This window comes from Ixodes scapularis, unplaced genomic scaffold (assembly GCF_016920785.2).
Source record: "Ixodes scapularis isolate PalLabHiFi unplaced genomic scaffold, ASM1692078v2 PGA_scaffold5__190_contigs__length_132052651, whole genome shotgun sequence".
Lineage (NCBI taxonomy): Eukaryota > Metazoa > Arthropoda > Arachnida > Ixodida > Ixodidae > Ixodes > Ixodes scapularis.
In genome coordinates this window covers 28,830,853-28,902,941 of record NW_024609880.1, presented here as the reverse complement: position 1 = coordinate 28,902,941, position 72,089 = coordinate 28,830,853, and the positions used below count along the sequence as shown (strand labels likewise).

Here is a 72,089-nt window from a genome sequence, read left to right as displayed (position 1 = left end):
TTGAAGATACACGGGCCCGTAGCACTGCATTATGCTGAATCGCGAGCTCCTTCTCTGTTGACGTCGCTTTCCTGGTACCACTCGTGGATACTGCAAGTGTTTAAACATTGTGCGCCGTCTCGCCTACATCTCCGGTGACGTACTCGACCTGTTGAAACTTATTGCTTCCGTCATTTTGGAGTACGTAAGGCAGTTATCTCGTTGGTGTGGTTTCGGTTATAAAAGCAAGGCAAAACGCTCGTAGTTCCCGCCCTCAGTACACGTTGGACATCTTCCACACTTTGACACCGGATAACTGGATGAACGAGGATTTACATTCACTTCCGAGGTTACTCTCGTTGCTTCCTCACCGTTGAGCGGTAGGATGAGCTGGCGACAAGCCGCGGATGAAAGGCTTGAGCATCGACAGCCCAAGCTCACTCGGTGCCGATGCGGGCGACGCGGGTTTCTGTCAACCGGGAGGCCAGCACAAACCGTTACCGTTCCAGCTCTTCGTCATGACACGGTGTTGCAGAGAGCAGGATAAAATACAGCTACAGGGATCACCGAAGCAAACGCACTGCTATCGTAAATCTTGGCTTCTGATTGCGCCTTTGTAGTACATCCTTTTATTCGTTTTGCTGGAGAGACGCAAACGACGGGCATAACAAAATCGCTTACATATTCGGCATACCTCACAAAAACATTTACCCCGTCACCTTGGGAAAAGCGCGAAACACGGCGTCCGCACCGTCCTAAGCTTCCCGTTTTTTAACTGCTTTAGAGCAGTTTGTACCTGCTAGTAGATATGCCTACTGAAACTGAAACAGGGCAGTAAAAGAGAGAAAGAGACAAAGTTGGGAAAGCTTGCTCGCTCTCCAATTTCTCAACTCTCAAGTGATTGTACCATAATAAATGCACCAACGCCTCTTCCCAAAATAAAGAAAAAGCACTACGTTCACTACGTAAAAAATTGTCTCAGTACATGCATCTGTGGGCAGGTAGGAAACCTTGCCCTAATTTATTCACGCCGCATGATTGGCGCAACAAACTCGTTGCAGGACCGAATCATCTACTCGAGCGGTGTACGTCGCAGTGCAAACGCAGTCCAACACGAAGCATAAAAACGGCAGATTTAAGACAACAATCTGGAGTCCATTATTCAATTAAAACGACGTAATTTTGTTGAAAACGCCCGCTGCTTCTTACTCACAGTATGTGTCGGGATATCTTCACAGTTTGAAACGGAACGAAGGAAGATTTACTTTTAAAACCGCTCGCTGCGTCCTCCCGGACCAGCTGGACCGGACCAGCTGACGACGACGGGACTGTACCCGTTGAACCTCCACCCCGCAACAAACAATTTGCGCTCCGTGCTAAAAGCGCGGTTCAAACAGACCCGGAATACAAAACACCGCACCACACACGACGAACGTTTGAGCTCTTTTTCGCATCGCCCTGTTGCACCAAACCAGAACGAGATCGCCGAAGTCAACGCCGCGCTGTCGTGAACCTTGGCTTGTGGTTGCGCAATCGTGGACCCTGTGACTCCCTTCGCTTTCAAAGCACACACGATGATTACGAATGGTACTTTCCGTCTTCCGGGAACATCACAGGGGCACTTCTCCGGTCACGTCTTCACTATGTGCTCGCAAACTGCTAAGCTCTATGCGAAGCTTCTCGCGTCCCGTCAAACCAAAACAATAGCGGCGCCATGCGTACTTGCCATACTTGCCAGATTTTCTCCGGTCTAACAAAAACAACGAAAGCCAATCGGCTCTTGCTTCCAGCGCACATCGGCGTTGCGCTTGCGCCGTGGCCAGATCGCTTGCAGTTGAAGCAAAAACGAAACCAAGTACAATGTCACGTGTTCACATCGAGGACACGCTTTTTATATTTATTTTAACTGTTTGGAACGAATAATTAGACCCATGACTTTATTTGTGGTGTGTAAGAAACTATTATTAAGACCAGTAAGCTAAATACCTCGTTTTTAAATACAAACATAGGCGACATGAGGGAAGCCGCATTGCCATCGACCAGAAAATGGCGGCGAGCACGGTAAGAAGCGCGGGTTACGCCAACGTCCTGCGACATGGCGCAATTGCTTTTGGTGCATATTTGTCTCCGAGACATGTTTCTTTCCGCGGCATTTGTCTCGACGGTCCTTTCTAGGTGTGTCCCCAAGCATTCCGGTGCTTCGACAGCCGGCAATGCCGCGGTCGTCGCCGGGGGCGATGCGTGTTATCGAGGTCGGCTACACGGTTATGCGTGTATGACCGAACCAAAACACGTTTTTTACAACCTCGCATGATTTCTGAACGAATTATCCGTTACTGATCGTGTAAAATTATGGTAATTTGTGTAAATAGCGTGTTTTTCACCCCAAATACTCGCCAAATACACGGGACTTGCTAACAGTGTACGTGCCAGGAGAGGCTGCATCCTTCCGGTGCGAGTATTGGAGCAAGGAGCGTCTGAGGTCTTCATTGAGGTGCCCATCGTTCACTTGCCCTGCCAGGTGACTATTGTTTGTTTATTTATTTATCTTTTATTTACATGAATACCCTCAGCGCCGTTAAGCATTATGCAGGGGGTACAGGAAACCTTATGCAATAACAATACATATTCATACGATGGATAAACGGAACAACAATAAAACATACAATATTAATCGTGGATATAGAATTGTAGTTTATCATAAAGGAGATCATTGTCAGTAATAGTGCATTCCACCCTCTAATGGTCTGAATAAAAAATGAAAATAAAAAACAGTCAGTATTGTAACGAAATTCCTCGGCTTTTTTAGAATGATCCCGTTTTGCAGATGCGTAGTGTGGTTCAAAAATGTAAAGACTTCTTTCAATACAAGTCCGTCTGTAATATATGCTGTGAAAGAATTTCAATCTCAAGCACTTTCTACGCTCTTTGAGTGAATCCCAACCTAAACAGTTTTTCATTTTTTTACAACTTGCATAAGGGTTGTAGTCACCTGGAATGTACCGTAATGCCTGGTTTTGAACCCGTCCCGTTTTTGTTCAAGGTAACTTTGTGGCGGATCCCAGATGACACAAACATATTCTAAAATTGGTCGAATGAAAAGAAATATAATGTTTGTTTGGCACTTCGAGGCGTATTTTTAAAATTCCTGCGAACAAAAAAACACTTTACTAGCCTTAGCGACAGTGTTATCCACGTGATCATTCCACTTCAAAATTGAAGACAAATAAGCTCCCAGGTACTTTTAATGTTTTACACGGTCAAGTATCACATTTTTCAGCTTGTATTCGGTCGGGGAAGATGTACTGAGATAAAAACACATGTGTTTACACTTGGAGATAGTTAAGCTCATTTCCCAACGGTCACACCCGCCTTCAAGCACATTGAAATAGTTTTGAAGCACACTGCCGTCCACGCCATTTTCAATAATCCTATATACTATGCAGTCGTCCGCGAATAACTTAATATGAGACTGTATGTTCTCCCAAATAATGTTAATGAATTTAAGAAGTAGCAAGGTCTCCAACACGCTTCCCTGTGGTACTCCGGAGGTCACAATTAATGGTGAAGATATTTTACCATTAAGTACCACACTTTGCTCGCGATCGGAAAGATCGCGAGCAAAGTGTGGTACTGACGAAATCGTCAGCACCGAGTGTGGTGCTGACGATTTTCTCGTTGATGCCCAGAGATAAAAGTTTGTTTAACAATAGATGATGTGGCACGGTGTCAAAACGCTTTGTGGAAGTCCAAGAATACACAATCAACACTCTCTATGTTGTCTATGATACTTGAAACGAAATGGGTAAAATCTGCAAGCTGTGTAGCACATGAATAACCTCGACGAAAGCCGTGCTGGCAGAAAGAAAAGAAGTGACCAGAGTATAGGAAACTATATATTGAACTATATAAAATGTGTTCAAATATCTTGGAAGCAATGCACGAGAGTGAAACCGGGCGGTAATTTTCAACTAGATTTTTCGACCCAGACCTAAAAATTGGAGTTACATTTGCTATTTTCCAGTCAGTCGGAACTAAACCAGTGTTTAATGAGTTTGTAGAACTTACTTGAAGGTACTGCGCTATTTCTTCTCTACAGTCGTGAAAATTACGGGTGAAATTTCGTCTGGTCAGTACGTTTTTGACGTGTCAATGTCTGGTAATAAGGCCTTAAAGGGGCCCTGCAATGACCTTTTTACTAATTTTTTATTTGCACCGAACCTGAGCGCACTGAACGTAGTAACTTACTGAAACTTTTCTTTTCTCGAAATTCCCTTTATTTTAGAAGTTATAGGCAAATTAAAATTACAAAAACAAGCAAAAAATAACCTCCCTCATGACGTCCTTGGTTGCTTGAGAGTGGCCGTGAACTAGAGGAAGGGTAGTGGGCTCATCGAGCGCTCACGGCTGCCGCACTCCGAGTCGACGGCGCGAGAGGGCGCCATTGAAGCGTGTTCGGGATAGGATGTATGCAGCGGGCAGCCAGAGCGGCTCTCATCGCATTTGCTGCGCGATTAAAGGCTAATTCGGCATGACACTTCATTGGCCAGAAACGACAGCAAACACGGGGTAAATATCAGTTTAGAATGGGAGTTACTTTGCGCTGCCACACCGCGAAATGGCCAAAACGCAACACAAAGCTTCCCGCCGAAGGCCTTCGGAACGCTCGGAGCCGGTCGGATGCTCCTGCCCAAAACGACCGCAGCGCCGTCGCGTACATCCGGGATCTTTCCGTGTCGGCGCCTGATCCCACTACTCTTTTCTAGTATGCGCCGCCTTTTCCACCGCTTGGTGGCGGGTATGTCGACGGGTCATTTCTTGTTTCCGTACTTTGTGAACTGCATTCGTTTCTTTTTTGATCAAAAATACTGAACAAAAACTACTTTTATAAATAATTGAAACGGTTCGCGCCACTTATATTGTGTATTTCGACTAAAAAAAAGCTTTTAGGGGCTCTGACCAGTAGTAAGCCGAGGACCAAAGACGTCAGATTTTGCGCGCTTTTGGTACCGTGGGTCGCCCTGGTCGGTGGAGGAGGTTCCCGCGTCGTCCGGTTAAAATATGACGCACTGATATTTAGTTACTCTCTCCGTGCCTGCTGGCTTGCCCGAACCCCAAGAGACGTGGAAACCGCAAAAAAGGTGGACGCTTAAATATGATTGCAGGGCCCCTTTAATACCATCTACTGCGATGTTCACTTCGGCCGTAACCCCCCCCCCCCCCCCTGTGGTCCGGTCTGACAAAGGACGGACATAGTTAGGTGCAGGAAGCGAAGAAAAGGACTTAAAATATTAATTGAAATATGCTGCCTTTGCCAAGTTACTGTCTATTAACTTGCTAATTTGCAACAAACCAGGAACAGAGGAATCTTTTTTTTCATTTACTTTCACAAACTTCCAGAACTCTTAAGGATCATTCTTGAGTTTATCTAAAAGAGAGTCATAAAAGGTCCTTTTGTTTTCTTTTATATTTCTTTTGAGGTCTCTGGATATTTCTTCGAGCTTTTGCCTAGCACTATCAGACGGATTTGTACGATACTTCTTAAAAGCTCGACGTTTGCGCTTTATTTGTTTTCGAATTGGAAGAGTAATCCATGGTTTATGTCTCTTATTTCCCTTATAAATTCTGAATGGTATGTAAGAGCTCACGAGTACCTGAATCTTTTCTTTGAGAACGTCCCACAAATGTTCAACATCACTCTTCACGCTCAAGTTTAAAAAGTGAGTAAAATAAACTGAAAGTTCATGAGAAATATTTTCGAAGCCACCTTTCTCGTACAGTATCATTTTTCCTGTCAGCATTGCCGTCTTATAACTCTTATTAATAAATCACAAATAACGGCACTGTGGTCGCCAATACCAGGGATTACAGTGACATTAGACATAAGGCTTGGGTTATTGGTCAATAACAAATTTAAAATTGAATTTTTTCTTGTTGGTGAGGGAGCAAATTGTTGTTAGGAGAAAACGAGATAATAAGGTCGTTAAAACCCTTATACAAACTAGAGTTATCGTTGCAAAAGAATGTACTCGTCCAATCGACGTTAGGAAGATTAAAGTCGCCTCTTATAATAACAGAGCTATCAGGAATCGAAGATAGTACATGGGTAAGCTTATCTATGTCGTTTATGGTTGGGGGACGATAGAAGGTGCCCAAGACTAGAGTGCCCCCTTTGGATAGTTGAACTCGACACTAAATGGACTCTGTGTTATTGTGAAGTAGAAGAAGCTGCCTGCTTGTCCATCCTGCGTCTATTAATAAAAACACCTCTCCGCGGTGTGCGTGTTGATCTTTACGGCAGAAAGGGAAGCCACCAGGAAATACTTCACTGTCCAGCACGGATTCATCGAGCCATGACTCAGTGCTCATGATAATACTTGGCTTTATTGATTCTACAAGGCAAAAGAAATCATCTACTTTATTTTGAAGGCTACGACAGTTTAGCAACAATACAGTGGAAAGAACGTCCGACGATGTTGATGGACTTTGAACATTTGTGGTCAAAGGGCTGCGTCATTGTTGTGGCCTTATACTTCTCTTTCTACAGACAGAGACTGCCCCCTTTCGCTCAGCGTCCCCGATAAGCACGTCACCGTTGACAACTAGCTTATCATATGAAAGATGCACTTTGTTGCTCTTATCTTGCCGTATTTGCTTAGAGTCGTTCCAGAGGTTACGTCTTTTTTCGCGAAGTGAATTACTGAAATCTTCGGATACACTAAAGTCGGTGTTCTTTAACTTAAATCCAGAGTGTAAAATATCTTCCTTTCTGTCCAAAGACATAAAGCTTCCTTTAACTGGTCTTTTGAAACCATCTTTAAAGTAACCAATTCTGTGCGCCCTCTGAATCGTAGTAGGATTGATTTTCATGCTTTCATTACAAACTTGTACCACATGGTTCTTTGATTTCTCCCAGGATTCATTGCGCTTTCCATCGGGTACGCCGTAAAACACATGATTACACCGGCGGCTGTGGTTTTCGAGGTCATCGATATGCTCCTCTATCCTTTTGTTTTGATCTTCAAAATCCCCAACACGCTTTTCAAAGTGGTCATTACATTTAATTAAGTTGTCAAGCTTTTATTTTCTGTTCAAATCCTTCTTGTTTACTCTCTATGTTAGAAAGTTTAATCATAACTAATTATAATCGAGAAACATACTCACCTTGATGTGCTTTTTCAAGTTGGAACTAGACGTCTTTGATGCGCGAAGCAGCTTAATTTTTGGCATGCACAGTAGGCATTGAAACTGTAAATTATCTGAATCCGTCTCCTTTAGCTGATACATCTCCTTCAGTCCTGGCCATGGCGACGGGGTCTCGTTATTCATGTCCATCTTGTAGGAAGCATTACGCATCAGCCAGCATGGAGATTCGAACGAATGATCTTTTATTGCGCGCGCTCCGCGCTCGTGCTCAAAACGCGGCACCGCTGGGAGACGTGGCGCCATCTATCGCTAGTTACTACATCTCTTTTCTTTGGAAAAGTCAGCGTAGAGCGTCACCATCAACATGGTTGGGGTATCGTTGTGGTGGCCTTCTTTTCCTTGTTCCTCTTCGCGGCCGCGGTCCCGGGTGAGGCTGACTCTGGTTAAAGTCACTGGGACTCTGTTCCGTGCAGGCTGTGTCTTTCCCCGTGGAGGTCAGCTCTCGTCGAGAATCCGTCGCCGTTCGTAAGTGTTCACGGGTTCTTCGGTGGACCCGACCCCCTGGGGTTAAAATGTCGTAGGACCTCGGCACTGGATGTCCCACGACTATGGCAGGTGACCATGTGCGCCGCAGGGTGTTGTAGACGGTGACTGTAGAACCCGTGTCAATGTCTGGCAGTGTTCTTGAGCTTCTATCGTAGTTCGCCTTCTGTTGCCGCCTTATTTCTGTGAGACGACGTGTGACAGCCTTGGGTGGCACAACAGCCGGCAGGTAATGTTCCGATCGCGCAGGTAACAGTGTTCTTGTGTGTCGGCTCATCAGTCTCTGTACTGGCGATTGGAGGACATCGTCTCATGGAGTGTTGCGCCACTCAAGGAGGGAGCGGTAAAACTCCTCAGTGTTGGCACTCTTTCGCAAGAGTTGTTTGGCCTGTCTCACGGCTCGTTCAGCCATGCCATTTGATCGAGCGTGGTAAGGGCTTGACGTAACTTGTTCTATCTTCAGGTTTTCCAAGAACTGCTTGAACTCCTGGCTGCCAAATGGTGGGCCATTGTCGCTTATAAGTTTCAACGGCAGTTCATGTGTTGCGAATACCTTAAGGCAGAACTCTTTGACTTTGGAAGCTGTGGTACTTTTCATTTCTTCTACCTCAAAATAAAATGAGTAAAAATCCACCAGGATTATGTAGTCTTTTCCTTCATGAGTGAAGAAATCGGTCCCGACCAACTGCCAAGGAAGCGTTGGCAGTGCGTGGCTGAGGAGTGGCATCTTGGCGTTTCTTGATTTGTACTTCTCGCATTTGCTGCATTTGTCATGTTCGCGGTCAATGTCAGCGTTGATTCCGGGCCAGAACAAAATTTCTCGGGCTCTTCTCTTCATTTTGTCTTTGCCCGCGTGTGCCGTGTGGAGCAAGTTGAGAATCTTGGATCTGATGGCCGTTGGAATTATTATCTTGTTTGACCGCAGCACAAGGCCGTCTTCCTCGTGGATCTCCTCTCTGTAGGACCAGAATGGCCTTCCGAGTTGAGGAACTTGCTCTTTCTGCTCGGGCCATGACGTCTGTGCATACTCGCGCAGTAGACGCATCTGGACATCGGCTGCAGTTGCGTCTCTTATTTCATTTAGCCGATCTTGTGTGACAGATATGTGCTCCAGTGAGTTGACTTGAAATTTCTCTTCTTCTTCTTGCATTGTTTCCTTCGTGGGAAACCGTGACAGTGCGTCCGCTAACTGCAAGTCTTTTCCAGGTATGAATTTTACTTCCAATGAGTATCTTTGGAGAGCCATCTTCATCCGCTGCAGTCTCATCGGGCACTGATGCAACGGTTTCATGAAAATAGCCTGTAACGGCCTGTGGTCGGATTCTACTGTAACGTTTGGTTGGCCGAATATGTAATGGTGGAACTTGCTGCAACCATGAACAATGGCCAGCATCTCTTTCTCAATCTGCGCATATTTCATTTGTGCGGCTGTCAAAGATCTCGATGAGTACGCTATTGGTCTTCTGTCCTGGGTGATAACGGCCCCTACTCCGTATTGGCTTGCGTCGACTGACAGCGTAATCGGCTTTTCTGCAGTGTAGTAAGCCAGCACTGGTGCCTTCGTCAAAGCGTCTCGCAGGTCTTCGAAACTTCTTTGTTGATCTACCGTCCATACCCATGCAATCTCTTTTTTCAGCAGTTCTCGTAGTGGTGCCGCACGCTCTGAAAGTCGTGGTATGAAGCTCGACAAGTAGGTGATCATTCCGAGAAATGTTCGAAGTTCCTTGCGATCTTTCGGTTCATTGACCTCCAGTATGGCTTTGATTCTCTCTTGGTCAACAGCAACTCCATCTCCAGTCAGCACTTGTCCGAGGTAGCGGACTTCTGTCTTTGCGAATTGGATCTTCTTTGGGTTAAGTCGTAGATTCACTTCACGGCAGCGTTGGAGCAAGTGTCGCAGATTCTCGTCATGTTCCTGGCGAGTCTTTCCCCACACCAATACGTCGTCCATCACGACTGCTGTTCCGGTGAGTCCATCTAGTACTTCGTTCATTACACGCTGAAAAACTTCAGGTGCTGTGCTTATTCCGAAGGGCATTCTCTTAAACCTGTACCTTCCATACGGAGTACTCATGGTGCACAACTTTGAACTCTCTTCATCAAGTTCGATCTGCCAGAATCCCGAGGATGCGTCTAGCGCAGAGAACACTTTCGCTCCCGCGATTCGAACGGCAATGTCGTCCATTGTCGTCATCGGGTAGTGTTCTCTCCTCAGGGCTCGATTCAAGTCAACTGGGTCCATGCAGATGCGCACTTTGTCCTTCTTTGCGACAACTACCATGAAACTGGCCCATTCTGTCGGTTCTTTTACTTTTGTCAGAACTTCCTGGTTCTCCATTCTTTGAAGTTCGCACTTGACCATTTCTTGCAGTGCCACAGGCACCTTCCTGGCTGGGCGAACGACGCCTTGTGAACCTGGCTTCACCTTCATGTTGTACACAAATCCCTTGACCTTTCCCAGTCCGCTGAAAACGTCTGCGTATGGTCCGGCAGGGTCACAAAGATTTGTATCTGCTGCATTTGTGTCTTCGTGTTCTCTTGACACAGAAGCCAGACGCTTGATCATTCCAAGTTTTTCACTCAGTTCTCCTCCCAACGTCACCGGTACCTCTTCCTTGACCACAAACAACTCCTCCTGGACAGCTCTGGCTCCATTCGACACTGTCAGTGTTGTTCTTCCACATGCTTTTTTCTTGTGGCCAAAAAACGATGATAGTGTGGTATCGCACTTCTGGACTTTTTTGTTTGATATTAGACGGATCAGTCTTTCTGGGATGACTGAGCAATTAGCCCCGGTGTCGAGCTTGCAGCGTACGCTATCTTTTTCTATTGTGACTGTCTCGCTCCATCGGTCTTCTTTCTCTATCTTATCTACGGTTAAATGGCACAGCAGATAATCTTCATCGCTGTCGTCCGTATCCTCGCGCTCTACTTGTCGTACTTTGGGATCAAATTTTCGTCCTTTTTTCGACTGGCGTTGGTGACGGCTGTCTGGTGTGTGGGTCTCGCTCTTGCAGCATTTTGCAAAGTGGCCTAGCTCGCCACAACTAAGGCACTGTTTTCCAGTAGCTGGGCACGTGCTTGCGCGATGAACAAAGCCGCAACGGTGGCACGTGGCTTGGTCTGATCTTCTAAGCACCTTTACTGTCAGTGGGTCCTCGTGTCGCTCGTCCTTTGCGTGGATTTCGTTGAACTGTTCTTCAGTTCGTTCCCTTGTTCGGCATATCTCCAGGACTTTGTCAAAGGTAGGATTGTCGTTAATCAGTTTCTGCTGCAACTGTCGGTCTTTAGTTCCGAGTATTATTCGGCTTCTTAGCATACGTTCTTCGACGTCGCCGTACTCGCAGTTGCGTACAAGCACCCTCAGTTCCGTCAACCACTCATCAAACTTCTCACCTTCCTTTTGGTCTCTTTTCCCAAAGATGAATTCGTGGTACGTGAGGTTGATCGCTGGCTTCATGTGCGCCGCGAACTTATTCTTCAGGACCTCGAGTTTCTCTCTGTCTTCCTCGTTATCGAATGTGAAGGTAGTGTAAATTCGCCTACCTTCTTCTCCGATGCAGACGAGAAGTGTTGCTGCTTGCACTTTGTCAGGTTGGTCCATCAGGTGCGTTGCTACCGCAAACAGCTCGAATTCCATTAGCCACTTCTTCCATGCGTTCCAGGGTTCGCTTGCCATGTCTAGCGGTTTCGGCGGCGGTAGTAGGCTTGTCATGGTGGTCGCCGTTCGCTCACTTTGGCGTTCTTCGCGGTCGCCACCTTCTCCGGGCCTACTGTCCAGCGTCGTTTCGTTTCTTTGAACCGCTACGAACTAATTTGGCTTAAATCGCTGCCACCATGTAGGAAGCATTACGCATCAGCCAGCATGGAGATTCGAACGAATGATCTTTTATTGCGCGCGCTCCGCGCTCGTGCTCAAAACGCGGCACCGCTGGGAGACGTGGCGCCATCTATCGCTAGTTACTACACATCTCACACGCAGAATGAGTTGGAGATGGTAGTCAATCAGCTTTTATAAACTACAGCATGCGAACGGGGGCTGCTGGAACACAACCAGCCAACCAACACCCATCACCTTTACGCCGGTTTTAGTAACAGTCCGGTTCATACTTTTACCAGACTCATTTTTGAAAACCGGAGACGACGGACGAAGAAGGGGACAACACACAAAACGTCTCAGGGACTGATTTACTTCAATATGTGGAACAGGACACCGGTTACCAGCACACTGGTTATAGACCCATCAGAGAAAAAAGCGCTACCTGTCGTACGCAACAGCAACTAGTGGCAGCCGCCATACTGCAGGATAGTGCGCGCCGCTGCATACGCTGCGTTGGCCGTAGACCAAGGCCGTAGACGCTAGTCAATTCCTGCCCACGATGCCAACGTACTGCTGCGTACCCCTCTGTAAGCAGAGTGGGTATCTGGACAAGTCTGGCATTAAGGTACGGATTCGTAAATGTACTCGTTATCAGTTGACGGCGGCGTAGCCGCGCAAACGTGTCCCTGCTGAAGTGCAAAAACGAAACACGAACCGTTCATACGCTACGCTCCTTGGGTGTTTGAGTCAGGTGTTTTTAATCTCACTTTGTTGCGTTTAAAGGTAGAGTTTTCAAGTTTCAGCTAGTTTGAAGAAATCAAAGCGTTGAAGAAATCAAAGCGTTGAAGATATCAGAGCGTCAAATACAAATATAATGTTGCTCGTGGTATCGCTTGTGGACGTGACAGCTTCGCAAGCGCCTAGCTTCAGGTATGCACGAGCTCGCGGTGCTTCAAACTTGCGCGTGTAAATTATACGCCTCGCAAGTGGGCTCATTTTCGTCTTCTGCGCATGAGAGAGGAAGTAGCGGTGACGTCAGAACGCCAAGCCCTGATTGGCTGATCGCGACCCCCTATCTCAGCGTCGTCTGCTCCTTTGCAACGTCGTCTGCTCGCAACATCGTCTGTGTCTGTCTTACCTTTCCTGCTACTTTACAAGCGAGCTCGACTTCGTCTTTCAGAGAGGGCAGACGAAATAACTCGAGCGGTACGTTGTTTTTGTCTAACAACTAGCAGACGCGCATCAAGGAGGGAACTCAAAGGTGGCGAGGTGTCCTGAGGCGCCGAGGTTTGTTTACTAAGAACCGAGAGGTGATCGCGTTAGTGTCCGCAAGTTCCCTCCCAAATACTTTTTCTCTCCTTTCGTGCGGCGAGACCCCTCATTCTTTAACGGCGTCGGCGAGTTGGCGCAGTCAACGTCGTCTGCTTTACGTCTGCTAGTCAAAGCGATGGCTGATTACCTTTCCTCCGTCTGTCGGAGATTCACCGCTTTTTCACCGGCGAGAGTCACCGTTGCCTCGGGAAACAAGGAGATAACAAGAGGAAGAAATTGACCTCTTAATCTAAAATTGAGGTCAGCGATCAAAGTATAATACGGGAAGGGTTCACAAGTGTCGCGCGGGCATGTTCCATTCAGCACACCAGCCGGTCGTGGGCAGACGGTCGCCGAGTCGCGGAGTGCCTGCTAGGCCTAACTGCCGAAGCTCGCTTGGTCGCGTTCGGTGGAATCGTGGCCGTTGGAGCTTTTCCTGGGCGTTTGTGGATCCAGCGTTCTTGTTCGTCGTGGTCTGTTTCAAGTACTTTTTTCTTGCTGCTTGAAGTCGGGACGCGTGAGAAGCACACGTAGAAAAATAAACATCCGTGGGTCGTCGCGACCGCCACGCTGTCGGCCACGCGAGCTTCGGAGCTGTCGTAGGATTTCGTCGTAACCTGCGCAAAACTTAGGAAAATTCCGTTTCGTGAATAGGAATTTGTTCTTAAGTTCTGTCTTACGCACATTTTTGGCGTAAGATCGTTTTGTGAATCTGGCCTTCCGAAAGTCGCAGGAAAGGTAAGACAGACGCGGACGACGTTGCGAGCAGACGACGTTGCAAAGGAGCAGACGACGCTCAGATAGGGGGTCGCGATCACCCAATCAGGGCTCGGCGTTCTGACGTCACCGCTACCCCCTGCGCAAGAAGCAGACGAACTTGCCCTCCGCATATGTTAGGTACGCATGAAGCCATACGACCTGACGCTTTAACCTGCCTGTAGCGCAGACATCTGTGCAGCGCGTGCTTTATGCAAAGCAACATGCACGCGCTTGCAACTTCTGCTTCACTGCAAAATTTGTTGCTCTACAATTCAACTCTAAAATCCCCCTCAAGAAAAAGGGACTCGACTTATCAAGTAGGAACTTGCGTCGAATACGTCCTTTACTGGTTGAATTTGCGCATTGAAATTTTAAGTCTTAATTCCAAGTAGAAAAGAATAAAAACAATATGCCCCCAAAAGGTCCGTTTTTTTTTTTTTTTTTTTAGTTTGTTTTGTACTTGAAGTGGAGGTTTAGATTTTTATTGAGTAAATGGCACAAGTAAAGTATGTATTTGAGACAACCTTCAACTTGATACTCAGTTGCTGATTTCTGACGGGCCATTAATTGTAGCTTTGTAGCTTTAATTTTTAGACATTCAAAAATAAGTGGCTCAATGTGTCAAGTTGAAACTTACCTCAAATACATATTTTACTAGTCCCATTGACACATTTCCACACCCTACCATGCGCAAGTAAAGATGGTGTTTCATGCTCGCGTGACCACTCTCTTTATTAAAGGCTGAATCGCATCTGAGCGATTTGACGAGTGACGAGTCGAGCGACGGCACAAGCGGCGAAAGTGGGCTACGAGCGACGAAAATGTTTCACTCTCACTTGTCGCGTTGCTTGGTTGGGGATTTCTAGAAAACGACGCACATCGCCTTGATCGCTCGCTCGTCGCTTTAATGCGGTGTGCTCCATCGCTCGACAGTCCGAGCGACAGCGAAGCGGGACCCCTGCGCCTGTTTCGTCGCACATCCGGAGAGTACTGGCGACCTCTAACTACAGCCCGTAAATTATAACCGGTTCCTATCATTTTCTGATGCATATTAACACATGTTTGATGTTGTAACTACAAAAATCTTAGTAATTACTTTTTTCTTGAGTAGTTGGTCTTTATGGAGGCGGCGACCACGAACCCCTCAACGAGGAAGTTGTGACTTCTGTCGAATTGTCGTTGCGAGTCCGATCGGTTCTTGAAGAAGCGATATACCTCATCACCTTTAACGGCTGGGAGCTGGGAAAGGTTGTTTATCCAACCCGTGATCGGGAAAACGCTATTTGCAGCCACACAGAGGCGAAGGGATCGACGAAACAAGAACGCTACAGTCAAAATAACTATGCCGGCCGCAACGGAGTCCTTCCCAATGGCGCCGGCCGCCCAATGTTGTTGGACTCGTTCAGCGGATTTTCGCTGTTGCCAGATTTTTTGAAAGGGGCCTATATTCACTTGTTGCTTCTTACCAGCAGTAACTCTTAGTTTTTCTGCGAGAAAAAAAAAAAAAAAGATTTTGTGTTTGTACGTTTTTTTTTTTTCAGGTTTAATACTTTTTAATTTTTTTATTATGACCTTAGGGAAGTAAAGACTAGTGTGCCTCCATGTGCGCTTCGCATAGGGTGATGCCAACTGCCTGTTTCCTTTCCCACACCCTCGTCCATCGCCATTTTGTTCCTCATTCTTTCCCCGTGCGCCGGAAAGTGGCCTTTGTGTCCATCGGCCCTCCCATCCGAAGGGGGAAATGCTAATCCTCCCTCCGTGGGTTCCACAACGCTGCTCCGAACTTGTGAGATAACGTGCTTGTTTCCGGGAGGGTTATAAGCCCACGGATTATCGCACATGAAGGCTCCCTAGTTCGTTCAAGCCTTGTAAGTGACGACACTGTGAAAAAAATAAAAAAAAAAATAAAAGGAGGACGAACGGACTTAGCTTGTAGCCGAAAGTTTTTTCCCCTTCAAGAAGCGAGACAGTGTCGCCTTTTAAGTCTCTTTTAGTCAAAAAGGTTCCTTTTTTTTAAGTCTACTGTGACGGATGCTGGTTTCGTTCAGCGATAAGCTGGTGCAGGATTTTGAGATGGATGGATAAGTGGAAACGACCGTTTTAGGAAATCGAAGTTTCAGAAATCTTAGCAGCAAGATACGGCATTCCCTGGGCATTGTGTGCTCGAGCAGAGAAGCCAAACCCTCCATTGAGCTTAGTGACTTAAATTTAGTTCCCCTAACGTCTCCAGTTTTATGCACAAGATTGCTATTCTAAACGTTAGATCACGCGTCGTGACCTTTTCCCAAATGCCTAATGTATTTCACCAGTTTTGGACAAAAGTAACGAGTAACGAAATTTGACAGCCGATACCGTAAAAAAGTAACGAAAATACTTTACTCGTTAGTAATTCAGAATACTAACGAGTACGTTACTGCGTTAGCGAAAAATGTAACGCGTTACCAGTAACGTCGTTACTAGTAACGCGTTACCTCCAACACTGCTCAGAAGCCAGAGACATCACGTACGCCTCCGAGGCCGGAGCCCGCGCGTAGTGAAACACACCAACGCACCAGCAACCGTGTGGGAAGACCACCTGAAAGATTAGGAGTCGCAACTAAGTGAGGGAAAAGTGTAATGTACCGGCCGGGTGGCCAGGATATAGCGTGAGCGGACTCACGCTCTTTCAAGAGCACGGGACTGGTGCACGGTTTTCGGGGCCACGAGACGGGCATTCCAGGCGCCATTAAAGTAACGTCCGGACTACAGTGTTGTCCGGACGCTTGTCTGCACCGAGCTTGAGTCCTTGCCTGGGATACATAACAGGAAGCTTACAGGAATGGCGAAAGACCAGAGTCCCTTTCAGGATATTCTCCAGTCCTTTTCTACTGAGTGGGACAATTCAAAACCACCTAAAAATGTGGGTGCTACAAAGAGCACTGCTGAAGATATGAGGAGCTCTTTTTGTGTCAATGAACATTTTGACGGGTTCTGATAAGGTTGAAGAAGCGATTAGGCAATACGAGACGTCTAACTCTATCATGAATGATGCGGACATGGACTTGACAAATCCTTCTTGTTTAATCTCTATGTTAGAAAGCTTAATCGTAGCATTGGCCATACTGACTGTTAACCCTTCGAGCATAGTTTCCATTTTGGTCATCTGTTCAGCTTTCGTCATGGGGCCTGGGTTCAGCTCGACGTCACCCGACAGTTGTAGCAACAAAACTCCAACCATCGAAAATGGTTTTAAGGGAATCGCACAATTTGTCCTCTCTATTGTTTTAAACGCTGCATGCGTAAAACCTTTTTATTTTTGGAATCCCAATTATTCGTAAATTACGCATAGGAACTTGTTCGTGGCCGCTAACTCTTGCAAATTCTAGAGACTTGAATTCTGGTCTCAAAACAAGAGAGGTATCCGCGTGCCTTTATTTTTTGCTAATTTTGTAATTCTCAAAATTTGGGGGCTCGCGAAGGGTTTTTTAGAAGGAGGTGCAGTCACTTCGGAAAAAGAATGGCTCGAGCTTCGTACGTAGCACCCAGAACCTTTAGTAAGCTCTTAAGCTCTTAACCTTAGATGCAGTCTTGTACACGTTACTAAAAAAAAGTAATCGATTACAATTACTATTACTCTTGGCTAAAAAGTATTCGATTAGATTACTTGATTACTCGACGGCAAAAGTAATTGGACATTACTTAAAAAAGTAATCGTTACTTTTCCGATTACTTTATTGTGTGAAGACACATCTTTAGCGCTCATAACAATGAACTACTTCCAACCTATATTTCACATTTGCACAAGTATTGAAGAAGAAAAACTGGCTCCCTCTTCGTGGTCGTTGCACCCTCACAATGCGGATACAAGCATAGAATTCGTTTGAAGACGTTTGATGATTTGGGCGTTCGCCAGTATGTGTGTGTGTGTGGGGGGGGGGGGGGGGGGAGCGGAGGGGATTCTAGATCTTGTTAAGCTTGAGCAAGTGTTGTCGCTCAAAGTTTGCGTCGCTCATTTTATTATTCACATGTGGATGAGCTCGCATGTTATACAAAGAGCAACAGCTCCAGGATTTGAAGCGGATCATGTGTAGTATCATTAGCGGAAGAAATCGCCCCGACCACTGCTCAACTCAAAACATTGCTTCTCACAAAGACCACGTAGGAGAAATGGGGAAATATTTCAACTGCCTTTGTTATATTTTGCATCCGCTTTAGGCATTCTTCGGTTCTGGTTCTCCTACGGGCCGCGAGTAGGTACCCTAAGCAGGATTTTTTATTTATTTTTTTTATTTCTGTGTGTGTGCGTGAGGGGGCTAGTTTGAACGAAGGACTCACAAAGCTACATTCTGCTTCCTCAAACTTTGCCCTGAATGGCCTTTGTCACTCACTGGTGCTTCCCACTCCCAGTCACAGCTCAAAAAAAAACAAACAAAAAAAACGGATATTCCACAGAAACTGTACATAGAAAGAGATTGACCTCGTTTCCTTCCGCAAAAATCTTTCGTCTTTCCGTTCGAAAAAAAGAAAAAAAGCAAATTTTATTTTTTTCGTTTCATAAAGAAAAAGGCGTGTGCCGAGGGGGGGGGGGGGGGGGGGGGCGTGGGCAACTTGTAACGGTTACAAGTAATTTTATTACTTCAAAAAGTAATCAGATTACTCTTCTGATTACTGCCTAATAAAAGTAATCAACTTATTACAAAATTACTCCAAAAAGTAATCGATTACAAGTAATTTGATTACTTGTAATGCGTACGGAACAAGTCTGCTTAGATGTAATCATGCAGTTTTCATGTAGCGTGATTTGCCGTTGAAAATTTGTTTTTCAAGCAAAGTGGCACGAAACCTTCGTCACGCGGAGGGTAAGCAAAATGCATGGAGTATAAACAAGCACTTGATTAGGATCGATACTCCCTGTTTCTACTTTGGTAGATTGACCAGTTGCCATCAGCACTATTTACCGCGTACTTCCGACCGAACTTCAGGTTCGTCCGACGCACACACGTGCAATGAACGAGTCACTTCCGCTGCAGCCAATGCCTCCCTTAATTTGTCGTAGTGTAGGGGGTCTCATAGGAGTGACAATCCTACAACGCTTCGAAAGTCAGACTCTTACGCAGTAATAAGTTCGTGGAAGTCGCATCCTCTCTAAAAACACCCAAGTCGGAGGACCAAGGCTAAGGACGATCACACTGCCCAGCAGCGAGCGAGTATCAACGAGCAGGCTTTGCGCGTACTCTACCTCGGGCCACTTGTTACACTTATGTAAACAGTTTTCCTTTTCCACTTACATTGGCTGTCATGCATCATAAGTTTGAAGTTTTCGGCGGGGAAATATTTAGAGCCAACCATCGCGTGAATCGAAGGTTTCAACGCAGATATTAACTTCGAGAGCTACTCCTTCTTCAGCACTACGGCCGCTGGATATCGGTGAAAACCGACCCTCACCTCAGTGCAATAGGTATTGCATGCACTGACGCAATGAACAGCGTCGTACGATTTTCCGTTAATATTGCTTTGACAATGATAGCCTACGAGGAAATAAACGCAATATTCTGCAGGAATTCTCGGCCATGACCGCAGGCAGCCCATGGGGCAGCCATCTTCCTATCTCCACATTGCTGACGATGGTTACAATGGTTACAATGTGCAGCGCATACATGGTTACAATGCAGCGCATTATCTTCTTGAGGGTAAACCATCTGAAACCTACACGCTCATAACAATATATTTAACCGGCAGCTGCTTCCTGCCGACCAGGTAAGTCTCGCTTGAGCTGGGTATTCGAAGGGAAAGACCCATGCCTCCACAGGGGGCATATCTGGTTCACGCAGACATACAGGGTGTTTTTGTTTTATTCTTTACAGAACTTTACATATTTTACAAAAGAGGGATGTGGCAGATTTGTGAATGCCGTATTTCGTTATATCTGTAGAGCTCGGTGGACAATAAATGGGTCAATAACCGTTGCAATGTTTAATAATTAACCAAAATCTGTTAGTTAACCTGTTTATTAACGGCTTAATTGGCCATGGAGCAATTGCAGTTCTAAAAGGAGTTGTTATTGAAAGGGCAATGCAACAATTTTTGTACTTTGCGCAAATACCACTCAGAACGGATCCCTGACGTTAATGACCGAAGAAACACGCGTTCGTTTTTCACCAGAGGCAATAGAAGTCCCAGAATAAAATTAAAGAAAAACGAGCAGCGTTCACCCCCTCAACTCGCAGCCAGAACAAGAGGCCACGTGATCTAGAGCCGATTATATGCCGCCAATGTTGATCATAGCCACGCACTGGGGTTGGCAAAGCACAGGACACGCGCTGAGTTCCAGACATTGTTATGGCTCGGCGGCTGTCGTCGTTGCAGCGATTGGACACGGGCCACTACCCGAATGCTTCTCGATCTAACAATTATCACGAGCACAAATCGAGTGCGCATGAAATTCTCGGGTCCGATCTATGAACCGCATTCAAATATCGTCATTGGGGTGTACTGCGATCCCCACGTTACGTCATCAAATTTCGCAAAGGAGAGATTGAATAAAAATGACCGCTTTTGTCCTTGAAATTACACCGCAACAAAGGAGTTTCTTGGCCAGTGGCGTTCCGTGTGAGTATCCTTGAGTCCCACTAGTGCGCTCGTGTAAAGTGAAAAGCATTCCAATTGAATATCGGTTCACCGCATCTTTAAAGGCAAACACAATTTTGTCAATTCGCGAAAAAGCAACGAGGTTCGCAAATTCTATCGTAAAAGTTTGCCTTTCTTCGCTTGATTCAGAAACCGCGTTATGAAAATAATATGTAGAATAGTGACATAGTCGTCTTGATGTGTGGCGCCGGCGAGTCCACCGAAGACACGCTGTCGAGTTAGTGACGAGGGGACAGAAACAACTGTGTCACTCTTCTACGCATCGATATCAGCACAACCTCATTCGCGCTTTCAGCGCGCGGTTTTTTATTTAAGCGAAGAAAGGCAAAATTTTAGCAATGAATATCTCAGGACAGAACGAGTGGGTTGGTTGAGATAATTAGGCTTCAGGAAGAAAACGAGAAGGGACGGACAAACACAACAAAAACGACCTATTTTCTGTGCATTGGTTGTCCTGTTATCCACCTCCTGCAATCTACATCAGCCGCAAGCATGCTGTCGAAGTATTGTGTGCCCGCCGGAAAGAATATCCAGTCTTCTCGGAAGCAAGGCTGCTACTAGCGCTGCTCGGATCGTGGCTTGGACGTCGTCGGCTCCCACGAACCGCGTCCGCGAGCCTCACGTCGTTTGCTTGGTTCCTTTACGTTTCCGGCGATGAATCCCCCAGCCTTGGCCTTGGCCTCATCCCTACAGGACCTAGCTGGTGAAAAACAATCTGCGACAACGCGGCGTCTTTGGAATGCGATTACTACGATCAGTGGCTCTTAAAACCTCAGTGGCCTCCCTTCGATTGTGAGCTCTGTGTGTGTGTGTAGGCGTTGTAAAGAGAGCTCTTCGGTGTGAACCCTCTTACCTTCACAGTGTGCAAACTCTTCGAATGGTTATTCAACAGGGGGCGCTGCGAGACGCGAGCCTTTGGCGTTGCTTCAACTCGTAGTGTGCTGGTGTGGTTCTCAAAATGGGCACTTATACTCCTTTTCATACATAGCGTGCAAAGCTGTCAAAGGTACTGAAGTGGTGCGCATGAAAATACAGAAAAAAAACGTGTTCCTCCGCGCGTTTCGTGGACGAGTGGTAGCGCTGCCCTGGCGATACCGACGTCTCGGCGCCAGTGGTTCAAACCCACTAGACACGCGCAGTTTTTTTTTTCTTTTTTAGACATTCTTTTTGTGCAATATTGTGCGCATTGCCGAACTGCATATCTCAATTCCTCCTTTCTTCTTACTTTTTATTTATAAGTCGCCGAGAGGCCACATTTCTACCATTTGCTCTGCCTCTTTGCAAGTGTTACTTGCCTCCATCAACGAGTTATATTTTTCTTTCGTGCAGCGTGTAATGAGGAATCTCACTGATAGCAGCCTTCTCCCAAAATTTATAATAGGACGTTAATCGGCAATAGTTGTGGCCTGAACAGTTTATTTTGAAATAGCTGTCAAGGGTAGGAGTCCCCCTCTCGGGGTACTTGCGATGCAGCTTCAGGCGAATGGCGTTGTGTGTGAATTCGGCATGCTTGACAGTCCCCGTGCTCGAAACTTCTACATGGCCAGGTCTTCGCTTCGGGGACGCCACCTTGCCAGATAGACACTGCGCCTTGTACTTCGCGACAGTACGGGCGTACACTCCGGTGTTGTTACTGACCGTCTCCAGGACTTCACGACCGACTTCTCCAGGAAACGCGTTCTTGTACTCGCATACACGTTGGCGATCACCTGCTTGCACCCTTTCAAGGTCTGCGCAAAACGAATCTTCAAAAACATCCGAGCAAAAGAGGTACTTGAGCTTGCTGCGTAAGACGCTATCTTTTCAAAACCAGCCAACGGCACACAACCCGAAAACCCGCAGCGGCTGCCGCACGGACGAAAACGAAAACAATTTAAGGTAGTTTACATTATCTTTTCCTTTTTATTGAAAAACATTTGTGCTCCGTCGAAATTTTAACGCCACCATCAGTTACTAGCTCCAAGGAGGCACATTTTTAAACTTTTTTATAAGTGTTTTTGCAGGGGACGCACTATTTTATGGGGTGCACGGTCGGCGATGAAAACCGGTGCGCTAGCTTTGACTGCGTTGCATGCTATGTATGAAACAGAGTATAGTCTTGAATAAGCTGCTGCACCTTCACTCACTCCCAGAGACGCACCCCACGACAGTTCTAGAAATATGTAAAATGCAGACGCAGGATTCGGTTTCTAATAATATGCACGACGCGAAACTTGTTGAATCTCGTATAAAACGAATTCTCAAAGCGAGTACTCGCAGGTGTAGCTATGTGGAAAGATGTCCGCTTCATACGGAGCGAACCCAGATTCGATGCAAAAAATAAACATACGTTTTTTTTTTTTTGTTTTTTTTTTTGTTTTTTTTTACAATTAGTTCCGAGAAAAATGAATGTCGACGAAACTTCGTGCATATTTTTTTTCCTTTCCATTTTAATTTTTTTTGCACGATTATTATTGAAAAAAAAATGTTGTCGACGAAGCTTTGAACTAAATGGTATGGGACTCCCTTTCTAGAGGTGCATAGGGAAACGGCAAGGCTTGGGCTGCCGGCTGAACGCCGCGAAGCAGCATTCATACTGTTTTTTTCGGTAGGGCAAATGCTGCTGACCTCTTACTCCCGTTGAGAAGGGGAAGAGTCAAAACAGAGTCACACGAATCATTCACTCTCTAAGAGAGCCGTGAACTGTCAAAGCGAGACATGGAGGCAGCGAAGAGAGTCATGGAAGCAGCGACTCCCTTTGGACTCCTTTTTTTAAGAGTGTGAGTGGTGGCGAAGGTTATTGATTTCACTGGTTTTGAACACACAGAAACAATCGTCACATACCTTAAGAACAAGTTAGGTTTCGGGGCGAATGTCTCTAAAGCATGCCGCTTGATCGCCTTCATCGTAAGATTAGCCACGGTGACGGAAATTGCTGCACCCATTGCCATTCCTCTAGTTTGTTTGTAGAATCGACCCTTGAAAGGTAAATAGGTGCTGGTTAAGCAGATGTCCAGAAGACGGCAAATCTCATCGATGGAGAGACAAGTATTGCTTCACAGAACTATACTCCTTCTGCTGTTTTGCCGTTGTGTATTTTTTCTATATGTTTTTTTTAAACCCACTCCCCTCTGTAACGCCTTTGGCCCTGAGGGTAAAATAAATTAATAAATGAAGTCTCAGACAAGTCGAGGCAGGAAGAGAGGCAAGCTCAACTCCGGTCTCGGACTGCTCCATGACAAAAGTCTCGTGTCCTTCGACGTGGTATCTCTATTTACAAGTGTGCCTGTGCCTCTTGCGGTGTCTGTAGCGAGAACGGCAATGTCGTCTGACACCAAACTCTCCAAGAGGATTTGCCTCTCCATCGATAAGATTTGCCGCCTTCTGAACCTCTGCTCAACCAGCAGCTATTTTTCCAATGGTCTATTCTACGAACAACCCGCACAAAAAACTTATACACTATAAAGCATAAGACACCCTCCTTCACCCAACCGCGTATGCGTCCCGTACAGCAAAAGCCCAAGCGAGACTCTCGCAAGCGTTTTACGAAATTACGGCGTCAGTGTGACACATAAACCGCGGTGTCCACCATTGGACGCTTTTTCTCGCTTCCAAAGGATCGTCCACCTAAAGAAAAAGCTCAGGGACTCGTCTGCAGGATCCCGTGTGGTGACTGCGCCGCCTCCTACGTTGGGGAAACTAAAAACTTTCGGGAACGTCTACGCCAGCATTAGTATGACGTCGAGAAGAAAAACTTGCAGGCTTGCGCGTTGGTAGAACACGTCCAGAAGGGGGGTCACACGATCGGATTCAACAACTGCTATATTCTTTGCACGGAAAGAAACTGGCGAAGACGCCCTTTATTAAAGTCCTGGTACATTCAGAACACCGAAAATATGTTAACCGGTCAGCTGGGACACTTCCAAGCGCTTACGTGTCCGGTTTGCGGTGCGTAACGCGAGGCGCTACGAACCATAAAACTAAAAACTTGCACTTTTTATGTTGTTATTGTACGTTAAGTTTTGAAAAATGCATATCACATTCTACACTAAAAAAGTTATGATGAATTGGCAATTTATTTGCCAAAATAACGAAATACGTGGCACGCGCACAGACACAACATTTGCACCGCAAGCAGGAGAGTTAGCACAGCTACTGCCGGTATTATGGTTCGGGCCGTGGGTCCGCCGCCTTAAAGAAGCCGACAACAAAGAGCAATTTGCAAGACGACGACAAGAACGAAAAAATTCACCCGTGAACAAGGGACCGAACTGGCCTTGAAACGTCCGAGTCCGTATTATTTTATGGTTAGAGTTTTCCTTTCATTCATGGATGATTTTGATCTGAATGGTTCACAGATGTCTGTTTATTTTGGTCTTGTTACTTCAATACTGTACGCTGCCTCTGTCCACCGCTATGTGGGGGCCACGTCAGAGGGCGTTCTGCTTTCTTTTGCTACAGCCCCCCGGAACATGTATGTCTGAAATCAACAAATCCATTCTATTATTTTCTATTGTAACCTACTTCTCACCCGCAAGGAGGTCAGGACGTGACCACGTGACATCCCGCCCCTTGGCACCGTGATGTCGCATTACATGACGACGACACATGAGGTCATGGTGTTACATGACTCTATGCTGCCGCGTAACGTCACAGTGTCACGTTACGTCACGGTGTAATAACATGACGTCTCGTGACATCATAGGTTCAAGTGATCTTTCCACGCTACACTCGAAATCAGATTTCGGCTTAGTTAGAATGCAATTCTAAACTAAAAGTGATCAAATACAAGTAATTTATCTACTCGTAATATGTACCGTACAAATCAGCTCACACAGCAAAAGGAAACAGCAAGAAATAGAGTGCGTCTTAAACATAACGCCGCCACTGGGTTCCCAAGCATTGAGCTCGTGTCGGCTACTTACTGTTAAATTTGTCACCGAAACGTTCAAGATGCCTTCTCAGGATGGGATAGAAATCGGCAACCCAAATATTCTTGAGATAGTTCACTGCGCCGCCGCAGGGACTATCAGAAACGGCAAATGCTGTGGTGGTGTGAGGTTTGAGGCGCACTGTACATTCAATCTCAGGCTCATGCTCCTAGCGTACAATTAATAACTTTTAAATGCGAGTCCTATCTTAAAATGCTGCATGCAAATTGTCGAGAAATCGAAAGCTCTAAAGTTAATATATTATTTTTCGCTACTAGTTGATGTTCACGAAATACCGAGTGAATTGAGCGACGAGGCAACAATAAAGAAGCACACCTTTCGGTGTGCTTCTGTACCTTTTGGGTGGGTCCAAGCTTCCAGTATAGGCCTCCTACGTTGCCCAAGAGGCCCTGCAAAACGTTACTTTTTAGGGCTTGTTTTGGGTAGTACAAACTTGAACGTCTTAAAGTGTCATGCATGTAGAAGCGGGCCGGCTCCAGGCGGAACGCGAGATCACGAGCAGCGTGCAAACAAACAACAAAATCCGAACGTTTTCGAAGAACAGGTCGAAGCAAAGACGCAAAGAGCTTGAACCAAGAGACGCCGCGTTTCACGCGTTCCAAAGTAGGAAAGAAAAATAAAGAGAAAAAGAAAAGTGTCGCGACGCCAGGTGTTCTGACGTCATCCCCAAGAGATAAAAGACGCATACCCTAACGGTGGTGCCATGAATCGGGCTCCAAGTTCAAGCTCTTACGGAGTATAATCTAGCCGATTTCGGACGTCGAAGGGTTTTTGCGTTATCAGCTGCCTACAGAAAAAAGAAACTCTCAACGAAGGTGCTATAACTAGTGCAATGCTCGGTTAGGTGAGCTACCGCTACCCAAAATGACAGCGCCACAGTTTGATCCAAGCTTCATCGCAGGAGGCCTAGTGTCGGTTTGTTGTTGGCGGCGAGTTGTTCCCACTGCGTCCTCTGGTATTTTTACAGTCCTTTGGCACGCCCATAGGCCCGTAGGTCTAAAGGTTTGAGCAGCGCTCCAGTCGAGAAAAATATAATATTTCTCGCGTTTCGAACATCCGTTACTATGCTTCCCCACTACATTTGTTTTATTCGCCGTTCCATTATAAGCGCCACCGGAGCAAAGGCCACAAGAATGAGCTCCGAGCTTTCAGTGTCCCTGGCAAGCAAGCGCGCTCGTGTAGTGCGAGCATCGTTCAGGAGAACATGCTCTTGAAAGTAGTTTAGGCTTTATTATCACGTAGAATGAAACGTACGTGCTCACATAGGCTATGAAAAACAGCAATATAAATAATAATGCTGAAATGTATGTTTGATAAGCACTGAGGACACAAACTGCAAATTATTTGATTTTTTTAATTTCATTTTTTTAGGCGCTTTGTTACCCCGCATGGGAAGACTCTGCCAGACGCTTGTATTCGAGCCTGGGTCGTGCATAATCGGACGTTGCAGTGCCGCTTTCAGGGTCGAATCGCGTGGATTTTGCAGCCAGCATTACATGTGATCGCGTTTTGCAGACGCGCTCTCGCCCTTTGCCCGAGAGCAACGGGCCTATGCGCAGGTAAACTCAGGGAGAGGAGAAGACGAGCGAGCGCGTGGACGTCAAAGCGCCCATTCCTGGTTCGAATGATCTCTGGATGGACTCAAAGCTAGCTGCATTTCTCTCTACTCAGACCTTGGCTTTCCAAGCGCCGTAAAGAGTCGGAAAGGAGAGGGAAAGGCATTCAGCTTTACGTCTACCCACTAGTCATTCCGACATGAGCTCGCCGTTCTGACGACCGCGCGCACTCTCGCCTCCTCCGCTCCCTTAGTTCATCTGCGCTTTGTTTCGCTCGAGTGTACAACGCTGGGTAAAAATCTGGAATGCAGCTAACAGATGTTTTATTTTATTTGTCAGCTTAAAAATTGCATTTTTACTGAAGGGTTATAGGAGTGCAGACTTTAGAACCCGCGTAAAGCGTTCAGTGCGCTTTACGTTACTGTTGAAATAAATAAAAATAAAGACTTTTCCTCACGTTGGGAGCACTGAAGTGTACCGTATATTTTGGATTAAAAAACGCAGACTTTTCAAGAATTTGTTTTTTAATATCGCTTAATATGACCAGATATAATGATTTCTGGCCAATCGCAAAATATGTTGATTATTCTTTATGTGTAAATCAAGCCAGTTTATGAGCTAACAAAGCCAGAGTTTGTCAAGGTTTGCTGTGTATACATTTTTCTTTCAGACTAGGCGCCAAGTGCGGACTATGCACCGGGTTCGGACTGTGCACGAGGTGCAGGTGATCTAAGGATTCTCTAGGGCCCTTTATAAAGATTTTTAGCAAACAGCTACCGTGTTCCGCGTACTGCATTCCTGGAGCCCTTAAAGCATGTTTTCAAGCGCGCCCCCACCGCTACCGTGACCCTGGAGCGCCCGCCTAAAAGCATGCTTCAAAGGCTCCGGTACAGCGGTACGTAAATACGTAAAACACTGTAACGGTTTGCTGAAAGTTCCTAATATTCGCGACCCCCGAACATTCGCGAATTGAGCGAAATGAAAAAAAGAAAAAAAAAAGAATGCGAACATAAAGGGCACGCAAATATTTTGGCCGAGAACTGACACTATGAAAATTATTCTCCAATCGTGAACTCCATTTTTGTAATTTGCTGTGCATTTTATGTTCAAAAGGGTGTGCATTTGTACTACACTAGTGCACAAACCTGTGCAATACTGCTTTTCTCAAATGCGCTACGGGCACTATCAGGCTTACCACGAAGCAAACGCCCCACCACACTTCATCGATGAAGTCGCCGAGCTCACTTAGGCATTTTCCTAGTTTTTCAGCTGACTAACGATGGTATTAACATATAAAAATCGTAACTTTCTATCTCCAACTTGAATATGCAAATTAAGTACCCACCGAGGGGCTGTAGGTACCTTGTGCATCTGACAGGTGTGAACACGTAAAGAATGCAGACTTGTACCGTACGCATTACAAGTAATCAAATTACTTGTAATCGATCACTTTTTGGAGTAATTTTGTAATCAGTTGATTACTTTTATTAGGCAGTAATCACGAGAGTAATCTGATTACTTTTTGAAGTAATAAAATTACTTGTAACCGTTACAATTTGTCCACGGGTTTGATGAACATACAGAAGGTTCTGAGTCCCCAAGCGATGCTCCTCAATTTCAAGGAATATGATCCTACATTAATGGCTCAAGGTCTAAAATGGCCATATGAAACTATGGTTGCTTTTGTGGAGCAGGGTGCAGAAATTTTTAACACTGCAATTGCTAAACACTTCCACAAAGGCGGGTTTGCACAGTAAGTTTTGTAGATACCTATACCTAGAAATGTTTTTTGCAGTATGCTGCCCGGAACATAGGAATGTTGCTGCACCAACTCTCTCGAATGTTCTGTTCATGGTATTAGTCCGCACAAAGCTAAGAGAGAAAAATTTATCATTTAAAAAACCTTGTACGACTCGCCATATACGCCATGCCATTCATCAATAAAAGAGCTTCGAGCCCGCCGGAAAGCGTGCGCTTTTTCGAAGCAACATAACTTATGGCACGGAGAACAGTCAGATGCTTGCAACTCTGTAGAATTTCTTAATTGCTGTAGTTAATTATGTGTGCATGCAATTTTGAGTTTGTATTGTTTGCTTTTGCAGTTCATATGTGATTTGATGTGCTCTATTTTTTATGCTTCTTGATGTCCTTGTGACCTGTCAAAATGTGTTGCACTAAGCTGTGTGTTCGATCATCGCGTTTCACACGTGCTCTAAACGCTGCCATCCACAATAGTCCGGTTATACCATAAAAGTAGTCCGAAAAAAAAAAAAAAAAGGTCGTCGACCCCGCTGCTTGCTTGTAAATCGACTGGCTTCCGTGCAACATTTGTTGTATGGCTGTATCATGTGCTACGTTTGTGTATTTTTAGAGCGCAGCCCTTGGAGCCCATTTCCGGCTTGAGCGGCGTCGGCGTTGCCGTCGTCATCGGCGTCGGCGTAACCGCGAGGTCACGGTTACGCCAAGGTCACGTGCCCCAAGGTCACGTGACCCCCCCAGGTCACGTGACCTTGGGGGTACTGAGGGATAGGTGACTTCCCCTCAAGGAGTCACCTATCCCTCAGTACCCTTCCATCGTCCTCCTCAAGAGCTGCGCTATAATCCGGCGTTACAGGGAATTGTAAACGCCTTTCAGTTTTTGGTTGAATTATACTATGCAGAGTTCCAATAAACAGTCCCCTATGTGAAACATGCTTTCTTGTATAAATGTGATCACCTGGAAACGGTGTCCTGTGTCGATCTTTCTAAATTAAAGCAATATGCAAAGCGAGAGCGCGAGGAACAAGGGAATCAAAATACCATAGCGGCCACCATCTCTGAAAGCAAAACATCAAACCGAAGCATAAAAAGTGGTTTAGTCTGAGATATGTGGGGAGGAGCGCTGCCTCCAATAATACTCTCAACACCATGTTTACCGATTACCACAGGCTTATTCTACACTGGGCAAACTGTATATGATAAGCTGTGGCTTACTCTTTCTATGCCAAGGTCTATCGGAAAATCAAAAGACCTCAAAAGTTGCCCTCTAATTTCACTTTACAGAGAGGCTTTAACGTCAGTAAACCTTTTATACGAAAAAGCACTTCCTCGCGCAGTTGCCTTTCTTGTGCGCCAGGGTGCAAGAGTGTAGAGACGAAACCCCCTAGGCGCCATGGGGCGATAGTGTAGTGTGCGCCAGGGAGCTCAGAGTTCTTGGGGCGTCAAAAAACCTTTTAAAGCGCAGCTCTTAGGTCCCGTTTCCGGCTTGAGCGGCGTCGGCGTCACCGTCGGCGTAACCACGCGTTGTATTATGGGACGTTTTTCATTATGACGTCAGAAGTGACATCACGTTTGAAGTCACGACGGTCCCGAGTGACGTCCCTAGTGACCATCGCGTTTCATTATGGGACGTTTCCCACCATGACATGACACGTGACGTCAAATGTGACATCACGAGGGTCACGAGTGACGTCGCGAGGGCCGCGAGGGTTACGAGTGTCGTCACGAGGGTCACTACTGACGTTATTATAGGAAACGCCCCATAATGCAGCGCGTAGGTAAGAAGTGACGTCACGAGGGCTTTGAGTTCCGTCACTCGTGAGCCGCGCACTGTGTTATGCGACGTTTCCCATGAAAACGTCACACGTGACCCGCATGTTGCATTATAGGTCGTTTTTCGTAATGACGTCAAGAGGATTACGAGTAACATCATTATCGGAAACGTCCCATAACGCAACGCACGGGTCACGAGTGACATCACATGCGACATCACAAGGGTACTGAGTGACGTCACTGGTGACCCGCGTGTTGCATTATGGTGATGATGTTTGGGGGGTTTTATGGCGCAACAGCTACGGAGGCCATACTGCGCCAAACAAAATTTAAGAAACCAGCTGTTTTTAACGAGCTAAAGAATAATAATTACCGATGTAGGGTTAGATCTTATTAATAAAACCTGCGCTTGCGATAAAAGACAACACACGGTCAAATGGGATGAGGGGGTATTCTCCCAGCAAAAGAGCAGGATGGAATGGGATTTGGAAGTGAAACAATTCAGGAAAGTGAATACGACGTTCCTTGTCCAAAGCTGAACACAGCCACAAGATATGCACGATGGTAAGCGTATCCCCACAATGTTGACACACCGGTGGGTCCTCTCCACTAAGAAGATATTTGTGCGTTACGTAAGAATGACCGATTCGAAGACGACACAATAGTACTTCATGAAATCGGTTCCTTTGAGAAGAGCTCTCCCAGAGCCCAAGAACCGGCTTTGTAATATGAAGTTTGTTATTGCACTCCATGTTCCATTCAGACTGCCAATAACGAAGAACGGATGACTTCGTTATAGGTTTAATGTCTTGGTGTGGCAAACAGGAGTGAGACGGGGGAAGATTACCTGAGGATGTAGCGAGTCTGTCTGCTTCTTCATTACCTTTTATTCCCATATGACTCGGCACCCAACAAAATTTTATATCAAGGCCTCCGTGTACCGCTTTATTAAGCTTATTTTGAAGTTGCTGCACCAGCGCATTCTTAGTAACTCTAAAGGAGCATATTGCGGTAACCGCACTCCGAGAGTCTACAAATAGGACAGCCTGTTTTATTATAGCCTGGAGAATATAATCTATGGCCATAGATATTGCATAAACTTCAGCTGTAAAAATGCTAGAGAAAGCATTTAGCCGTTTCACTTTAATAAAACAATCAGAATGCACGGCGCTGCCAACGTATGACGACGTCTTGGCGCCATCGGTGTAAAAATGAGTGTAACCTTCATACTTCTTCTCAACCTCAGAAAATTCCTGTTGCATGATAAGGGGAGAGACGCTATGTTTATTAAACCTTGCGAGAGACCAGTCACAAGCAACTGGCACTATGTCCCAGGGGGCAACACAGTCTACATTCTGCAAAAGATTAACCTCGTTCAAACACAGATCAAGTGAGAAACATAACTGCTCTACTCGGAAACTCAAGGGCCTCACAATGCTTGGCCTATTCTCAAAAAGGCGGCAAAATCTAGATTTTTGTAGGGAGTGGAAGGTTGGATTATTACGGTTAGCAAGCACCTTGTAGTAATAAGTTAAGCTTAGATGATGGCGTCTTTTCTCGAGTGACATCTCATTTGATTCAGCATACAGGCTGAGGACGGGCGACGTCCGAAAAGCACCTGTTGCGAGTCGCAGTCCAAGGTGATGGACTGGATCCAACATCTTGAGCGCGGACGGTCGTGCAGAACCGTAAACTGGAGCCCCATAGTCGAGACGGGATCGAACAAGAGCGTTGTACAGCTGTAGAAGGCATTTTCTGACGGATCCCCAAGTTTTATGGGATAAGACTTTCAGAATATTCACAGTTTTGAGACATTTTTCTTTGAGTGACTTGAGGTGAGCAATATAATTGAGCTTTTTGTCAAAGGTAACACCTAAGAACTTGTGCTCTTTCCTAACAGGGATGCAGGTTCTTTGCAGTTTTAGGGATGGATCCAGTGATAAACCACGGCGCAAAGAAAATGGGACACAAACACTTTTCCCGGGAGAAAACTTAAAACCATTTTCATCCGCCCACTTAGCAAGCTTATTTATGGCAAGCTGTAGCTGGCGCTCGCAGCTCGAGAGATTACACGATGATGCTGAGATTTGGATATCGTCAACATAAAGTGAGTATGTAATGGACGGTGGCAAAACCTGAGCGAGAGAATTCATTTTGATTACAAAGAGTGTAACACTCAGGATACCTCCCTGGGGAACCCCATTTTCTTGAACGAAAGGATCTGACAAAACAGTTCCTAATCTGACCTGAAACGTCCTGTCAGTCAAAAAATCTTTTATGCACTGCAGCATACGCCCACGAATTCCGTAGCCATAAAGGTCTTGGAGGATGCCATATCGCCATGCTGTATCATAGGCCTTTTCCAAGTCAAAAAAGACTGATACACAGTTCTGCCTATTCACGAATGCTTCACGTATGGCCGTTTTATAGGCGCACCAAATGATCCAAAGTGGATCGTCCTCGGCGGAACCCGCACTGATTGTTATCCAGAATGCTTTCCTTTTCTAGAATGTACACCAGCCGCTTGTTAATCAATCTTTCATATGTTTTCCCAAGGCAGCTGGTTAAAGCGATCGGACGGTAACTAGAGGGCAGAGATGGATCCTTACCCGGCTTCAGGAGAGGGATAATGTGTGCCCGTTTCCAAGCTGCTGCAAAGCTAGCCCTTTTCCACAATAAATTGAAGAAATTAAGAATGGATTCGAGAGATTCTGGAGAGAGATTACGCAGCATTTCGTAATGTAGTCCATCGGGTCCAGGAGCAGAGAGTTTTTTTATATCAAGGGCACTCTTTAGCTCGTACTGTGTGAAGGGCTGATTATAAGATGCAGCGTTTGATCCCGTTGTAACTATATTATGCTGCTCTGCTCGTCGTTTAAACAACTTGAAGGAATCAGAATAATTAGAGGAGCTGGACACAGAATAAAAGTACTCCCCAAGGACGTTAGCCGTATCTTTCAGTGAAGCCGATGGAGGATTGAAAACAGGAATCGTAAACCCTCTGTAGTCCCCTTGGATTCTCTTGAATCTATCCCAGACCTCCTTAGCAGTTACAAAACTGCTCAGAGACGACACATATTTCATCCAGGTTTTCCGTTTCGATCGCTTACGGGTCCAACGCGCTTTAGCTTTTCGTTTTCTAAACTCAACCAGGTTTCTTGAGGTGGGATACCGCCTGAACTTGCCCCATGCTTTATTTTGCTCTGTGCGCGTCATGGCACACTCCTTATTCCACCAAGGTTTGCACTTACGAGGCAGATTACCGGTAGTTTGGGGAATTGACTGCTGAGCGGCATTTATTATTTGCTCTGTCACATACAATGTGGCTTCATCCGCAGTCATAGAGGAAAACAAGGATGTATCCAGCGTGGAGCTTAACTTAAAAAGAGACCAATCGGCTTTGTCTAACTTCCACCGAGGCATTCGTTTTAACAGAGTGGGAAGACAAATGTCGCTCTCTAAAGTAATAGGAAAGTGGTCACTCCCAAAAGGGTTATTAAGAACCTGCCAAGAAAAACAAGGCAGTAATGAAGGTGATGCAATAGATAAATCAATAGATGTAAATGAATTGTGAGCTGAACTAAAGAATGTAGGCTCCCTCTTATTAAAAAGACATATTTGAGATGATAGTAAAAACTGCTCAATTACTCTGCCCCGAGAATCGAGACGAGTACTGCCCCACATAGGATGATGGGCATTAAAATCACCTAAAATTAAAAAGGGTTGAGGAAGTTGTCCCACGAGTCCCTGGAGCTCAGAGAGATGCAGGGGAACATTCGGAGGCAAATAAATAGAGACAACCGTTATAAGGCGGTCTAAAAGAAGACGTACCGCTACGGCTTCCAGTGGGGTGCAGAGTGGTACCTCGGAACAGGCAACCCCACTCTGTACAATCACTGCCACGCCCCCAGAAGTGGAATTAACACGATCTTTACGAAAAACTTGATGACGCCTTAAAATCTGTGTATGACGAGCTTGGAGACGAGTTTCTTGTAACGCGAGGGCAATAGGCCGGAGATCGTCCATAAAATAGTTAACGTCATCAATATTAGGTAAAAGACCACGACAGTTCCACTGCATAAAATGCAAATTCTTCATTTATCTAAAAAGGTGAAGTGTAAAATTAAAAAGAGAGAGGAAATGAAAAAATTGAGAGTATGAAATTAATGGTTATTTGGGAGGGACCACTGGTTTTTTCCCTTTAGACTTCAAAGTCTGCCACTCCATGTCACCCTCGTCGGATGCAAGAGTGGGTGACTCAGCGGTATCATCCATCGCCTCCACTTCTGGAGGCGAGTCTTTACCTGAAGGTTTTGGCTGGTTCGTTGCACGGGGTGGCTTGCCCCGGCCACGACCAGCCGAAGAGGCACCGGAGGTGCTGGGCAGAGTGTCTTTCAACTCTGCCTCCTCCGGCCCCTTGGGTACTGGGGGAGCGGCACGAGGGTTGTGCCGCTCTTTCGAAGAGGAGGTCCTCTCTGAGGAGGTCGGGCGGGAGTTTCGCCCCCTCTCCCCGGGAGAAGACCGCGAAGTGCGGACAGGTGCGGCATTTGCCGGCCTGTCTAGAACCAGCGAAGCAGCACGTGCACTCCCTCCATAAAGAGGGGGGCACTGCTGCCCCGGCTGGGGGGTTGGGGCCCTGAGGGCTGCCTCCAGAACCTCAGATGAGACCTGGGTAGCCCTCGACTCCGAGCGTGGCACAAGACCCCTCCGTGCCACGTCGGCGTACGATCCCTTCGACATGAAGGAATACCTTTTCTTCGCTTCGCTATAGCTGATATTTGCTTTGGCTATAATGGCAATGATTTCCTTCTCTTGCTTCCATATGGGACAGCCACGATAGTAGGTAGGGTGTGGTCCATCGCAATTAACGCAGTGGGCCACATTCTCGCAATTGTCAGAGATGTGATCCTGACTGCCACACTTTGCACAAGTCGCCTTCCCTCGACAGCTGCGTGTTCCGTGACCAAAACGCTGGCAACGGAAACACCGCTGGGGGTTGGGGAAAAAAGGGCGGATGTGGCAGTTCAGGTATCCAGCCTTGATTGTTTGTGGCAGTGTGTGTCGTTCAAATGTAAGGATGACGTGTTTTGAAGGGATTTCTTCACCATCTTTTTTGAACATAACCCGTTTTATGGCGACAACGCCTGCACCTTGGAGTCCCTCGAGGAGTTCTTCCTCACTAGTGTGAAGGAAGTCGTCTTCAGAGAGGACTCCACGGATGGTGTTCAGTGTGCGGTGAGGGCTCACCGACACTTTCACATCAAGTATGGTGTTCAGCTTGAGAAGCGCTTCACTTTGCTTTTTATTATTTATCTCAACTAGGAGGTCTCCTGAGTGGAGTTTTTTAGCCTTGTAGGAAAACCCTACAAGGTGTTCAAGTACTTTGGCGACGACAAATGGTGAAAGCTTTGACACAGGCTTCTGTTCATCGAGAGAATGAACAACGAAAAACTTCGTGAAGTTTTCTACCTCTGGTTCTTTTTCAATAGTCTTGTGTTCGGGGCAGCGCCTTTTAACGGCTTGCCCCGAACGGGGTTTGGAAGAGAGGGGCGCCATAAGAGGGCAAGGAGTGTTCGGAATCTGTGGCGCGCCGCCCACCACGGAGCCCAACGAGGGAATAGGTAACACCCCATAACAAATATGGCTTTGCTGGAAGCATTACTCTATTAGCGCTACCCAGAAACTATGACCAAGTGTGGATCTGGACGAGAGTATGTCACCACCCAAGGTTAGCCCTTGCCGCCAAAGGAGTTGAAAAAGGAAAGAAGGGAAATGAGAAGAGTGAAAAGAAGAAGAAGACAAGGGTGAAAGAAAGGAGGGGATAGTAGAAGTGGCGACTAGGCTGAATCATCCTGGTCGGGCCAAGCCAGGACTCCCGTCTACGGGAAGCGGGGGCCGAAGTGGTGTATTGCCTCGCCCGGGGGGCCCCGAAGGGTCCAAACCTACCCCGGGCTCGGCTCAACCACCAGGATGCCCTTTTCCCCGGACACGGGAAAGCCACGCACAGCCAGACGTGGGCGGGCGAACCCGCATGGCTCGGGGTCCTTGGAGACGCCACTCTCCAAACACCTGCTTTCACAGGTGCCCCCTGCGGGGTGTTGCATTATGGCACGTTTCCCATAATGACGTCGCACGTGAGGTCACGAGGGTCATGAGTGACATCACGAGGGCCACAAGGGTTACGAGTGGCGTCACGAGGGTCGCGTATGACGTCACAAGGGCCTCGAGTGACTCATGAGGGTCACATGATGTCACGTGACGTCACGATGGTTACGAGTGACGTCACGTGACGTTATGTGACCCTCGTGGAGGAGGGGAGGGTACGTAGTAGGAGGAGAGGCTTGCCCTCCTCTCTGTATTCTCCACTCCTCCTCCCCAAGAGCAGGAAACTTACCGAAAATTTCCCGCTAAATGGCAGGGGAGCAGGAGAGGAGGGTATGCCCCTCCTCCTCCTCCGTACCCTTACCTCCTCCTCATCAAGAGCTGCGCTCTAATTCGGCATTACAGAGAATTGTAAACGTCTCTTTAAAAAATATATATACATATATATAAATACATATATATATATATTTTTTTTTTTTTTTTTCAGATTTAAAAAGACGGAGTTTTCTATAGCAGGGAACCCGGGACCCCAGTCATCTTCGTTTTGGCTGCTGTGTTGTCTTGCGTTATTGCAAGACGGGCGATCTGGACTCGCGTAGTCTCGTCGTACGTCCCGTGGGCTTTCCTTTGTTTGGGTGCATTTGCGTCTTGTTGAAGGCAGTCCGCAACAAGGCTGCTGGCGGTTGCGCAAGCTTCTTGGTCAGAAGGGTTCACATAAGACTGAGGTTGTGAAACGAAATTCCCAAATCACAGGCTTGAACCAGCGGTACAAGGTCATTTACGATTCTTGGCGATCTGTAGGCAGTTATACTCTGTTTCACAATAGCCTGGCCAGCTGTGGAGGCTTCGGCGCCAGCTGCCCAATAAGTGAGTCGCCGTGGGGCGCGTAACCCAACGTCATGGCAGGGTTTGTGTCACTGCGGAAATGCAAGGCACGGAGTGACCGGCTCTCGTCGGCTGGTGGAAAAGTTGCCTGCTGAGAAACCAACACAGTTCGGAAGTACGTCCACCGCCGGAACATTGCCGTCCGATAAAGGCGCAATCGCTCGAGTTCAATTGCCGCTAAAGGAACACAGAGGGGCTGTTTACGCTCTCCAAGGTTTTTATTTGTACATGACATAAGAGAGCCCAAAATACAATTTGCTGTTCAAAATTCGTTTCTTTTTCCTCCCGAAAACCGCGGATTAAGAACTGGCCGGTTTGAGTCGCGCTCACATTCTTCTCTGTGGTCACGTGCAGTTTAGCGAGTCACCAGCGGGCTCGACTCCCATGCCACTGGCTGGGGTTTGATCCCCGCCAGCACTTGTCCTTTTTATCTATACTTCGTTTGCTTCACTAAAATGTTCCAGATGACTCGAGACTCTTGTTGCTTGTTCAAGCTCGGAAACGCCTAGATACCCCGGCGCTTAGACGCAGATCTCCGCATGACTGCTTGAGTCAGTCGTCCTCCCGTCGCCGTCAAAGCATGTGCTGTCTTTGTTTCTTTATGATTCTTGTCACAAGTTCGCCGCATTAAACGTCCATTCTAAGCTTTATTAATCAAGTTTTTATTCGGTGCGAGCCGAGGTGTGGGGTAACGCAGTTTCTACCCACGATGCGTACCACCTGTGAACAGAATAACTCCAAATACGACTACCGTGAATTTGACGTATCCGAAAACATTCCAGAATGACTCCAACTGTAATATCAATGACGACTTCAACTATCGTCTTGAAAACGACCCGGACTATGAACTCAACAAAGCCCATGGTTACAACCTTGACGAAGACCTTGAGGAGGAACCCGATGACGATACCGACGACGAGTTTGGTGTGGACTGCGAAGACGAACAGGATGACGACGCTCGGTTCGTCACTAAATGAGCGGAGTCGCCACCATAGAGTTATTACAATAAACGCTAGAGGCTCAGCTGGCGCTAATGTCTACGGGACTTCCGGTTGCAAATTGAAGCAGACAGCATGCAGTCTACATATCCAGCCTCTCTGTGTATTCTTATGGGAAAACGCGCGTGAATTTTCTCTCTTTGGCGGAAAATAACATGAATAACTTTTGTCATTTCGGTTGTACCGGATAGCATGCACCTTTATTGGTATTGTGAGAGTGCAACTGCTTTAGTTACAGCATTTTTATTTATCACTGAACGATGTTAAACTGCGCTCTATTTCAGGCCCAGACCTCTGTTTCAAGGAACGTATGTGAAATCGAGCGTCGATATTAGGCAAACTAAAGATCGAAAGGAATGTGGAGTGTGTTCAAGGTTTGCTAGCATTTCGGTGGTGCTTATATATTGCTAATATGCCCGTCCTGTCATTGGATGAAAATGACTGTGCACCTTTGGAATCGCTTAAAGAAACATTCGAACGCAAAAAATAAAGCACGAGAGCTACGAAATGTGTGTCTTTTTATTATTTTTTATGTCGGGCAGTTTTTACCGGGAACCTGCTGCCTTCCCCTATTTGCAAAGATTTGGAGCGTGCCTGTGATGATTAAACCCAGAACAAGCATTTTCGCAGAAAGAATAACGCAGTACTTATTTATTGCGAATCTGACTATATTACGTGGCTTTCAATTTATTTTGATCGTTTGCGTGCACAAGGAGTTACTTATCCAGTGTTACGGTGTTACTGCGCACTTCTTGCCGTCTCTCTCGGTTTTCCACATGTCCTTCGATCGTTTGGCACGTATATCCCTCATGCTGGAACGTGTCGACGTCGTGTTCGCGCTAACAGTGTCCGACAGTGCACATAAATACATGTAGGAAGCGGTTTTAACACCGTTTTTCATGCCAGGATTTTCAACTAAAAATGCGGTAACTGACCAATTATTTCGTCTGCGTGACTGAGAAATGTTACAATGTGCCTAGTACGTACAAATTATTCGTGATATATGCTCTTATATTCGAGCGCAGAGAGAAAATGCACTCGCTTTTCCCATAGGAATGAATTACCGGAAGTCAATTTCTGACTGCTTGCTGTCTGCTTCAAAATGCAACAGCACACTAGCGCCAGCTGAGCCTCTAGCGTTTATTGTAATAACTCTATGGTCGCCACCTCGGCCGCATTTTGACCCAAGCCGCACAATTTGCTGACGATGGCCGGTACAATCTTTTGCGGAAAACACGCCCAGTTCCATCCCGGCTACCAAGTGTGGGTCTGAACACCGATTAATCGTCGCAGCGAAGAACTGTTGATTCGGCCGCAGGGTTATTCGCTACCTTAGGGAGATAAACTGCAATCCGTTGCCCGAAGGAACATGAACATGGCCACGCCACCCTCTGCGACCGGACGGTTATTCACGTCGACCGACTCGAACTGAACTATAATCAACGAGACTGTAGAAACCTCTTTTAGGTGGCTCTGTAGTTTGCCCTTCTCTGGCTTTGAGTCGTCAATTTCATTTTATGTTGCATCGGGACGACACGATTTCTTTTTCTCAAGAGGGGAAGTAATGCCGTGTGCGAATAGCTGAGTCACAAGCATGCTCGACTCCTGTGCCGCTGGCTGGGGTTTGATCCCCGCCAGCGCTTGTCCTTTTTATCTTTATTTCGTTTGCACGACTGGAATGTTCCAGATGACTCGAGACTCTTGTTGTTTGTTCGAACTCGAAAATGTCTCGATACCCACGCGCTCACAGAAAGTGCTTAGCATGGCTGCTTGAGTCAGACGCCCTTCCGTCGCCATCAAAGCATGTACGGTCTTTGTTACTTTGTTTCTCGGCAAAACTTAGCCTCATTAAACGTTCATTTTAAATTTTATTAATCAATTTACTGGTTTTCTTTGTGACAATATCATCGAAGCCGTGGGTCATCAAATCCGCACACTCAATATTAAAAATAGGGTAAAGTAAAAAATGCATGTCTGTGGAGTCTAAGAAACTGCAAACGTTGCGTGAAAAAAAAGGCGCAGAGTGCCGGAAGCACATGCACTGCGTAAATATCAACATGGCGCTGTATCGCGTTATCACGGGAACAGTTTGGGAGTTGCGGGCTCGACGGCCGGCTGGACAAAGTGGACTAAGCGATGACATCGGACGACGGGCGTGGGACCTCTACTTCAAAACATTCGTTCTCGGTACCCGCAAATTTGTCTAGCTTCGAAAAAGAGATGACTCACCTATCAACACTATTCGAATAATTTATTTCCTAAGACACGAACGACCGCCGAACTGATTCGCACGAAGAAGTCGCCGAGTCGTCGCCCCTTCTCTTGACTGAAGACATCGCTCGTTTTAAGAACATTAATTTGTAAGATCTTGAAACCCGTACAAACGTCAATCAAGAAGTGCATACGTGGTATTGAATATGCATGCCAGGGTTTTCCCCAGGAATTTCTGAGGGGTGGACATTACCGGGGGGGGGGGGGGGGGGGGGGGGGGGGGGAAGGGGGGCGTTCGTTTTCTTTTTTTTGGAGGGGTGGTTCGTCGCGCCATTTTATCGCCGCTAACACCTCCCCCCCCCCCTCCTCCTCCCCCCGGGCACTGCCGGCGGCGCGATAAAGAAAGACAAAAAAAAAAAAGAAAAAGAAAACGCGGAGCCTTGCGCCCTTTGATTGAAGCAGTATGGCAGTGGCGGCAGTCAGCGATGCGATAGCGAACGATAGCGTGACGGTGCGCGGACCTGCTGAGTACGACGGCCACAGTCTGCAGCCGTGTGCACAGGCAAAATCGCACTGTCCTCCCGCAACATAAAAACAAAATTGAGCGGTGGGCGGTCAGTTCGAGTGATGGGCGGCCAGTCGGAGTGGTGAGCGGCAAAGCCATTGCCGCCCACCGTGGGGAGAACCCTGATGCATGCGTATGATTTCTTTACTACAAGGTGCTAATGTGGCCATTGCGTGGTGCTGCCCCACTACGAGTCTGGGGAGTGCTTTTGCAGCAAGGAATATACCCTTTCCGAAATTGCCCTTGGCAAGAATGACACGCTGCCTTGACGGTATTTGAAAGTACAGCTGGCCACTGGGGTCGGGCGAGGCGGCGACATTGTGATGTAACCCGCTGCAGCTACTAGCTCCAGTGGTGCTGGTCGTCTTGATTCCTTATCGTGGAGTAAAAGTTTAGTCGTTATTCCTGGTCCGTTAACGGTCGAAAATGTAGACAGCTACTACTATGCACGCCAGACAAGCGACCGAAACAAATGGCGGAGTCAAAAGTTCGTAACAGAGAGTGACGTGGAGGGGTTCTCGCAGCAAAAGGCGACATTTCTTTGTGGGTAACGGTTGATTCCTCATTAACGATTACGGCCTGCCAAGCAATCTGTCGTCATTATTCTCAAAGCCTGCATGTTGTGTGTGCTGACCACCTACGTTTCTCGTGATGCACGGCCTCTGCTACCGGAGCCAAAAGAAGTCCGGCAGACCATATGGTATCATGGCGACATTTTCGGGAAACGGCAGCGTTTAGGCATCCAGCTGCGGGTGTGCCGCAAAGGAGGGGCTTTGCAACCATGCCTTGGAGCTACTGAGGCTCATCGTATTGCTAAAGAGGCAGGGCTACGAGGACACTCTCCCCGAGGCTGCTTGTGCCGAGCTTCCCCAGCAGTAGCGGCGTCCCGTGGCTCCCAAATCGCGGCCACCAGCGTTGCCAAGGTCGACTGGGGAGCTGTGCGGGAAGGGCGATTTTCAAAGCCGAGGGTGTGCGCCGCCAGAAAGCGCCCGAAGGACCTTTTAGAAATTCAGGATGCCACTCATCGTTTGGGCAGTCACCTATGTGCTTTGGGGGATCCGCCCTTTGCAAAGCGTCCCAGGACTCTCCAGATCCTGGGTACAGCGCCAACTTTTGGAAAGGTACCTGTTGAAGGAGTCGAAGAAAAAAACGAAGAAAGCACGAGGGGTCGAAGCACTGATCGAGACTTTCGAAAGAGGAAGATGAGGGTGTTGTTCTTTTACCATTAAAGCCAATGGTCGCATAGACCTTTTGATGCTAAAATCAACCGTTTCACTGATAGATCTTTAAGAATTCTACATGGTGCCGAAACCCGGGAGAGAACTTCAAGTCATCGTATCGTGCTTAACAAGACGCTGCGAAGGCAAGTGAAACGGAAATCTTATTGTCAGCGGAGCCTTGATCGCAGAGAGCCAGACGACGGAAGCATTACCACCGGGAGAAGTAACGCGAAGAGAAACTCTTCGGCTTAGAGATTTACAAGGTTAGAAACGGCATTAGCTGACCACTGACCTCACAAATATCCATGAATCGGTTGAAAGCCAAGCGTTCAGCCCGAAGAGCCCACAACACGCGACTGATTAACGACGCCGACACGATCCTGAACAATTTACAGACATACTTAGACAGGCTCCACGCGGTCAAGGATCGGCTGACTGTCAGCAACATCCAGCTAGACCGCATTAACGAAGAGCTGGAGCCACTATTGCCAACGACGGAGCTGTAAAATGAGTACGTTTCGGTAGCCGAATACCAAGATCACGACATAAGGGTTCTCGCAGAGCTGCGATACGAGATCAAACACCTGGAGGTCGCCAGACGTAACCCTGTTCCTCCTACAACGGCCCCACTACAGGGCGCTTATGAAAGTATCACCCGAGTGAGTGGTCCAAGATGGCTGAAACTGGACATATTCATTTTTTAAAGGCGGCATCAGCCGCTGGCGCACTTTCTGGGAGCAATTTGATGGAACAATCCACTCAAGTCGGGCATTGTCTACAACTGACAAGTTCCACTACTTACGACGCTACCTCGCAGACGATGCAGCATCAGCAATTGCCGGATTACCGACGACCGAGCGGTGCTACGCAGGTGCTATTGAACTCCTGAAACAGCGCTTCGAAGATTAAAAAAAAAAAATGGAGCAGGAGCACCTATCAGTAGATTAAAAGCTTTCTGGGATTCGATCTTCGGTTGACACCCGACGTCTTCGTAAGCTTTATGATTCAACGCAGCTGAACACACGTTGCTCAACGCCCTAGACGTTCCAACTGCACGTTTTGCGGCAATGCTCAGCGACATTCTGATAAAGACAATGCCATATGACATGACATCGTCGTGCAATATCATCGGAAACTCAGCTACAAGCTCTCAAGCAACGCATAATTGATGCAGGGCGACGGTTCCGCACCAGAGACATCTACTGCCGCTTCGAACCTAAATTAGATTCTCAGTTTCCTCCGCATCGAAGTAGAAAGCAGAGAGCGAAGCGGCCACTCCGAAGCTCCAGGCAAGGAGTGAACATTCGAAACGAAGGAACAGTCCCAGCCGTCGGCATCAGCGCTCCATAGCTCGGCACCTGCAGTGCCAGGGGAATGCCTTTTTTGTCACTCGAAGAAGCACGAGACATAATTTTGCGATGCTCAGGAGACGCTATACAACAAAAAGATGTTAGGAAGGGATGGGAGAGCTTCCGGTGTACTACAAAAGGGTATCGTGCTAGGGATTGCCGAAAAATATTGATCTGTTCGTCATGCGGTGGTCGACATGCCGTCACTATGCGTGACCCATCATACACACGAACAAAAGAAGGAGCAGTCGCCTGTGTGTCTTTGTCTAAGCCGTATGAAAAGAGAGATGACTTTTGCCAAGGGACAATTGGAAATCGAGTTCACCTACAGACATTTAAAGCATGGTTCATCAACAAGGACACCGGCCGATATATAAGGGGAATTCTAGACGGAGGCAGTCAGCAATCATTTATTCAAGAAGACTTGACGCAGCTTGGTGCGCAAGAAACGCGTCTATTACATGCCACATGAAGAAGTTGTCCGTGAAGAGTCTACAACCGCAAAGCTACTGGTATTCTTCGACGCTTCATCACATGCTAAATGATGCAAGTCTCTCAACGGCTGCCCTGAAAAGGGACGAAACCTGAATCCAGACATCCTCCAAATCCTTCTTCGGTTCAGATGGTATGCGATCGCCTTGACAGCTGATATTGAAAAAAAACTGTCCTTCAGATAAAACTCAGCCCAAAAGACCGTGATACGGTCAAATTTCTGTGGTTTGCCAAAGAGCCAACCGGGCCATTTGGTTTAGGAAGCTTACAGGAATGGCGAATGACCAGAGTCCCATTCAGGATATCCTCCAGTCTTTTTCTACTAAGTGGGACAATTCAACACCACCTAAAAACTGCGGCTGCTACCAAGAACATTGCTGAAAATATCAGGAGCTCTTCTTATGTCGATGACATTTGAATGGGTGCCGACACGGTTGAAGAAGCGATTACCCTATACGAGATGTCTAACTCCATCATGAATGATGCGGGCATGAGCTTGAGAAAATGGGCCTCAAACGACAAGCACGTGCAGCACATAATGAACGAAGTGGAAGCAGATGCAGTACCGGCAGACAGGAACCTTAAGCTGTCCAGAGCTTCCAAGGTGCTGGAAATGATTTGGCACAAGGACCGTGACAGTTTCAGGTTTTCGATGGACTCTCGTACATCGTTCCTTCAGACAAAAGTGGACACCAAGCGTTTCATTCTGCAAGCTGCGTCAAGAATATTTGATCACATGAGATTCATTGCTCCTTTCGCTATACGAGCTAAGCTTCTCTTTCAGAAACTATGAAAAATGGGAGTGAACTGGGATGAAAAACTACCTGAGGGACTGTATGTAGAATGGTCCAACTGGTGCAGAGACATCCCTAATATGTACGCAGTACACCCGCAGCCGGTATGAAGGTGAACGCCGAACCGTCGACCGGTTCGTGCTATCAGCGCCATCACGCGGCTGCCGTGGCGGCTCGCTTCCTTATCGCGCGCTTCACCGAGAGTAAGTGCCTGGATCGAGCGCTGTTCTCAGCTCTGCTGCTACTCCCTGCTGAAAGCGTGGAAGTGGGTTTTGATTTCAGCATCGCTTTTTGTGGTCACCGTGCCCACGTCATTGCCGGCAAATGATTTGCACATTGCACGTGAGCTAGAGCGGACGTTGTTTGGCATAGTTTATACGTGACTCAACCGCTTTCTTCATTCATGAGCGATCGCTAATAACGGCAACGAATGTGGAATTGGCTGTGATTGAGCAATAAATATTGCCGCCCGCATAGCCGAGCAAGCAACGCTCGGTCACGGGCTTCTAGAAGATTCGCGTCCATTTTCGCACCAGACGCAACATTCCCACTGCTTTCTTTTTCTCGGAAGTGCCAGATCATCCTCGCCCCGAGCGCGCGACGCTCGAACTTTCTTTGCCGAACTTTGGAGATAGTGACGCACTGTAAATAAGCAGCTGCCTGCGACCTTGTCGAGTAAGTCTCGCTCTCGCTCTCTGTTACGCCGCCAAATCGCCGCCTGCTTCTCTGCTGCCTCAACGCTCTTTCTTTACTTATTTTGTTTGGCACAAGTTCGCGTATTAAACCTTCATTTTTCAGTTCACTGTTCGTCTTCGAGCGCTTCAGCAGAAATGCCGCCTCGAGTTCCAAGGGATGAACGCGTCCAGATCGTTGTCCTTGCTCAGGAAGGACTTTCACGGCGTGAATATCGCGCAGAGTTGGAAGGCCCGTCAAAGCCGTCCAAAGGATTATTGCAGCATTTCGGGATGACAATGTGACAATGGGCGCTTGGACAATGCCCCCCCCCCTCCCCCCCCCCCCTCCCCCCCCCCCCCCCCTCGGGGCTCAGCTAAAGCGCAACGCGCTTATCAGTTTGTGCTGAGCCCCGAGTGAGCGTCCTCCCCTCGAAGCAGAATGAAATTGCCCAGAGCGCTCCCAGCGCCCCCGCCAGCCACCGCCTCTACCACGCGCTCCTAGTGGGTCTTTCATATTGCGGCGCACTGTACATGTGCCAAGGCGCATTAAGATCGGATTAACGAAACCGTTTAAAGAAGTCAGTTGCACATATAGTTGGACACCAGCTCGCAGGTATATGGAGCATGCGCCTATCTCAGAATCGAAGATAACAGTGGTCACGTTACGGAGGTTAAAAGACATACACCACGTGGACTGACCCGACAGTTGTGATAAGTTGGATAAGAGTTCCGGCGACCAGGGGGAAGCCATTTGTCAAACACCGCGTCCTAGAAATTCAAACCCAGATCGTGCCAGAGAAATGGAGACACAACCCGGGAGAGACTAACCCAGCGGACCCACGGACAAGAGGAGAATCTCCATCGATTCTTCGCGATAGCTGTCTGTGATGGGAAGGGCCGAAGTGGCTTATTTCTAGAGCAGATGACTGGCCGGAAACCCCGCATAAATTAGGGGAACTCAATGAGCTCGAAAGAAATGTGTTGAAACGTACCCAGGTGAGCCTGCAAACAGAAGGTCAAGAAACGGTCTCACTTTTTGATTTAAAGAAGTACAACGGGGATCAGATGGTACTTATAATAACAACCTGGGTGATGAGGTTTGCGCCTAACAGCAGTTATAAAGGAAATAGAGAAGTCGGCCAATTGGAAGCCGTAGAATATGCTGCAGCAGAAGGATATTGGATAAAGCAGGCTCAAGGACAAGCCTTCTCAAGGGAGATTCAGTTGCTTCTAGCAATCAGGACATTGAGCTGGCATCTCCTCTTTCAGATATGCACCCATTTCTGTACCACGATAATGCACTCATGGTAACAGGACGGCTGCAACAAATCCACGCCCCTTGCTCCGTGACACAGCCGATCATATTACCGAACGATCATCGCCTGACTGAGCTGAATATTACGGATGCTCATTATCAAGGCGCTTTAGCTTCCAGTGGAACGAGTGAATGTTACAAAGCCGTTTGAGACCTCATGCATTGACTACGCAGGAGCTTCATATATGAACGAAGCGAGGGCAGGAACTAACAGATCTAAGGCGTATATTGTCTTGTTTACGTGCGCGACAACAAGAGCTGTCCATCTGAAGCTTACGAGCGACCTCTCCACGGAAGCGTTTCTTCTCGCACTTCGAAGGCTCATTTCCCGAAGAGGAATACCAAGTACAATATACTCTGACAATGCTGCTTCATTCAAGAGGGCGTCGCTGACCTAAGGGTAATTTGGAATTCTCCGAGTCTTCCGGACTTATCCTCATACCTCGCTCAACGGAAGATTATATGGAATGATGATGATGATGATTATGATCTTGCAGCAGTTCCCTTTGTATCGGGCGGTACCGAACCACGTTCGTACCTAGCTGAAAAAAAAATATTTTAAACGAAAAAAGAAACACTTATTTCTTTTACTTTCTCCTTGTCCGTCGCGTTCAATTTGCTTGTCCTTCGCCACCAGTCCTCCAGTCTGCTTTTCGTTCTTCCGATTACTTTCCAGCTCCGTCCAATCGGCTTCGTGGACGCTGCGGCGCGCGTTTCAACCTCACTTCGAGGGAGAGCAGCAGCATCTTTATCTAGAAAAGCGTTCAGCGCTGGCCCCATCGCAGGTGATTGGAAGCCGAGTGCTTCCGCCAGCAATTGGGCTTGTGGAAGGGGCTGGCCAGGTGTCTGTACGTTTTCAGGAGCGTAATACCACTGCACCGGATGGCTTGATTGCAGGCTTGTGCATGAGAGGACGATGTGTTCGATAGTTTCATCCGCTACTCCACAAGCCCGGCATGTTGTTGTTTCCACCATCCGATTATATTTCTGTTGGTACACTAGTGTTTTCAGCCCTCCTGCACGTGCCTCAAAAAGCAAGCGGCTGCCCAGGCTGTTATCGTATGACTGAGCCTCCGCTGATATTGTACTTTTGCTGAGGTTGTACACCCGTAGCGTTGACTTGCTCTTGGCCACCTTTGCCCACTGAAGGGCCTCCTCCTCACGCACTGTCTTCCGCACCTCCGTTTTCCACTTTGTGTCTTGTTTGGCACTCACGGGCACTGTGAAGAAACCAAATTTTTTTTTGCAGTTGATATAGCCGCTTCCTCCCTCTTGTCTGTATACTTATAAGGTGGATGTATACGAAGAGTCGCTTTGCCCACCGATTTCGGTCCATAAATCGCAGCCGCCCGTTGTAACCAATCTTGCTCGTCGCTTCTCTGGCTTCGAAGGATGATTACCCGAGGTCTCCATAAACAGCCTCGTTGGCCACCATACCATGGCATCCTACGGCCTGCCTCCCGACGTCTCGCTGACGGCGCTCCAAGATCCGTTCCAGCCTGGTGACGACCCACCAAGAGCATGGGAGGAGTGGAAATCATCGTACCTTATCTTCGAGGCAGCCTGTGAATTTGCATCCAAGCCTATCGCAACTCGGAAAGCGTTTCTGCTCCACTGCCTTGGACCTCAGGCAAGACGAATTATGCAAACCTTTCCCTGCAACCAACGGGAGATGGTCAAAGCGTGCAAAGAGAAAATGCAGTTGATTACATACTGCACGAATTTGATAAACAGTATGAACCTTACAAAAGCGTCTCACAAGCGACAGCCATTTTTAACACAATAAGCCAAAAGCCAGAACAAACCATCGACGAATTCGTAACTGAGCTAATACTGCAGGCTCAAAAATGCGACTACGGAGCTCAAGAAAACAGGCTCATTGGTGATCGTATCATTATTGGGATACGAGACGTGGCTTTACGCGAACGATTGTTTCGTGAACCGAGTCTAACACTAGACAAAATCATTGCAAGCTGTAAAGCAGCTGAAATCTAAAAAAAAAAAAAAAACGTGAATGATATTCAGAAAACTGGAGACGAAGTTAGAGTTGATGGACTCTATCGTCAGCCATCTAACTTCAGAGCAGCGCAACCAAGGTACCAACCCTCCGAGCCACAAAGAGACCAATCCAGCAACCGACAGCAAAGTTCATGTTCGAGATGTGGTACTTCTCATCAACCCCGAAACTGACCAGCTTACGGAAAGCACTGCCTTCCCTGTGGGATTTTTGACATTTTTTCCCGAATGTGCAATCGGATATCGACGTGTTTCTGCTGTAGAAGAAACTTCCAACTCATCCATGAAAAATGACTCCAATGAAACGATCCATTTGGGAGGCATAACAATTGGGCTTCTTCCATCAACCAAAGCAACCAAGCTTGCGCAAACTGGGATAGAGCTGGAGAGGTGATTAAAGAAAAAAAAGGGCAGGCTGGCATCTCGCACCGAAGAGGGACAAGGCCTAATTTCAGAGTTAGTGTTGGCAAAGGCAGAAATGCAGCGAATGTCTTTGGAGCACGAGAGAAATATCGAAGCGAGCTTTGGCCGTAAAGGCAGCTTCGGCTCTCCTGGGGAAGATGCAAGCGCAGCAAGCAGAATTTTCTCATGCCAATTATTAGGAGTCCGAAGCATTGAAAGTCCAGCTGGTTTCTCTAAGCGGGGATTTGGCAAAGCAGCTGGAGCTTGTAGATGCCAAGGTGGAGGAAGTGGACACCCTGAAGGAGAAGTTTGAAGCACCTCAGCTTGAACTCGGAAGGTTTTCTGCCGAGTATTGCATCTTGCAGGATGTCCTTCTTCAAGAATATGGCGAGGACTTGCCGGTAGTTGAGAATGATTCCGAACAACGAGAGTTCAGTGCCTTTCAGTACATCAAGAAGCTGCTGGACATCGCAAAACGCAAAAGAGAGGCCCTGGAAAACCAGCTTGCTAAAAAAGAAGAGCAGTTCAATCTACTTCAGCAAAACTATCAGTACTTAGAGGACCGGTACCAGTGGCCGTTACAAGATCTCGCGGCGTTTGTCCGGAGCATCATCGGGGCATTTGTCCAGAGGATCATCGAGCACACCAACCAGTCGTCAGAAGCTGCAGTGTCTCTTGAAGCAAGTCAGCTGGAAGACTTGAACTGTCTGTTGGCAGTGCTTCAGGAACGGGTCAAATCCTTGACAGTTAGGAACGAGCCCCTCGCTCAAGAAAGTCAGCAGCGGAAATCATTTTGTGAAGATGCGAGTGAAAAAATTAGATGCGTGTCTTATGAAAGCCGCCTCTGGCAGCAGAGACACGGAAAGGTGGCCGAGACTTTGAGAGAGAGAGAGAATGTTGTTAAGCGTCACAATTCGTCGCAAACAGAAGCAGACGGAAGCTCCATTACCGAGAAGGCAGAAACAGAGTGCGACAGAGTGGACGAGAAAGTCAGTAGCCTCCTAAAACGCAACGGAAAGCTAGAAATCGATGCCGACGTTTTGCGGTCAGAACTTTCCAGCCCGGAGGAGCAAGGCGAGATGCTCGTCAGCGACAACAAACATTTTCAACAGCTAGCAGAGAACTTAGAACAGGCACGACATTGCCTCGAGGAGGAGCTGAAGACTCTGTGCAAGCAGCACGTCAGGGCCACCAAGGAGATGGAGAACGAGCACAGCACTGCGCTGGACGTAGCGGCCAAGTGTGAGGCAGCACTGTCAGCGCTGAAGACTCCCAGCTGTTGGACAAGTATACCCACATTGTATACAGACGCAGGAACCAGCAGGAAGAGTTTCACGCGGCAGCCCGAGAGAAACACAGCTTGGAGGACAGGTGCGCACAGCTCACAGAAGAGTGGGCAACAGCCAGACGAGCTCTCGCAGTCTTCGAGGAGAAGCAGGGCGCAGTGGGACAAAAGACCCGGCAGGAGCTGCAAGAGCTGTGGCAAGCAAACCAGCAGTTGCAAGAGCGCTTTCGCTGCCTCAAGGACAAGCATCTCAAGGCTGAAGAACGGTTGGTACAGGCGCCAAACCAAAAACTGGGAGCCTCGATGGAACATGTCACCGAGGACACTGGGGGTACAGCGAGAACTTCGGAGGCACCAGCAAGCCGAGTCGCGATAGCGGAACTCTCCTGGCGGTATGAGTCCCTGGTGGAGCAGTCTTGAGCCGAGGAGAGCAAGTGGAACGAGGAGAAGAAGCAGCTGAAACACATCGAGGACTTACAGGCGCAACCGTTACCACATCAAAGAAGCACATGGAACAGCAGAAACAAATACAGCTGCTGAAAACTATTTCCCTACAGCCTCAAACGAAGCTGCTGAAGACTATGTCCCTACAGAATCAAACGACGAATCACTTGAAAACATTTCCACGTCTACAAGGTCAACAGAATGGCCAAAAAACAACAAGAAGCGGACGCGTCGTGGTGAAGCCGCTACGATACAGGGACTGACAACTGCCGCACTCGCACTGCGTTATCTTCAAAATAAAAGAAGAAGAAGGGGGCATTTTATGATGTTATGAGGCTCTCTGATCTTATAAGAAGAGGACATCCAGTAAGCACGCTCGCAGGGGTTGGCACGCGCTGTTGCGTTTGGAACTGACGAGCAATCGCCATAGCTGCGGCTTTGATCCCGTATTCTACTTATTAAACAGCTTGCTTAAACCATTCTCCTGAGCTTAACTAGCAACATAACATGGTGTCAGAATTGGGATTTATTGTTGAAAGCGCTCTCAGGTGGGGAGGATGGTGGGAGAGGTTAGTTCGCTCAGTAAAGGTAGTTTTAAGGAAAGTTTTGGGAAGAAGCAGTCTGAAGTTTGAAGAGCTAGCAACTGTGATTTTGGAAGCAGAAGCCATCATTAATTCCCGACCATTAACATACGTTTACTCCGACCTCAAGGAGCCGACACCTGTCAGTCCAGCTCATTTTCTGATTGGACAAAGCGTCATTGTTCTTCCGGAAGTCGGTTCAGACTCTCAACTTCCCATGTCCATGACTCATATGGAATCAACTCGAAGGCTGAGGTATAGAGAACTGGTTATGGACCACTTTTTGGAATCGGTGGAGTAAAGAGTATATTGTGATACTGCGATCGGCTCATCAGTACCCAAACGCCAAGGCTGTTTCGTTGAAGGTTAATGACGTAGTCCTGTTAGTGGACAAAAAAAGTCCAGACTATTTTTGGAACCTCGCCCGAGTTACAGAAGAACAGATGGGTGCGCAAGAGCATGTCACGTCAGAGACAAAAATGGAAACGTATATGTAAGACCAGTTTAAAAGCTGCATCAACTTGAAATCTATTCAGCAATGCTTGCTCGGGAGGATGTTGAGGAAGTCGAAGAGAAGAACGAAGAAAGCACGAGGAATTGAAGTACTGATCGAGAATTTAAGAGGAGGAAGTTGAGTGTGTCGTTCTTTTACCATTAAAACCAAGCGGTTACATAGACCTTTTTATGCTAATGTCCACCGTCTCACTTATAGATATTTAAGAATTCTACAGTACCTGAGGGCAACCCTCTCTCCTATCAACAACCCACAAGACCCCACGGCTTTGCGACTCACATATGCCCGAGCATTACACTTTGCACGAAATAAAACCTGAGTGATGCTGTGACATCCCTTCTTAGGGCATCGTTACTACTCGAAATCCTTGTTCTGCATATTTCTGGAGCTACTCTTCATCTCACTAGTTGTGAGCAATGTAGGCGAAGGCAACACTGCACAAGGAGAGAAAGGGCAAGCACTTGCAAAGCTGGGAAAAAGAGAAGCCTCCACTGTTCTCCATCCCATCATAGTGCTCGCCATTTCTCCTCTCTCCCGTCGTGCCTCCCGCTTTTTTAGTGCTCGCCTTTTTACCCTAGTTCGGCGTTGTCTTTACTTACACCGCACGTAATTAGTTAGACGGAGCTTTAGTGCCTTACTGCTATCATTCGCATTTCATGTTCATCTTATCGTTGATGATTGTCATTTCTCGTCAAGTGAATCACTCATCAGATAAATCACTTGCTGCTTCAAGGTAACCTCGTTCGTATAAAAACAAGGTTTGTGAAGTAGAAACATTCAGAAGTACAGGCTCGTATTTTTTATTCGTCCTTCTAAAGCTTAGATTGTTTCACCATTTACAACGTTCTTCTGCCAGGGAACAATTCGTATAAGTTGGTATTTTTCACGAATTGCTGCTGAAAATCATTCTCCACGTTTTTTTAAGCGTAAATTTAAATTGGAACCTTCCCGTCTAAACTTTTCTTACTTGTCGGAAACTATAAGTATCTGCCTTCAGAGGCCTGCATCGAGCTTGTGTAAAAAAGAAAAAACAAAACAAAAAAACATTGAATTAGTTTAGCATTATGCAATACGTGCTTAGATTTTTGTTATTTCGTATGCACCTCATCTCAAAATTTTTGCAAACATTTCCGTTCCTTACTTCTTACACTTTTCTACACAGAAACTGGATCTAAAGCCTTGTGGTCGCCCCTAATTGATCCCGACCCCGAAAACTTGCTTTCTTGTTGGTCAACATCTGGGATGAAAGACCCTTTCCCGGTCCCTTCTGCCTCAATTTCGGGGCCATATTGTTGTCGCTTGGGCCCACGGCGTACGTCTATCCGCCATGGGGTCAAACAACGCGACCACTTCACGACGTCAAAACCGTTTGGCGACCTCTTGGCACCCCGGCTGGGGATGTGGGCTTCCATGAATTGATGGGACGCTACAGTGGACACGTTTCTTAGACCTCCTACCCGTTTTGTTGTTAGCCACCTCTTATGCAATGTTCCGAAGGGGTCGTTAAAGTATTTAAATAAATGTGTTTATTATAAATAATTTAAAACATGATCAACAGCACATCATACTTTATGTTGCCTGTCTAAGAACTTGCTCTTACACCAGCTGGCGCACATCGACTAGAAAAAACCGGTTGCCAGCAGACCATCAGCTCAACGTAGAGGGATGCATGAAAGGACCGCCTCACTGCATCGTCCTTCCGGGTCGTCCTGACGAGGGAGTCATGGACCGCCATTGGGCTGAGCAATCTGGTGCAAGTTCGTGATCTATCACGGGTCAGAAGTAAGTTCCAAATGTTTTTTGACTAAGTATATTGTTTACTTTCATGGCCAACATGTTGGACTTACTTTATTGCTTTTTTTTTCTGGAGATTGGACAGGCTGTGTTAGAACAAACTGCGTTTTTGATTTCAGCCCAGGTTAACCTTTGATAAAAGAGGCTCATAAATGTCAACTCTTAGTATTTACTAAATAACTACGAAGCACTTAGCAGACTGATCGCACCAAGCAATGTGTGTGTGCGCCATATTCCCGACGTTCCATTGTAACCCGATGCTTCGAAACCAGTTCGGCACCTCGTTCACGTGGAGAAACAGTCAATATCAGCCACTCCAGCGAGGCTCTTTCCTTTTGGTCCCACGGTTTTGCGGCGACTCGCAAGCCTGTGCTAACAATCGGCTTCGCCCCCCCCCCCCCCCCCCTTAAAGAAAAGGCCCAAGGTTTAGTCTAGCGCACACCATGTATAGATTGCCCGGCCTCACACATTGGCGAAAGTAGAACTTCACAGAGACGTTTAAGCGCGATACACATTCGCGGCAAAGCTATCCGGTCCGACGTGCGAACTGCAGGAAAGATGGCTGCTTCGACTTGTCGCGCACGAGTTCCGTTCAGCTCCGCCCAGTATCGGATATCCCTGTACCGAATGAATGGATCGATGCTAATGACAGTATGTATAACGGGCGGTAGCTTGCGCTACGTAGCCAAGAATCCTAAACTATTCCCCTGGCCCTTCGTGGTTTCTCTGACTTTGAAGCACACAAAATAGCTTTATTTATTCCATATAGTGTGCATGTCTCAAGATTTTAGGTGAGAATACTGTTTTGTTCAAAATGACTTAACCACGATAGACCATAGCGGACGTTAGGAACCATCCCAGCTAAGGGAGTACGCACCCCGCGCATTACTGCACTGTTGCGCCCCTCCCGAAGTTCACGTGACACTCGCACGACATTGGAATGGCCCGAGACTTACGCTGCTGGCAATCGCAAGGTGAAACGGAGTATATTCGGGTCTCGACGCTCTCGATGAGTCCTAAAAGGCCGACTTGCTAAGGACACGCAAAAGCAGCAGGTCGGTTTGTGCACGACGGAAGACTCCACGGCGTCCGTTGCCTTTACTTCGCGAGGACGAGTTGCGTGACGCAACGCTTCCATCCCCTTGCCCGGTCCTCCTCTCCCGATCGGGGCTATCTTTACGTCACAGCATGACGTTCGCGCCATCCGTGAGAACACGTCCTGAAGGGGGGTAACACGATCGGATTCAACGACTGCTATATTCTTTGCACGGAAAGAAACTGGCGAAGACGCCTTTTATTAAAGTCCTGGTACATTCAGAACGCCGAAAAAAACGTCAACCGGTCAGCTGGGACACTTCCAAACCTGTCCGGTTTGCGGTGCGTAACGCGAGGCACTATGAACCATAAAACGTAATATTTGCACTTTTTATGTTTCTATTGTACGTTAAGTTTTGAAAAATGCATATCACATTCTACACTAAAAGAGTTATGATGAATTGGCAATTTATTTGCAAAAAGAACGAAATACGTGGCACGCGCACAGACACAACATTTGCACCGCAAGCAGGAGAGTTAGCACAGCTACTGCCGGTATTATGGTTCGGGCCGTGGGTCCGCCGCCTTAAAGAAGCCAACAACAAAGAGCAATTTGCAAGGCGACGACAAGATCGAAAACAGTCACCCGTGAACAAGGGGCCGAACTGGCCTTGAAACGTCGGGGTCCGTATTATTTTATGGTTAGAGTTTTCCTTTCGTTCATGGATGATTTTGATCTGAATAGTTCACAGATGTCTGTTTATTTTGGTCTTGTTACTTCAATATTGTACGCTGCCTCTGTCCACCGCTATTTGGGGGCCACGTCAGAGGGCATTCTGCTTTCTTTTGCTACAGCCCCCCGGAACATGTATGTCTGAAATCAACAAATCCATTCTATTATTTTCTATTCTAACCTACTTCTCACCCGCAAGAAGGACAGGACGTGACCACGTGACATCAAGCCCCTTGGCACCGTGACGCCGCATTACATGACGACGACACATGAGGTCATGGTGTTACATGACTCTATGCTGTCGCGTAACGTCACAGTGTCACGCAATAACATGACGTCTCGTGACGTCATAGGTTCACGTGACCTTTCCACGCTACACTCAAAATCAGATTTGGCCTTAGTTAGATTGCAATTCTAGACTAAAAGTGATCAAATACAAGCAATTTATCTACTTGTAATAGGTACCGTACAAATCAGGTCACACAGCAAAAGGAAGCAGCAAGAAATAGAGTGCGTCCCAAACATAACGCCGCCACTGGGTTCCCAAGCATTGAGCTCGTGTCGGCTACTTACTGTTAAATTTGTCACCAAAACGTTCGAGATGCCTTCTCAGGATAGGATAGAAATCGGGAACCCAAATATTCTTGAGATAGTTCACTGCGCCGCCGCAGGGACTATCAGAAACGGGAAACAAAATATTTGGGGGTTTTACGTGCCAATCCAACGACGGGCATCTGGCACGCCCCAGCGGAGGACTGAGGATTAATTTGGACCACCGATTTCGGACATCGAAGGGTTTTTGCGTTATCAGCTGCATACAGAAAAAAAGAAACACTCAACGAAGGTGCTATAACTAGCGCAATGCTCGGTTAGGTGAGCTACGGCTACCCAAAATGACAGCGCCACAGTTTGATCCAAGCTTCAGCGCAGGAGGCCTAGTGTCGGTTTGTCATTGGCGGCGAGTTGTTCCCACTCCGTCCTCTGGTATTTTTACAGTCCTTTGGCACGCCCATAGGCCCGTAGCTCTAAAGGTTTGAGCAGCGCTCCAGTCGAGAAAAATATAATATTTCTCGCGTTTCGAACATCCGTTACTATGCTTCCCCACTACATTTGTTTTATTCGCCGTTCCATTATAAGCGTCACCGTAGCGAAGGCCACAAGAACGAGCTCCGAGCTTTCAGTGTCCCTGGCAAGCAAGCGCGCTCGTGTAGTGCGAGCATCGTTCAGGAGAACATGCTTTTGAAAGTAGTTTAGGCTTTGTTATCACGTAGAATGAAACGTACGTGCTCACATAGGCTATGAAAAACAGCAATATAAATAATAATGCTGAAATGTATGTTTGATAAGCACTGAGGACACAAACTGCAAATTATTTGTTTTTTTTTAATTTCATTTTTTTAGGCGCTTTGTTACCCCGCATGGGAAGACTCTGCCAGACGCTTGTATTCGAGCCTGGGTCGTGCATAATCGGACGTTGCAGTGCCGCTTTCAGGGTCGAATCGCGTGGATTTTGCAGCCAGCATTACATGTGATCGAGTTTTGCAGACGCGCTCTCGCCCTTTGCCCGAGAGCAACGGGCCTATGCGCAGGTAAACTCAGGGAGAGGAGAAGACGAGCGAGCGCGTGGACGTCAAAGCGCCCATTCCTGGTTCGAATGATCTCTGGATGGACTCAAAGCTAGCTGCATTTCTCTCTACTCAGACCTTGGCTTGCCAAGCGCCGTAAAGAGTCGGAAAGGAGAGGGAAAGGCATTCAGCTTTACGTCTACCCACTAGTCATTCCGACATGAGCTCGCCGTTCTGACGACCGCGCGCACTCTCGCCTCCTCCGCTCCCTTAGTTCATCTGCGCTTTGTTTCGCTCGAGTGTACAACGCTGGGTAAAAATCTGGAATGCAGCTAACAGACGTTTTATTTTATTTGTCGGCTTAGAAATTACATTTTTATAGAAGGGTTATAGGAGTGAAAAGTTCAGAGCCTCTTTAAAGCGCTCAATGCACTATTCGTTACTCTTGAAATAAATAAAAATAATGACTTTTCCTCAGGTTGGGAGCACTGAAGTGTACCGTATATTTTGGATTCAAAAACGCAGACTTTTCAAGAATTTGTTTTTCAATATCGATTAATATCACCAGATATAATGATTTCTGGCCGATTGCAAAATATGTTGATTATTCTTTATGTGTAAATCAAGCCAGTTTATGAGCTAACAAAGGCGGAATTCGTCAAGGTTTGCTGTGTATACATTTTTCTTTCAAACTAGGCGCCAAGTGCGGACTATGCACCGGGTTCGGACTGTGCACGAGGTGCAGGTGATCTAAGGATTCTCTAGAGCCCTTTATAAAGATTTTTAGCAAACAGCTACCGTGTTCCGCGTACTGTGCACTCCTGGAGCCCTTGAAGCATGTTTCTAAGCCCGCACCCACCGCTACCGTGACCCTAGAGCGCCCGCCTAAAAGCATGCTTCAAAGGCTCCAGTACAGCGGTGCGTAAATACGTAAAACACTGTAACGGTTTGCTGAAAGTTCCTAATATTCGGGACCCCCGAACGTTCGTAAATTGAGCGAAATGAAAAAAAAAAAAGAATGCGAGCATAAAGGGCACGCAAATGTTTTGGCCGAGAACTGACACTATGAAAATTATTCTCCAATCGTGAACTCTATTTTTGTAATTTGCTGTGCATTTTATGTTCAAAAGGGTGTGCATTTGAACTACATTACAGCACAAACCTGTGCCATACCGCTTTTCTCAAATGCACTACGGGCACTATCAGGCTTACCACGAAGCAAACGCCACACCTCACTCAGCTACACTGTATGCGGTGACTTCATCGATGAAGTCGTCAAGCTCAATTAGGCATTTTCCTAGTTTTTCAGCTCACTAACGATGGTATTAACATATAAAAATTGCAACTTTCTATCTCCGACTTCAATATGCAAATTAAGTACCCACCGAGGCGATGGAGGTACCTTGTGCATCTGAAAGGTGTGAACACGTAAATAATGTTATCTTTTCTAAGCTTTTAGAGCATTCTCCGTTCTGTGAGCCGCGAACGTCGAACATACACAGAGCCCTGGCATCAGGGATTAGTTCAAGAGCATTTCGTTGCTGGTCCATAGAGGTTATGATTATGGTGTCGATGTACCACGGCATCAGGTCGGTCATGCTTGAGTGGTTTGGGAGAGGCCAAATGTCGCAGGGGCTTGAAAAATCTATCGTCACATTGCATCTTGTTTTTTCTGTTTTTTTTTTGTTTTTTTAATGCGTATAAGCTGCAGGACGGCTCCTGCCAGGGAAAGTGCTGTGATGACAGTAATTTCTATCATGTCGTCAAGCCCCGCCACAGTGATCTGCTGAGATTCCCGTTGTTCAAATGTCCAGTCGCGGACCGGCTCTAGCATGGAGTTGGTATGGTCACAGTTAACGATCATATCATCCGGAATTTTATTTTCACGCACCACATTCTCGTTCTTGCAAGAAACTCGCACTTGATGTCTTCAAGATCGGTTGATGCTTCCTGGATGTCCGCGTTGCCTTCACAAAAACAAGATGTCAAGGTGTCAACAAGTGCCAACGAGTTACCATATCAGGAAGCTTTCTTGGCTCTTCATCTTTATGATTCACCAAACAGCGGCAATGAAGATCATCTGATTAACGATTTCTCCCTTCTCTCCAAGCTTCCGAATGTAATCTTGCAAGTCACGATCCAAATTACGCAACTTTAGTTTACTTCCGTTGGTTACATGTGGCAGCACTTCAAGGGATGATATGCTGAGTCTGATTTTACGTAGATATGAATCTCTGAGTCCTAAAAAAAGTCTGGTGATTAAAAATTTGTGAGGGATTCTTCGGTTTGTCCAGTAGTTTCTCGTTGTGCAACTTGCCATCAGATGTGATTATCGAGGAGGGCTCAGGGGAGGGTGCAGAACAGGGCCAGTTGGATGACCCTGTAGATGCTGCTGAAGGCATGGGGAATTTTTTCTTTTTTAATGCCGTAGCCTCTCTATCAGGGAGTGTGTAAATAGCGCAGTAACCAAAGTTGAACAGTGCTTGCAGTGCGTCGGTTTGATGAACATACAGAAGGTTTTGAGTCCCCAATCGATGCTCCTCTATTTCAAGAAATAGGATCCTACATTGATGGCTCAAGGTCTAAAATGGCCATATGAAACTGTGGTTGCTTTTGTGGAGCAGGGCGCAGAAATTTTGGCACATTGATACTTTAGACCCATGTTGTTGTAAAAAACACTATCTCCAAACTCCGGTCTAAAAACATGCTTTTCGTGCAAGGCTCGTTAAATTATGAGGCGCTGGAGAAATGCAGCGTTAAGTCCTTATTTTGAACTCTTTTTGTTCGCCTTCTGCCCATTGAAAAGCATGCGGGAAGGGCCTTAGAACGCACCTGGTATCGCTGCGCCGCAGCGTTCTTCTGCAACATAAAGTTCGTCTGCTTTCCTCGCCGTCACCATGGCAACGAACGCCGAATGAATAGAAGCACGCGCGGTACCGCCGCGTGAAGCCAGCAACAGCTGACGCCATTTTACGAACGCCGTCTGCTAGCCAAAGCCGAACGCGGTGTGTCAGATCAACCACCTCCGCCGGTACGGCGCTAGCAAAGACGACGCTGAGACACGCCGACGGCGATCGAGCAAGCAACAACACCGCGGGACGACTGCAACGGCGGCATTTATTCGGATCAAAAGCCGCCTTCGCCGGTGCGCCGCTAGCAAAGACGACGAAGCTGAGCCACGCCGACGGCGAATGGGCAAGCAACATCACCGCGGGACGACTGCAACTGCGGCATTTATTGGGATCAAAGGCGCGATATAAGAAAGAACAATTTTTATTTGAATCATAACACGCCATATCCAAGTTGGGGACCACCATACCTTTGCTGGGTCTTTCCTGTGAACTTTTTACAGAGACACGGGGTGCCGCATTCAAAACACAGCTCCGTTTGCAAAATATGGGGGCCCTGAAAAGGGCCGTTTAGACCGCTACCAGAACCTATAACTGACGTAACGAGCACTTGACGAGCGGTTGGCGCATAAGTCTTCTTTATGCACGCAGGCGGGCGACGGGCTCAGCGCGCAGCGGATCACTTGAAACACCGGGGCCCTCAGAATCCTCGTCCTCAGCACTATAAGGAAGGTCCCTGTCTGCGTCGGGGCCGTAGATTTTGGCGACCGCGGTGACGAACGACTGGAATCTATCAGTGTTTCCGCGCGCCTTCTCTCTCCTCCAAAACATGAACTTTGCAAGGTGACCAGTGAAATGGTGGCTCTCGCGCCGTCCAGATGGAAGAGAGTTTTTGACGTGGGCCCAGGTGCCCTCCACCGTATTGGTGTGCGCACCGGTGTTCGGGTCGACAAAGTGTAGCTTGTGGTTAACGGTGAGGTGCGTGTAGCCTGTGGTTAACGGTGAGGTGCGTGAAGCGAGCGTCATCTGCAAGGTTGCGATAGCCAGCCCAACAATCAGCGATTATTCTTGTTCCAGGGTGGACCCACCTGGCTATTAGCCCTAGCAGGGTTTTGGGAGGCACTCATTTGATCGAGTGACGTTTTAGCGAACGCCCACGTTTCATCGAAGGACACTTTAGCGAATTGTCGGACGCCGCGAAGCGGCGTTTTCGGGTGGACCAAATAGGTTCACATTTTTTGTAATGAGTCGCCGCAGGCTGTCGCCGCGAAGCGGCGTAAAGCGCAGCGCGGCGGATGGGTTAACGCGCGCCCCCGTTATTCGCTTAAACGTCGATTCGCCCAAATGTCGCTGTTCGCTAAAATGTCATTCGCTCATGTGATGTGGACCCCAGGGTTTTAGCGTCAAGGGTCTCCACGGTAACAAGAAAGCAGCACCCGCTGCCTCGCTCCACACCGCCGAAAACCCACTGGCCAGGCCTTAAATACCCGCGATGGTACTTTCCCCGCCCGAACATACTCTCGTCTAGTTATACAGTCACGCCTTCGCCGCCAATCATCTCTGAATGCGTAAAGACAGCATTTACCACAACCTTCCGACAAAGGCTCGTCCAATCAGTTATTGCCTTACTTGCGACATCAGTCTCCCGCTGAATGACGGCGCACGGTAGGTTCTGGCACCAGAGGTAGATGATCTTCATGAGTTGGGGAAGCGTCAGGTGCGATGCCTCGAAAAAGGAACCGCTCCGTACCGAGACCTCCCCCGGCACTGAACCTTGACCGGCTTCCTCTTGGGCACCTAACGAGTCATGCACACACCGAACCTTCACGAATAACCATCCGCAGATTTAGCGCGGACTCGTACACACTAAACGAAAATATACCCAGATGGGAGTACATCTCTTGTCCTCTAGCGCATTCCCTTATGGGGTTTTTTTATACTCTGCAGGATGGGAGTTCAGAATGAACTCCCACGCAGGCCAGAGTTTTTGGGGGGGTGCAAGGGAGTATGTACAGAACTCCCAGCAGTACGGGAGTCTGTTCATGGATCAATGGGAGTATTTATTTACTTCCATCAGAGTGTTCCTATGTGGAACCAAGGGAATATTCTTTCACATCCTTATGCGAGTTTTTACGTGGACTCACGGGAATGTTCCTTTACATCCACCTGGGAGTTCTTACGTGGATCCACGGGAGTATTCTTTCACATCCATAAGGGAGTTTTTACGTGCACTTATGGGACTATTTTTTCACATCCATATGGGAGTTTTTACGTGCATTTATGGGACTATTTTTTCACATCCATATGGGAGTTTTTACGTGCACTTATGGGACTATTTTTTCACATCCATATGGGGGTTTTTACGTGCATTTATGGGACTATTTTTTCACATCCATATGGGAGTTTTTACGTGCATTTATGGGACTATTTTTTCACATCCATATGGGAGTTTTTACGTGCATTTATGGGGCTATTTTTTCACATCCATATGGGAGTTTTTACGTGCACTTATGGGACTATTTTCTCACATCCACCTGGGAGTTACTGCCGGGACCTAAGGGAGTATTCTTTCACATTCATTTGGGAGTTAGTACGTGGACCCACGGGAGTCTTCTTTCACATCCTCCTAGGAGTTGTATACCTACGGGGGTATTCCTTCGCATCCATCTAGGAGTTTCTTCAAAGCCAGGAAGTGTGGAAGGAAAGTCATAAGCAGGTAGCATCATGCACGAAATAAATTTATTGCACTATGAATATTTTTTGCACATGTCGTGTAACAAGAGCTCATTTTGCCTTGGGCGCAAACTGGCTTATACCCCGTTAGACGGCCATTTAAATGGCCTTCAGAGCAAACTCCTCAAAAAATGTCTGCGAACACCAAAGGGCACAGGCAGAGCCGAGATTGTGAACTGATTCACCGATTCTTTGAAGGAATTCATTCCGAAAGCCATTTAAATGCCCGACTGACAGGGGTATTTATTACAATGTAGGGTACGCTAGGCTAACTGTGGTACACAAGCCACGATTGCTCTGTAGAAATTTATCAATTCCAGTGCCTTCACCCGTGGCTTCATGTAGCAGTCGGCAAAACCAAGTTCAATGAAAGTCAGCATCTTATGTGCCTTTTTACATAGTGGATGTGGAAAATCCAGTAGACGGCAATGAGGTACGCCACATCCTGATGGAGCCATACCATAAGTACAAAGTTCTTCCTTAATCAGTCCTAAAATATTGAAATAAATTACCTCAAACTTGACAGAATTCGATAAAACATAATATGAGAGTCACAGATTTTTCACCTCAGCTTATTTATGTTAAACACTCTGACTGCTCCCTCTTAGACGTCGCAGCTTGCTCGTTAGATGTAGTAGCGGCAGATGCAATTACTCTTCCTGCAATCAGACCGCTGTTGGCCATTCTCTTTCCTGCGTAGTGCTGGAAGGGACCTGTAACCAAAAAAAGCACAAGCATTTAAGTTAAAATGTACTCACAATCAACACAACAGATGTTTCCGACGTTATCGTATGAACCTTGCAAACCAGGTGGGGAGTGGACTTCTCTCAAAAAGTAAATTGAAGACAGTTTCTTCAAAGCAATATCAATACTACTGATATTGAAAATATGGTAAAAGGGCAGAATGGTTTTAAAGTGATATAGCAACGAAATTGTAGTGCCTATTTTATTGTCTAAATGTCAACCATGTTTTTCCATACAGTGGAGACACCAATTTTTTGCTCAAAAAGACAAAAAACATTTAAAACTAGTGTCTCAGAAGATCTCCCGATATGCATCACGTTCGTGACGTCTGGTTCTCCTTCAGTCAAGGCTATATGGGAGCTGGCGTGGCTGTGAGCTTCGCCACTTGATGACGTCAATGCACTACAAGCTGGTCGTTCGAGTTGTCCCTCCTCGCTCTCCGCAGGAGTTGAATAGGCACGGGAGAAAAAAGAAAACCGGTTCAGCCAAGTTAGACAGGGCTCAGGCGCACACAGCCTGCCACCATGCTCCCGTGTAGTGGTGCTGCTTCTATGTGGTGTGACGTGACAGTATTTGGTTTATTTAAATAATGTTTTGGAGTCTTTTTTAGCAGAAAAAAAAATTGGTGTCTCCATGGTGTGGGCAGAACATGGTTAACATTTAGACAATACAATTAGTGCTAAAATTTTGTTGTAATAACCTTTAAAAAAAAAATAAAGAACAAGGTACGCCCTTATTTTCAACAGTTCACATCAAACACGTTTATAACTATCTACCTTTCTGTGCTAGTTTCCTTTTCCATCGTTTCATAGTCTCAGTAACTTTAAGAGTGAGTGACAGTCCTGCAAAAATGTCATCAAGCATGTAAAAATTTTCAAAGCCGGAAAAATTGACAGCTTATTGCAAGCTTTTAAAAAGTCAAACCAAACAAAACAACCTATTGCAAAAACTGTAGGATACCTGTCTTGCTGCATGTAAGCTTAAGAAATTGAAATTAGTATACATTTCTAGCGATTTACTCCTACAAACTATAATTTTCTTCTCTCACACAATCTCTAGGCAAAAGAAGCAAAAGCCCTCCCATTATCATAATCGTGTGCACTGCAAACATGCAAGAGTTATCAACTTTTTGAAAAACGACTATAAGGGATAGCTCACATATACGGCACAGAGCTAAATCAACAGTAAAACAGTGCCGACTTGAACTTAACTTAGTACTGATACAGCAGTATATGAGCATCAGATCATTAACAAAGAGCAAAGTCAGCACTATTCCCAGCACTTACTAATAGTACTGCACTATTGTAACGCCCCGAATCTGGGTGAACCCTTTCAAATCACCGCATAAATTGGCTTCACAATGTATCGCACTACGATTTACCAGAGAGGTGCTTGAAGGTGGTGAAAGCATCGCAGAAGAAATTTCAAAGAATGAACTTACCCGAGTAAAAAGTAAAAAAACTGGTTTGGCTACCTATGGCACCAGTGTGCTAGTATATGCGCACCCTCCGACTGGCACAACAACCGACAGATGGCGGCAACGGCACCGACGCCTTATGGCAGCTCGGTAGCTCCACGGTCACGCCAAAAGCACACCACATGTAGCTGAAATTACTCAACAAACCATCGGTTTAATTATTTTTGTGTCCATTTAATGTGATTTATTGGGGGTGAAAATAAAATAATGTTCTGACAATTATAGCACCGAAAAAGTGTGTACCATTTATGACTCAAAAAGGTTGTCTGATTTTGGTGTGACTGGGCGGCTGCTGAGCAGCTACAAGCCGCTAGGGTTGATGTCGCCATCTGTCAGTTATTGAGCCAGTCAAAGGGTGCACAGTTAGCAGACGGGTGCCAAAGGCAGAAAAAAATAGTCATTTTTTTACCTTTTACTCAGGTAAGTTTGTTCTTTGAGCTTTTGATGCAGTGATTCCATTACCTTCGGGCACCTCTGTCGTAAATCGTAGCGTGATGCATCCCCAAACCGACTTAATGCAGTACTTTAAAAGCTTCACCAAGATTAAGAACTTGGCAGCACAGGTGTAGTGTATATGTGAACAGGTCTTTAAGGAAAGGAACAGAAATTTAGATTTCACAAAATAAGGTAGCAGGAGTGTTCAACGGGGCGCCACCAACCCCTAAACACCACTCATAAAGCAATATCCCGAACGGATATCCATATTTTTGTAAAATAAGGATGCGATGAGTGAGAATCGCGACATCGTGTTTCCTGCAGAATAGTTGAGGAGGGGGGGAAACGGCCTTGCTTCTTTCCCTTTTCGCGTCCTTGCGGAGTCAAAGTGAGAAGAGGAGGAAACCAGAATCGCGACGTCACGGGCCTTTTTGGCCATTGTTCAAGCATGCTCTTCTTTCACAAAAATGCAACCATCCGTTAGAAATATCGCTTTATGCGTGATGCTTTCGGGTTTGTAGCGTCCCGCAATAACGCTTCTGCGTTGTTTTCCGAAATCAAAATTTCGCTTCAGCATTCCTTTAAAGGATGTACACCTATTATATTTGGCAAATATATAACAAGGACTTACCTAACTTATACAAATAAGTTCAATTTTTTTAGTTGTAATAGACTGATTTCACAGGCCAGTTTGGCTAAGCCACTGCTGCTGCAATGCATCAAGGGAACTTTCGTCTCTCTGCATGTGCCCCAACCTCGCTGGAGCTCTGCGCGTGCAAAGCGCGAGACGGCACGAGGTGTCTCAAGCACTGCCACCTGCCTCTTGTGAACTAAAGTTATGGCGGCTTCACAGATGCACTGAACGCTAGGTGAGATCGATCTATTCCACTAAAGAGTAAAATAACCACACCAACAGGCTCTTATCAATCTTTCATGAGTCTTGATTGTTTCAAAAATCAACATGTCCCCTATACCCTGTTTAATTATAGTAAGTTACAGCTCAAGAAGATGGGGCGAGGGAAAGGAAGGCCGGGGAGGAGGAAGCAGACGGAATGCTAGATAGAAGAGGGAAAAACTTTCTCCTCTCCTCTCCAGCAATTCGTCTGCTTCCTCCTCCCCGGCCTTCCTTTCCCTTTCCTTACATTCTTGAGTTGTAACAGACTATAATTACGTGAACGACAGACGAAGGCAACGCCAGACGAGGGGAGAAAGGCCAAGCACTAGAAAGGTTGGGGAGGGGAGAAACCTACCCTCCTCTCTAACGTTCCTAGTGCTCTCTCTTTCTCGCCTCGCCCTCTTCTTCTGTCCAGCCTTCCTAGTGCTTGCCCTTTTTTTTTGCCTGGCGTTGCTTCGCTTGCACTGCACACAACTAGTGACGCAGACTATTAGCAATGTGCACGACAAAAAGCGTCGCTGTAGTTGAGGTTTGCGATCCGCCGAACCATAGCTTCCTGTATACTGATAATGCTTACCCAAATGCCGGCTAACGGGGAGGGAAATCCTGCCAATTACAGGAAGGTAGAGGCAAATATTGCCAATCAGGACAAGGGAAATTCTGTTTGTGACGTCACGGACGGAAACCATTAGAGGGTGCCAACGAAACATCTTGGAGCTAATGGAAGTGGAACATAAATAGCTCTGATGACTGCCCGGTCCGGTTTTCGAGCTGCGCAAGGGCCACTGGTCCTCTCACTCGAACAGTGCTTTCAGCTCTTCATTCTGGTACCTGGGCCACAAGTTGTGCCAGCAGGCTTGCAGCACCAGCTGAAGGAGTTGTAGGCCCACCTCTGAAAATACAAAGCATAAAAGAAGCCATCACTTAGAACAACAAAAATAATAAAATCACACAAATAATTAGAGTCGAGCTTTGAAGATTTATATCAACCACCTAGGTATTGTTAAGATAGATGGACCTTGCAGCACAGTAAGCCTGTCAAATTGCAGGCACCTCGGTCTCGTTTACAACCTGATAACTCGGAATCAGAGGACAAAAAATTGTAACAAAGCCAAGTTACAATTAGTGGCCAATCAGACAATAACCTCTCAATATTTAGAAAGCATTGACAAAGAGGATGAGCACAGCCATGACAATCTGCTTGACTCACAATACCAAGTGTCAGTCAACCAAATAATGCTCTTATGCCCTTGAAAACTGTGGCACGGATAAAGACTACCACCAAAAAGATACCCTGTCACCATGCTAAACCTTGCTCTACAAACGGACGTGTGAAGAGCAACCCACAAGGGCCACAAGAAAGCGCCTGCCTCACAAGAACCTTAGCTTCACCACAGAAGATGGTCTACTTTGATAAAAAGGACATAGCCTTGCAGCTATTTCAACTATCCGCTCACGTGATGGGGATAGTATATCAAACATCTATATCAGATCGAAGATATAGTTTGACGGTCAAGTTGACCGACTGATTACGAAGCAAATTGCACGGAACAGAGGAGCCTGCTTTAATCTGTTGGTTAGCAATTGTCTGCTAAACAAATTAAAGAAGCACTTAACCAATTTAAGTAGCTATTGCTACTTAAATCGGCATCAGAAATTGATTTCTCGAGAACTATTGCAGACACATCCACATTTATGACCGTAAATAGACTTTCGCAGACATTGGTTTAGTGCCCCTTTAGGAAAAAAGGAAGACAAGTCATTGGAATACAATGCCTGTATGGGTAGTGAGCTTCAAAGAAACTGCTCGTGCAGCTAAAAGTCTTTTGATCGCCTTGTAAATCTGCATAATGGTGACGGGGTATCTCATGAGAGATCATTAACGCTGGAGAAAATTGAGTATGTCGTAGAGCTGCGAGAAGGAAAAAACGAGAAGGAGGAGGCAGTGCAGAAATATCAAGCGAGCATTCGCACAACCGAGTCGGAGTTGCCGGAGTCTTTCCTTTTTCGAATGTGCTGGCGAACTTCGGAAACTCGTCAAACAAAAAGCATATTAATTTTTTTTTAAAAGGCGCCCACCTAATTGCTGTTAACTGCGGTACCTTCCTAAAAGCAGGGGGACAAAGGGGAGGCCTGGTCGCTCTGACAAAACAACAGATATTCTGTCGGCCGGTCACAAATTCCCCTCGGCTCCCCACGAGCTGGGGGGATTTGAGAACATTCGTGATGCGGAGCTAGTGAGTTTAGAGCTCGATGACGTTTAATCCTGTGCTCAGGGAGAAACCTAGTCGTGCGAATACTCTATTAAGAACTCACAAAAGGATGTTGGTCTGAACTCGAAGTTTCGATTGATCCTGCTTTGACTGCTCAAAACTGATATTGTTTTAGCGGTATAAATTAACTGAAATGAAATGTTTGTCATGGCTGTTTCACAAACTTGTGACTGCTTGTGACCGGAGGGTGAAAAAACAGATTTTAATCTCTTGCGACTGCTTAGAATTGGTAATATCGCTGCACAGTTAGTAAGAAGTGGAACAAGGCTTAAAATCCGGTTTTTACCCTCACTCTGGAAAGGAGAGGATGTAGTTGTGCACGCCCTGGTGAGCGAGATTGTTTCTAACTGCTCACAGGACACTGCTGCATCTCGCCGCGCGAGACCGCGCCAACCAGGCACGTAGCCAGGATTTTGTTTCGGGCAAAAGGGGGGGGGGGGGGGGGGGCCGGGGCCGCCTATGACAAAATGCTGTATGAGGGGGAGGGGGGGACAGGAGGTCCCAGCAAAATGGAAGATTTCGGGGGGGGGGGGGGGCCAAGCCCCATGGGCCCCCCCACTTGCTACAAGCCTGGCGCCAACCACGGCCGAACCCCGAGGCTGAGAGTTTCCGGCATAAGCATGGAGAGGTAGGTACTGCTTGATCTGTGGTACCAGTGCTTGCAGAGTTCCTGCATAGGCTCCCTATGGGAGCCAGAGTTGCGTGCTCATCCCCGTAGCGCCGTCTTTCCTGCATGGCACGTTGATCCCTCATCTGACTGAATTCGGCGAATATCGGCGCCGCGCGTTCGAGGCTCGCCCGAAAGCAGGGGAATGTATGCCGGGGCGCACGCAACGTCTACTTTCCTGCATGGCATTTGAGTCTGCTCCTCACGTGATCGGATCTCGGCGATTAGCGGTGCGGCAGCACGTGGAAAACAGATGCGCAACTCTGGCTCCCGTAGGGAGCTTATAGACCATTTCATATAGCTCTCTCAGGGCGGCGCCATTTCGTTAGACCACAGCACCCTCTCCACACATCCGGGAAGTTCAGCAGGGTCGGCAGGGTAAAACGAGAGAGGGCACGCGCCCGGCTCTGCTAGCAGACGAAAAACAGGGAGGTTGCCGTTCTCCATCTACCAAACATTGAACTCTCGCTCGTGGCTGCCGTTATGAAGTGGTTCGCATTCTTAGAATATTTATGGCTACTCCAAAATCAGCCTTTAGCGCTCTGTTGTTTTATCTCAGTAAATGATCAACTAGCGTATCTTTGCCCTGTTACTTCAATAGCAGTGGAGTCAGCTGGCAACTCAACCACTGCGTCTATTGCGCCAGGAGAGCACGTTTTTATTTATTATTCCAGACTTCCACTCATCGTCGCTAAAGGCCCACACCAGCACCAACTTCGTATAGTAAAATAGCTACAGCGACCGGATTTAGCATTAAAAACGAGCGTGTTCGTAATTATACTTAGGGCATCTTAGATTTCTTGTGTACCTCTTTTAATTCATTTAAAAAAGGATGATTTTTATTAAGAGTTACCACACTTTTTATCACTTAGAAAATTCCAAAAAGGGGGATCGCTATACCATGAAAACTAAACTATCGGAAAGAATAAACAAAATTTGGGACGAAAGCAGACGCTTACAACTCTTTCAACTCTCACCAACATTTATTTCGTCTCCGTTCAAACGACGGCCATCGAGCAGGTTCAGGGGAGGGAGCAGAGAAGGAAAAAGGAGGGGGGGGGTTGAAAGACGAGGAGGGGGGAAAATGAGTTATTTGCGGCCTTCCCTCAAGGCCTCAGGTCCCTTCCGCCCAGTTCGGGACGGAGAAATTTTATCTGCCTGTCGGAAAGGGCTAGATAGAGAAGCCGAAGCGACGTTAGTGACCAAGCTCTTAATGGCGTACCATTTGGCGACTTCCCTGCCAAATCCCTGCCTGTGTCCTCCCAATATGCGCGTACCTTCGCATCTGGGCGAACAACCGTCGCACGTCATACGGTGTACGACTATTGGATGCATGGAGTCGTCGGGGGGTTTGCTCAGTGATAGGCGAGTCCCTTAAGGCGATGTGCGGTGTTATGCAAGTAGGGGATAACTGTAAAACGCTTTTTGCGAGTAACAGGAGCGGCTGGCGGTGCCCGGGAGGCGGTGATCAGCCTCTTTAGTGTATTTGCCACTAAGTCTTCAGGATACCCTGCCCTCTTTAGCCTCTCTGTTTGTAGAAGCATGCTGTGCACGCTGTGCATAGGAGCTGAATGGAGGAGACCGCGCCGGAGAGCTGGGTGTTCCGGTATGTAGACGATTATCTGATCGTGCACCCAAAGCAGACCCCTCCAGAGTCTGTCATTCAGGCCTTCGCTTCGAGACCCACCGGACTCTCCTTCAAGAGAGAAGACCCGTCTGAAGACGGTCTTCAATACTTGGACCTGCACCTGAAGATGCACCCCGATGGGATATGCTGGGAGTTCAGATAGCGCACACAAAAGCCGGTCCGCCCTTCACGAGTGCCCACTCCAAAGCAGTAAAACGGGGTCTCGTGAACTCACTCCTAAAATCCTCTGGAACCAGGTCGTGCCCCAATCTCACCACGCACAGCGTGCTCTACAGACAGAGAGGCTAAAGAGGGCAGGGTACCCTGAAGACTTAGTGGCAAAGACACTAAAGAGGCTGATCACTGCCTCCCGGGCACCGCCAGCCGCTCCTGTTCCTCGTAAAAAACATTTTGCAGTTATCCCCTACTCGCACAATACCGCACATCGCCTTAAGGGACTTGCCTATCACTTCGAGATAGGGGTAGTGTTTAGCTGCAAGCAAAAGCTTCAACAGATGTGCAGAATGGTGAATACCCCACCCTCCGTGACCCAATGCAACAAAAAGCACGGACAGCAATTTGTTAAGTGCAGGAAGGAGGTGGTTTATACCATCCTTTTTTCGTGGGGGGGGGGGGGGGGGGGGGGGTATATAGGGGCAGACCGGCAGGCACCTAAATGAGCGCCTGAAGGAACACTCGCGAGAGGTGAGCAAACCCCCCCCCCCCCCCCCCCCCCCCGACTCCATGCAGCCAATAGTCGTACACCGTATGAAGTGTGACGGTTGTTCGCCCAGATACGAAGGTACGCACGTATTGGGAGGACACCGGCAGAGATTTGGCAGGGAAGTCACCGAATCGTACGCCATTAAGAGCTCGGTCACTAACGTTGCTTCGGCTTCTCTAGCCCTTTCAGACAGGGAGATGAGATTCCTCCATCCTGAACTGGGCGGAAGGGACCAGGGGCCTTGAGGGAAGGCCGCGAATAACCTGTTTTTCCCCCTCCTCTTCTTTCAACCCCCCCCCCCCCTTTTTTTCCTTCTCTGCTCCCTCCCCTGAACCTGCTCGATGGCCGTCGTTTGAACGGAGACGAAATCAATCTCGTTGAGAGTCGAAAAAGTTGTATGCGTCTGTTTTCGTCCCGAATTTGTGTTTATTCTACCGGATTTACTTTTCGCCGGAGCGACCGAGCCCATGCTAGCGCTAAATTTAGCG

At 47.1% G+C, this 72,089-nt stretch overlaps 1 protein-coding gene and 1 pseudogene across 1 annotated transcript; one reads left to right on the top strand and one right to left on the bottom strand.

Moving 5' to 3' along the window:
* Window positions 1–6,492: 6,492 nt before the first annotated feature.
* LOC120843256 lies at window positions 6,493–16,775 on the bottom strand (annotated as a pseudogene).
* A 27,710-nt stretch (window positions 16,776–44,485) lies between these two features.
* LOC120841077 lies at window positions 44,486–51,218 on the top strand. The gene is made up of 4 exons (XM_042294176.1): window positions 44,486–44,670; window positions 49,465–50,481; window positions 50,535–50,842; window positions 50,992–51,218. The coding sequence occupies exons 1-4, from the start codon at window positions 44,486–44,488 to the stop codon at window positions 51,216–51,218; spliced, it is 1,737 nt and encodes a 578-aa protein (XP_042150110.1).
* Window positions 51,219–72,089: the final 20,871 nt, after the last annotated feature.

Bases quoted from the DNA above. Each gene is read 5' to 3' on its own strand.
- LOC120841077 (XM_042294176.1), top strand. From the start codon at position 44,486: ATGTCTAACTCCATCATGAATGATGCGGGCATGAGCTTGAGAAAATGG. The intron at 44,671-49,464 runs GTTTTCGATGGA...GGTTTCTCTAAG, and splicing joins AAGGACCGTGACAGTTTCAG to CGGGGATTTGGCAAAGCAGC. The intron at 50,482-50,534 runs GTCAGCGCTGAA...CATTGTATACAG, and splicing joins GCCAAGTGTGAGGCAGCACT to ACGCAGGAACCAGCAGGAAG.